Genomic DNA, 60,948 nt, shown 5'->3' with positions numbered 1-60,948 from the left:
ACACACACACACACACAAACACACACACACAGTGCGGCACTATGCAGTATAGAGTCTATAGTATTATGTACTGTCAAGGAGCTGCAACCTCCTGTAAGCGTTTGTTCACATATCACACACATGGCACGCAAATAAATGCCCTGACCTTTCCCTATATGGTGGATTCATAAATGCCAGGGGTGTCACAATAACTCACATGCAAGTGCACGCACACATGCACACGCCTACGAGATCGCATGCAAACATGGCGCCTGATGAAGCCACTTCAGACATGACGGCTGCAGTTTGTATTTTTTATGCCAAACCAAACCACTTCCTGATCTTGCTTCGCGTAGTAAGTGTGCTGACCAAGATTAGATGATGCATCTGTGTGTCAACGTGTGTCCGTGTTAGTAGTCAGTAGTAAGAGGCAGTGAATGAGGCTGCACGTGTCCCACAGACCTCAGTGCAGATGGTTATTTTAGTCGAGCAAACGCTGCAGGCGAACTCACTGTCATGTGTGGATCTGGCTGCGGGGAAACACTCCATCCCCGCAGGTTAGCCATGAGATCGCCGCACGTTTGAGAAATGATGAACGTTAAAAAAACTAGAGTTATGTAACATTCAGCCAAGAGTTGGTTCTTTTTTTTTTAACGTTCTGCAGCCGCTGTAATGAGGCTCTGCTCATCGCCATCAGCGCTGCATGAATAATAACATTTTGTGCCTCAGTGACCTCGGTGGATTCAAAGTTTACTGACCTTTAAAATGTCTGCATCAGAATCAGATGCATTCATCTGAACTTTAACACGTTTTCTTTTACTTAATACACATATTTACACTTTAAATTCATGTTCATTTACATTTTTGACCATTTACCAACTGCGTCCTTTAAATTGGACATGTTTACAAATGTGTAACAAGTGTGTGTGTGTGTTAGACATGTTGAAGGTTGGACTGTGACATGTTAGTGGTGAGTAAGTCATGGCTTCTTGCCACGACAGGCTGTCAGCGTACGTCTGATATTAAAACAAGCCAAGGACATGTCAGCTGGACAGTACGGCTGTTCCACCTCTACGCCTTCACATACGGACACACGCGACGGGATCAGTGTTCATCCATGTTCATTCACAGCACACACAGTGAAGCCACATCTCCACTGTCTTGCAAACATGTCTTGAATCACGCTAACATGCAGACAAAGGTGTGGAAAACAGAGGCGGTTGTTAGTTTAAAACGGCAGCTGTGGAAATGTTTGGATTGGCTGAGGTGACGCAAAACAGCGCGACTGCTTCCAGACACTCAGAACATGCGACACACACACTTGCGACACACACACACACACACACACACACAGACACAGACAAATACACACAGAGACATACATTCATCTTCAGTGTTTGCCATAATGATGCAGTCTGTGGCTGCCGTAAATGTTAGCGTTGTTGTTGTATGTCCCTCAAACTGTGTGAGTCATGCATGTCTTGATTATTGTTGTCCCTGTGTGTGTGTGTGTGTGTGTGTGTATGCGTGCGTGCGTGCGTGTGTGTGTGTGTGTGTGTGTGTGAGTGTGAGTTTCAGTGTGTGTTGCAATGACAAGGAACGGCTGTCTTTTTAAATTAGGGACTGAGGCTCAATCCCATCTCCTGTTCAAGAAATGCCCAACTGATCTAGTCATCCTAGCTTGACCCTGACCTTTGACCTGACATTTTACGTTTTCTTATTTCGGAATAAGTAGAACTATGTCAAGTCATGTTATTATTATAAACAACATCTGAACAATGAGCATCCAGTCATGATTTCCAGAGATTGTTTCACATAAAAGGGATTTTGATGTACTTAACATCACAGAGATCACTATTTAAATAGACAATATTTTGATCCTCGTCAGATCTTCTTTTAGTTAAACAGTTTAGTTTATACAGTCAAATACAGTAAACATATAATTATGCTCCTGTTACTATTGTGAGTCTTTGCATGCAAGCAGGAAACACATGTAGACAGACTAGATGTATTGTGTTAGTGGCACTGTGAGGCTGTTCCCAGTCACAGTTGTGGTTCGAGCTCACACGATCACAACAGTACAAAGAAAGTCTGAAGGAAATTCCTTGACGACGATTCTGTAAAAAAAAAAACTAGAGGAAAACTCAGGGGCCTCTACAGCCATCAGGGCCTGAGATGTGCAGGAGCAGTGGTGAAGTTAATAGCTAAATTATTCATGAGACAATAAAAAAAAAGAATGAAGTGGCTGGAGAAACATCCAGGACGGGGGGGGGGGGCACTTCAGGAAAACTTAAAAAGATGAGCATAGATTATTTTGTGACCATGTTTTAAAACCCCTGTGTGATACTTTCCTCTTCTTCACAGTCTAAAGCAGGACTGCTCGGTGAGAGCTTCAGGATTGCTTTTGAGCAAAGAAGTTGGTAGCATCAGAGGGATGTGAGGGACGGAGGGATCGCTTTTAAATCAGGAGGTAAGAGGAAGATGGAAGAGAAAAGGTCAGGAGAGGGAGGGATGACAGAGGAGGAGTGAGTACACTGCACTGATGTGGGGAGACAGGACCAGTCTAGGGAGCATCTGTTTTCAGAGCCTCTAAACCCTGCTCTCCATCCATCCTCTTCCTCCTGACCTCATCGGCATCTCTCTCTGAGTCTGTCTCTTATTTTGAAGAGATGTGTCAACTGTCTCTGTTTTACCATCAGAACACAGAGACCTGAGCTCCTCCCGAAAAGTTGAGTCAGGGCGAAGGGGGAGACAGCAGGGCTGCGTTTATTTTTCCGCAGCCCAGGGTCAGTCATGGGGGCTCCATTTAATAGGAGAAGGCTACAAAAATATTGGGGTGTTATTATAGTGGAGGCCTGAGAAATAATTCAAAGCATGTGTGCTCGGACCATTGTTACATAACACATTAGCATTCACAGAAGGAATGGGGCGGGGGCTGCTGGCAGGAAACAAGGATTGGAAGAAATGAGTGTGTGTGTGTGTGTTGGGGGGGGGGGGGGATTTAGTCCACTTGAACTTTGCTCTCTGTATAAATGAAACAACTATTTCCCATCTTGCCAAGTCATGCATGTCTTCCGAGTGACAACATGCTTGTCGTGCTCCTCCCACCTCCTCCCACCTCCTCCACCCCTGAACGCCACAGCAATTCCCCTCTTGGAGGCTTCAAGTAGCCTCTCTGGACAACGTCATTCCATCTTTATTGTACGTCATACGCCCCGGGAAGATAAAAAGAATGTACCCAAGTTGTTATTGAGGCCCCTGGGTCGACCCCGGGGCACGGAACAAGCACTTAAGTGCTAGAGCTTCAGCCATGATCAGGAACCGGCACATACACACATCACTGATGCACTTAATCTTCTCAGAGAAAAGGCCCTTTTTCTGGTTGCGTCTTTGAAATAAATAAATATATAAATTCCAGTTTAGGCACAGACTCCCTGAACTATTTCTTGTATGTGTCCCGACTGCCCCTCCAAGCTCAGCGAGGCGGAGAGAGCGAGCTGGAGAGGTGGAGTGAACGAACACACGATCCCTGGAAAGAGAGAAGGAAAAGATGGACTTTTCTCTTGAAATCTCTCACAGTCTCAATCCAGTGCTGCAGAGTTCAGAGCTGCAATTCTATGAACCTCAGAGAATCTGACCCTCACTTCCAGGGCGGAAAAACACACGCAGCTGTAACGAGCAGAGCCTTAACTCAGGAAAGTGAATCTGGCAAGAACATCCTGAGGTTTTAAATCTCAGCTTGTTTGCATATTTCTCTTCTATTCCTCCGCTAATGTTTATTAAGAGTCCTGCTAATGTGAGAGCTCCCCACATATCCTATTGATTAAAGGTGTTATGGCTTCTTGCTTCCTCATAAAGACAGATGGATCCCTGGCACAGTATGATGCTTGTCTCCATTAGCCAGTTCATTAAGAGCAGCATGGCTTATTCGACCAGGTATTGATGATATTGCAGCTGCTGCAATGCAGATGTTACAGGAACATGCATCACTGAGCCTGTGGTGTAGGTATCAGATGGATTCACAAACTTTTCATGCACATGCACACACACACATGCACACACACATGCACACTATCACACGTGCACACACACACATACATACACACACATAATCATCAATGGTTCCCTGCTGACTGCGGACACCGGTACTTTTGTCTCAATAACCAAAGCAGCGATACACACACAGATTGTTTTATTTTTTTATGTTGTCATTTTGGGACGTTTTGTCTGTGTAATGTTTTTTGCTGGTGCATGTGTGTTTGTGTGTGTGTGTGTGTGTGTGTATCTAACTGGGTCAAACCCCTCTGTTGCCTCTCAGATAGTCAATTGGGAGATAAACACACAGCGAGATGAGCTTTAATCCAGGATTGGAGCTGGATCCTCTAACTCAATTAAACATCTCTATCTTACAGGACACACACACACACACGCACACACACACACACACAAACGCTTGATATCTAACAAACATTCAGTGACACACACAATCCTGCACCGCCTCACACACTCACGTCGTCTCGCGAACACACACAGAACCAATGCATCTGTGTCCTGCTCCAGTGCGTGTGTGTGATGTAACAACGCTCTGTCACAGATTGTGTGTTTATTTTGTGTGTTTCATAATCACACTCTGTTGAACATGGAGCAAACTGTCTGAGATTATTTCTGACAAAACCATCTCAGGTAAAGGTCCCTTCATCTGCTTGTTCTGCAGCTCTTGTCTTCATTAGCAGAGTGAGGTCCCTCAGTTGTCATGAACCTAAACATGATGGAGCCTCTTATTACTCGTGACAATAGTGAAATTCCAATAGGTAAATTTCCTATTGTGCAAGTTACCTAATAAGAATCAGAAGGGAACTAAATTTAAAAAGAAATATTAAACACATGTGACAGGAAAGATTATTTCAGCAAAGTTTGACAGTGTATCGATGCATAGACACCGGCAACATGTGCTTTCAACAAATGACAAGAGGAAATGATGGAAACAGGTAGGGAGAGGTGTAAATCAGGAGAAATGAGACATGCCTGCATCCACACTTGCATGAGATGAGGACACACAGACACACACACACACTGACTTGTCCATTCACCCTAAGGAGGAATGACACTGAAACACAGACAAGTGTTCTTGTCATTGAAGCCTGAAATTGCCTTTCCTTCCTGCTGTTGATTGCGTTTCACGAGCAGCGACCCCATGATAGATTCAATGTGTGTGTTATTGTGTGCCTGTGGTTGTGTGTCTGTGTGTGTTTGTGTGTGTGTGTGTGTGTGTGTGTAGTCTTACACATCAATTTGAGAAAGATTTGAATTCTGCTGGCAAGATTGAATTTATGCATGCAGGGGTAAACACCATTCAATGAGAGAGCTGTCAGGTCAGTTCACAGTTTCACTTTTCCAGTGAACAAGGCGAGGCTGAGTCCTGAGGCTGCGTGATGCTGCAAATAAGGTTCAACATACTACGTCCTCACATTATGTGATTTTGTTTGGTCAGTTGCTATTTGGTGGCTAATGTAAGCAAATGATTTCAGACCTAATGGCACTCAGTGTGACATGGGACTCTGCCAGGGAGCAACAGTCCCTTTAGATTTAATCAAGCGGCACCAAATTCCACACACTCAGAGGTATGAGGAACTTCTGAATGTGTGTGCAATCTTTTCCAACTCCAAACACAAAGCTGAGCAAAAGGTTTTTCAGAAATATGAAGTCAGGTTGGCTCCCAGTGACAGTGATGGGTTTGACGTTGACATAGCGTTTAACTTTTACATTCCCTGAGGGCATTTTCTCTTTGCACAGTAAGGTCAGAGGTCATGGTCTGCAATGGAGCAGCGCCTATGGAGCCAGCAGGAGCTCAGCCTCACTCTTGTTCACTGACACATTCATCAGGCTGGATGCTCGCTTGACATGAAGGATGGGTGCCAAGGTTTTCAGGTCAAGGTTGGTCTCGCACTCAGTATGCCAACAGGCAGCCATGTTTTACTTTGCCAGAGGGGCTTTTGTTGGTCTTGTAGGATGCTACCGTGAGACAGTCAAAAGACAATCAAGGGAAATCAACAGAGGGGTTAGTAGGAATAATTTGGATTGTCCTTGTGTAGGAAAAACAAACATCCAACTCTGACATTCAAGTTAAAACAAAGACTTTCATCATCCACTCAAGCTCTGCACCGTACAACAAACACACAGAGAGGTAATCCTGCTCCTGCAGCCCAGATATCTTCCAGCAGGCAGACAGTAAAAGCTTTACTGGCCACTCGACTGAAAAGACCCACAGTCAGGAAACCAACACACACACATGACGGACAATTAGATGACTTACATCTCAGATTACATCTCATCTCAGATTGATCTTCACATAATCTCTGCAGATGTTTGATTTCAGACTTTGTAGTGTGCGAACTGCAAACAGGGAAGATACAATAAATGTTCCCATGTATTTTGTGAAGCACTTTGTAACCTAAGAATTTAAGTTGCATCATTATCATTATTATTATGATTCTATAAAGTAAATTTGTTGGTAATACAACAGTTAGTTGAATATACTGGATAGTGACATAAGAGGATTTTTCTATAAGCAGACTGGTTGGGACCTCCAGTGGTGAACAGCAGAAATGCATCAGACCTTATATACAGAAAGAGTCACTAGGTGGCGCCACTGCTGCGAGAATGAAACGTTGGGTGTGAGCTCATTGTCCAAAGGGTAAGGAAGTTCAAATCTCTGGAAAACACCCACGGACACACGCACAAGCGCACGCACACCCACGGACACACACGCATACCAACAAACACACACACAGTTTTGCCCATCTTCCTTATGAGGACATGTCATTGACTCTCATTCATTGTTAACAGCCGAATCCCAACCTTATCTCTAACCTATACCATGACCAGGGGCGTTGTTAGGCCTGTTTTAGGGGGGCTGAAGCCCCCCCCTAAAATGTTCCTCAGCCCCCCCCAAATAATTATTGTGAATTTTTTTTTTTTTAACTTAAAAAAAAAATGTAACTATTGTTTTACACATGGACAAGTTATTTATAACTCTAACATGCTACATATGTGAGTGTGTTTCTGGTTTGAAGGTTTTCTGCCCCTTCAAATTACAATCCAATAGCCTCTCATCATACTTAACAATAAAAGACAGAGCACTAGGACCTTGAGGAATCTGCATCGGGGCTGCGCTGGCTTTATAACTCTGCCAAGTAACTTCTCTCATCAAGACAGCAGGATGACAGCCAAGGAGTTTAGCTCATAGTAAATGATGCACGGAGTGAAATTGTAAGTACAGGTAGTTACAGAATGTGGCTCTGTAGATGTTAACGATTGTTACCTGCTTAAATTTAGGTTTACTTGAGGCAAATGAAAGGGAATATTGTAATGAGCTATGTTAACACTTAGCTAGCTAGCTAGCTATTTTGTTAGTAAATGTCTCCAGTTAGCAAGAGTGTGAACGAGCAAATTTGAAATGTAAGAAATAACTATCGACAGCTCTCTATTCTTTGCATTAATATCTATCTCTAGTATTTAAAACAATATTATCAGTGCCTATTATTCCCTTCTGCTCATAATACAACAAATAAACAACTCAGAAGTGACACTGGCAGGTCCATTCTCCATCCATTGTATGTGGTCCCTTTAAGAATTAGGATTTGGGAGTGACGCGGATATTGAAAATTAGTATATCCGTCTATCCTTTACAAGCAGGAAAAATAATTTCTCTCTATTTGAGAAAAGTTAATTTTTGTGTTGTCAAATTTCACAATGACCCTGAAATTCTGTCTCTTCTGTCATCTTATACTGAATGAATGCAAGCAAAGATACAGAGAAAAATCACACTCTTTCTGATTGAACCAATCAATGAACTGTCTGAAACAATGGAAATCCGCAGCCCCAAATGAGCCCTGAAAAAAAAATTTGGCGCACGCTATGCGGGCAAAAATTCAGCATCCTTAGTGGCTAAGCCCCCCCTATATTTCAATCCTAGAAACGCCCCTGACCATGACCAATTCATACCTAACCCCAATTCACATCTTACCACTATCATTACCCAGGACCTCATGAGGACCAGGCTTTGGTCCCCATTAGGTCAACTGATCCTGACAAGGTCAGTGTTTACACTGAAAAAGGTCCTACAGATGTAAAAAAAAATGAGTACACACACACCTACACACACTAATTATGAAGTTACACATGATGGACATGTAACTATAACATGCAGCTCCTCCCTGGGGCCTGTTTCACAGTGAGTTCTCTCTTCTGTTTGTCTACTTTTAAAACATTCAAAGGCAAACCAGCCCTGAGCGGCGGCCTGGAGGATGTTTACACACTATCAAAGTCCAGGAGTCAGAGATCGAACACTTTGTCTCGGCCTCTCCAGGACATTTGACCCAGTAGCTGCCGCTCTGTGTTGATCCTCCTCACAGTGTACACTGTAGCTTCCAGCAGCATTCTGTGTTTGTCTAAATCTGTCTGATTGTTACGTAAGGAGAAGGAGACACACATGTACGAGTTTCATTGTTATTGCTCACAAGGTATCAGGTGAAACTGCAGAAAGCTTCTATCAAAACATCAATCGGAAGCTCATAAAACCTTGTGACATATCAGAAAAACTGGAGAATGCGGTTGGCAAGGTTGATTTTCCAGGTGACGTGTCAGCTAGGCGTGTCCGTGTCCTCCCTGGTGCCCTCCTCTCTAATTTCCTTCTCCAATTACGTCCTCTGCTCCTGCTACTTGAACAGAAAACCACAGGGTTTCATCTTTAATGCTCTAGTTCTGCCTTTGTATTGATGTGTCGGCTGAAAACTAAATCGGGAAAAAATGTGCTGCTGTTTAAGCGCAACAAAATTCAAAAGACAAAGAATTTCAACAAAATGCTTAATTAGCAAGTTTGGATTTATTCTCCTGTATCAAACCCAGGTTTTCTTGTGCTTTTCCAGAATATAAATTATAATTCTCTGCATGTTTACCTCCAGATGCCGGCGTGTCTGATTCTGACATACTGACAGACATGTGACTTGCCTGGAGAAGCTGTGGGTTGACAGACAGTAAGCCGGTCGGCCCGCGTGCAAGAATAGGAACTATGGGAGGGTGGTGTTTGTGACAGCACAGGCGCGTGGCTTTCTTGCTGTCAAACAGGTCCGAGGAGGAGGAGGAGGAGGAAGAAGAAGAAGAGCTGCCTGTTTGCATGAACCAGCAACAGTATCTGTTTGTTTTGGGGGAAGAAAAGCGCAGTGATACACTTTGTCCGTGTAATGAACAGGCTTTTCCATAGCAGTGACAAACACAAAGACTTCTCGGACATTATCACAGATATGCTCTGAGCACAGATATAACAATGTAGTTTAGTGTTTCATTAAATCGACAGACTGGATGGATCCATGTATTTGGAAGTGAGACCACAGTGAAGTACGCTTTGTGTGTCCCTGAAGCTTTTGCTCTTCTGTACTTCACAGAGGCTCCAGATCCTCCTAATCATCCCGACTGTCCAAACTCACACGGCACATCTCTGTCAGTGACATTTCCAACATCACAAAGACTCACACATCAAATGAAGAGTCCTGGGACGTTGGACAGAGGGTTGAATGTAAAATATAACATGAAAGGTAGGACATCAAACTCAGCATTTCTTTGTTTAGCACCATATTGGAAAAAAAGGTTCTGAGATTTCAAGAAAAGGTCGTAGTATTACGAGAATAAAGTTGTAATTCGTTATAATATAAAAAAATATATAGCAGATAAGAAACTTGTAATATGTAAAATTAGGACTTTATTCTTGAAATATTTCAATTTTATTGACTTTATTAAATGGTTCTGATACTCGCGATATGCAATTTTACAAAACTTCTTGATTTAGGGGGTTTTTCTTGGTATTTTTTCGTTACATTTTTGTGTCTCACGTTTCACTCAAGTACAACTAACAGACAAAAGGAATTTAAAAGCAAATGAGACACAAACGGAAACACAATCACAACTGAAGTGAGCGATGCTGATAATGGATGTCCTTGTTGTTTTTTGCGGGTGCGTTTTCTGTCAAAGAGCTTGTGTGAGACGTCTCGTTCACAGTACCGTTACACTTCTGAAGAATCCTCGTCACAAAGCAGAGTGTTCTCAGCACTTTGCTGCTATAATGGAAATTAGCTTTTTGTCCTTTCCCCAGTTTTAATGAGTCTTTTTCATCAGTATGAAATTTGATGCTTAATGTGACTATGATTAAATCTAAAGACACTTTAATAGGTGAGGGTTTTCTTTTCGTGTTGTTTAGTAAACCCTAACAAAAGCCCCTCTGCTGACATTTAAATAAAAAATTAAGAACAAATAAAAGAAAGAAAGAAGAGTGGAGATAAAACAGGAGTAAAAACAGAATAACTCCTTCCACCTCCCAACTCTTTCTATTCTGTCTCACTGAAGGTTACCTTGATATGTGATTGATGTCGAGAATCTGAAATCTAATTTTTTTTCATCCTCATCTGTCACAGAGTATTTTCTACTGTCTCTGCTGAGATGATATGTATGAGACGTCTGCAGATTATATTCACAAAGAAGAAGAGCAACTGATCAGATGAAACGATTTCTGTCTCTGAGGTTTAAATCCAGTCCAGAAATGGAACATGAGTTTCCATCCCAGATTCAGTTATCTGACAGGATATTTCTATCTGTGTGGTGTTTTACAAAGAGAACAATCAGATAAGTCACACTGAGAGTGAACAACAAAACGCCAACAGCAAGAGGCAGATCTGAGTTTGATAATTTAACTGTACTGTATTATTTATAAGCCCTAAGCTGAATTATTATTTTTAGATATTTACATTACTTTTACATTACTTTTACATTACATACAATGAAAATACTATTTTCATTGCATGCAAGGATACAATTAGCACACTGGATTGTATAAAAGAAAATTGAACCAAGTGAGAGCTTTTCCTGACATGTTTTCCCCGATAAACTTTCATCTCACCACATCCATCTTATCCAAACCAGAATCTTATCTTCAGTGAGTGGAACATAAATCCTTTCTTTGGTGAAGCTTGATGGAAACATGTCTGATATATACCTCAGTGTGGGAAGAGAAACATTAATACTTGGAAATAACTAACAAAATCGACTGAGAAATTGCAAATCTTTAAAAAGTGGTTCCCAACCGTTTTGGACTCGTTACCACCACCAGTAAGACTGGGATTTTCTACCGGTTTGGTTATTGTAAGGTGCAGATCTCAGTAGGTACGGACTCTGCTGAGTGCCATTCCAACTTTCTTTGTTTGCTTTTCAGGGGCCTGAAGATGTAAAATCATCTATTAGATGAGTTGACAACGAGAAATGCAAATATGTGGTAATACGGACTATAAACAAAGTAGAGCTGAGGGGAATGCCATTTGTTTTCCTGACGATTGAGATACATTAAAGGTTGAGGGATCGTGGTGATAATGGATCATCCTGACATTCACATGATTTTTGTGTAGCAGATTTGATGTCAACTTATCAACAAATCCAATGATAAATTTCCCTTTGAAAACAGGAGAAATGTCTGGGGCATCCAGAAGGATTCAACCTGCTGGAAACATGAATGTCTGAAAAAAACTGTTAAATATGTAAAATAGGACAGTAGGGAAACATCGCACAAATCTCCTCAGAGTGTTTCCGTCAATCTGCACGTTCCAGGTGAATGAAATGGCAATATTCCAATCGGCTGTTCAGGAGGTAGAGCGAGCTCTTCCTGTTGACCCTGATTCAACCAAGCAGAGTTACGTAAATAACCCCTACACACACACACCACGCCAGTTTGTTAATCACATATCAAGCTGTACACACTGTAGGTACCTGGCACACCTACAAATCACCCGGTGGCTGTTTGTCTTGGTGTGTGTGTGTGTGTGTGCCACGTCTGTCCTATTTGTGGGTGTTCAGTTGTGCTGCAGATAATGTATTGCAGCAGAGTGAGTTACTGCCTGAGAGCTGGGCGTTTCCTCCTCGCCCAGGAACATGAGAAAAGGTCATAAAGAAGAATCTCTGGGTTTCATGTATTAACTGGGACATTTGTGGGGGATCAGTGCAAAGGGCTCAGATTCAATTGTTCTTTTATAAAAGCTGCATCGACGGAGGTATCGTTTTCTGCACAGGCACTGTATGCCAGTCTGTGCCGCGCTCCATGAAGTTGGTCCGGCTTCCAGCAACAACGCCTCCTTTTCCCTGAGAGTTAGACAATATTTACCACCTGATGCACAGTTTGCTCAGCCTCCTCTTCTAAGATACCAGAGCTCTGACATAAGAGAGGCTTGTTTCATCGACCAGTCTTTGTGAAATGTGAGAGCAAAACTGTAAATACCCACAAGCAATGATAAGAAGAGGAGGAAGAGGTTGAAGTACAAAGTTTAATTTTAAACTGGTGACTGAAGGAACCCAGTGCCGTATGGTTATTTGCGTTAGTTAAGTGACAATATGATTTGTTGTGTGCACAAGTGGGGTGTAACATGCAAACAGATTAAAAACTAATATGGTGACGTTACAGTGAAAACTGGGGGATACCTATTTAAACATAGGGTTGGTAATCCTGGAACAGCTAGACTTGCACAAACATATGCGACCAATACGTGTCTTCTGTCATCAAACTCTTGTCAGAGCCATGCCCCCAAAACACGTAAACGTGCACTGTCTGACAACTAGTAGAATACGACTTTTCCTTGACTCCCTCACTAACATCCGACCAATCATTTTATATCGTCATTTATCGTTCGGTACGGGAGGAAGATTAGATAGGAAAAAATGTGTTTCAGAAACAAATGACCAACCCTACCTTTAACAGGTCATAGTGAATAGTTAAATGAAAAGGTTATAAATAGTAACTTTTGTGTTGCTGGTACAGCCTCTGCATGCTTCGGGCTACCGTACTTCTTCTATTGTGACCCTCGTATTTAACAGATGGGTGGTGCTTAAACAACAACATCTACCATAACTTCAAAAACACACGTACAAAATTAAATTACAAATAAATACGCCAACCTTCTCTTCTGGTTTTGCAATAAAGTGGGCACACAAAGCACTTTTTGAAAAGACAAACCTTGGCACTTTTCGTTTACATAAGGAAGGAGGATTGTTCTTGTTTCCTCGACTCAAGCAACAAACTTGAGTATTAAGAAAATTCATGCAGCAGGTGTGAGGACACGGTCATTATCACACGTCAGGTTTGGTCAGATAATGTTGTAAGGACGCCGTCGGCATTCAACGAAGAGCGAACGCAGCTCACAGCCGACAATTATCATTCCAGTTGTGGGGAAGCCGAGCTGCAGAGATTCTCTCACTGTCTGTTATCCAGCCTGTTCTGTCTCTTCTGGTGCTGCCGTGTATTTAATCTCGCTTCTCATTACTAGAACAGCCTGTCCTCCAATCAGACGCTGGTTAGGAGATGGTGTCCCCGGGATTGAAATCAGCAGAGATTCAAACTGACCTGCACTCATCAGATCTGCAAACGAGAGGGAAACAGAGGGAGGAACAATGATTCAGTCACAGGTGTCAGCAATGTGTCTCCACTACAGAGTTCTGACATTTGGTTTGAAATGATTTGGGAGGAATATGGCGTCAGACAGGACAAAGCAGTTCCCGCTGCTCTGTTCACTGTGATGTGGTTTGCAATGAGGTCAGAGGGCTTTAATGAAGACTGCTAATGTGTGAGCAGCTACGTCCGCCTCCCTTCACGTCTTTGATTCACTTGGCTCTTCAAGCCGTTTCTTCGGGCTCCCCATGTCAGCACGTCCAGCATCTCCCAGCCTGACATCACAGGCTTCTTGGATTAAATTAAAATATGTGATCACACAAGCGTAGCGCAGGATCAGTGATCGACGATCAGTCACATCTATTGTAGGGAAATGTTTGAATACCTTCGCTGTAAGAGCCTATTAGTGTGTGTAAATTACAGAACCCCACCCTGAGTGTGGGGGCATGAGAAAATAATTGGGAGCTTGAGAGTGTTGCGTAGTTTAACTCTCAGGGGAAAGACTCTTCCGCTCTCTCCTCTTCCTCCTTCAGCAGTAAGGTCAGACTTGTCATAAGACGAGCGATTAATTAATGCTGCCCTCTGACAGGAGTGCAACAAGAGCAATGCAAATAAAGATTGAGTGTGAGACTGAATGAGAGAACAGCCGTATGTCGCAACTTGTTAAACCCCATGAGACAGAGCTTTATTTTATTACTGCCACGGTGGAGGTTATGTTTTCACCTCCTGTCCTTCATCTTGTTTCTTGGTTTGTTTTTTTGTGTGCTAACCTGATTTCCATAATACTTGCGACATGGGCCAAGAGATATCCATTTTTTTTTTAAATGACGATTCATACAAAGTGGCGGATCCAGGTGTATGTCCCCCCCCCCCCAGACTTTCTTAAAATAATTGAAAGATAGGGCATTTTCCCCAAATTTGCCAGGGAATATTGCAAAGGTCTTATTGAAAAACATTATCATTGTTCTGCAACGGAGATTATGATTTCATGACCTGCATTGTGTTTGTTGGTTTATCTGTAAGACTTAAATGAATATAAGGAGAATGTTGGGACAATTCAATCAAGCTTCACCAAACTTTACACATTCCTTTATTGGCCGGATCTCTTTTGCCAAAATCCAGGAATTATTGATTGAGGAAATAATCGACATATTATTTCATAAGCATGAATCTCCTCTGGTGCCCTGTTTAGGAGGAATGAAGCCACACTGCTTTAACATGTTTCTCAAAATGAATAACACTGTGAGAATGTTTATGGGTCAGAGATGAAACTGATCAGTTTATGAGTGAGTCAGACCTCAGTAGATGTATTCACTCAGGCGTCCCTGAACCGAAACTCTCCCACACGCGATCAACAATCAGATGAAGTATCAGTTAGAACAGCAGAGGATTCAAATCAAGTGAGAGAGAGAGATAACACCGCTCTCTGTATCTGTTTGTTTCTAAACAATGATTCAGTCACCCTGCGTTCTCACTCCATGACCCATGTGTATTTAAGTACGTGTTTGGCAAAGAGCCCGTGAAGATGTGTTGGTGAGATATAGGACATATATACCTTGGATGCTGGTTCCTGTTCTCCACAGTCAGTCATTGTGTGTTACAGCCTCACATGCAGGGTGTCACTCAGCAGTGGATCCAGACTCAGCTGAGACATAGTCAATGTTTCTCCTAATCCACTTGTGTCCAGCCGACGCAGCTGTGGCCTCCACTGCTGCAGCTCCTCACACTGAGAAACGACCAATCAAAAAGCTCTGTTGCTTCCTGACGGGTTGCAGGGTCACATTCCATAATAGAGTCCAACAACTTTTCCAAAACGCCTTAAAACTGTTCGTTAAAGTGCATTGAAATCAATAATACTGTCATATTTTCATCAGGCTTTTGACTAACACTGGGTGAAATAATCACAGATAATCATAGGAATGTTCTGTAAATTGTATTTATATAAAATAATGACCTTAAAATGTTTATTTAAATGTATGTGTAATGGTCATAATGAGCTGTACTATAATAAAAACCAGTACAAGGTTTTATCAGACAATAATTTAAACCATATATGATGGAATGAGTGAAACTCAATTGTGACTTGAATTAGGGGTCTTAACATTTAGGATAATGACTAAAAGTTGTATCAAATTACATAATTACTAACAAATTGTAAATTGTTTAAATACGACAAATCAGTGATTATTTGAATTTTCAATATAATTAATAATTAATAATAAAACCTTGTAATAAATTAATAAATATTTATGTGGTTAATTACTCAAAACTTTGGTTAACAGTAATATTAAATATCGATTAGTTCACCATTATTCAGTGATGTCTCATTTTCAGTGTTAAGTGTTACTTTATATTATTTTAAAGTCAATTTAAGAGTGAAAACTACATTCCCTCTTTCACCATGTCTACCTCTTCATTATTTAAAACGTTTGAATGTCCTGTTTTAAAAATGCATAGGCCATCTGTGCACTTGTCAGTGCAAACAAACTTTGGCTAGCTGCCCTCAAGTTTGAAATGAGCATTTCTATTCCCCCCGAGCCGTCAGCTCTGTAACCAGGGTCAGACCAGGGTCTCACCACATGTGTCCTTGTGGGCAGTACTGAGGTGAGGTAGATTACACTTCCTGTTCACTTCATTCTCCGTCCTTCATCTGGAACCCAGGTTGGAGAATTTGGGGATTAAGTTTGAAAACAGCCCAGAGGTTTTAAAAAGTCTGAATGTGGACTTGTAAGAAAAAGAAAGAAAAGGGGATAAGACTCTTATTGCTTTAGTCCACAGCAATAATGAGTCAGGCACTTCCGCCACAGGTAAAAATGCAGCAGTCCTCCCACCACAGGGGGAGATACATCACTACACAGAGCTCTCGTCCGGCCTGGGCAGCAGCTGAGTGCCTTTCCTCTTCTCCAAGATCTTATTGAGCTCATCAGCAAACGAGTAGGAGTGCATCGACGTGTTCTCAGTGTCGCTTTGCCTCAGTAGCACATAGCTGTTCCCGTTCATTCTCCTCAGCACGCTGGGGAGCGTGGCCGACATACCATTGGGGAAGTTGCACTCTGGAGAGGGAAGGTGCGTCGTGGGAGGGAGAGGGGGGGCGGGGGGGGGAGGCTCCTTGTTTGGTGACGAGTGAGCCTCGCCAGGGACAATCTGGAGGAAGCCTCCGTCCTGGACGCTGCCGTTATGTTTCTTTGAAACGCCATTACAAACGCCATTGCCGTTGCAGTGGCTTGAGATGGTCTTCAGCTCCATGTGGGAGGAGCTTCTCATCTGTTTCCTGTTCCTGTTGTGCCTCTTACTGTTCGGGTAGGCAGCAGCAGCGGCGGCACGTAATGAGTACTTCCCTCTGTTGCCCACTCGCAGGCAGAAGCCCACGTAGACGAGGACCACGGTGAGGACCACGCACAGGGCGCCGAGGACGGTGATGAGGGACAGGTACATGGCCTCCATGTTCCTGGGGGAGAACAGCTCTGAGTGAGGGAGGAGAGGGGCTGGGGGTGGGGGTGGTGGCAAGGGCCTCTCTGAGGTTGGAGAATCGGTGGGTGGTGGCATGGTCGCAAAGAGGCTGTAAGGATCTTCAGTTGGCTCGAGAGGTGGCGGCGGGGGCAGGTTGATTTGGATGGTGACGTTGTAGGCAACTACAGCGACCTTGATATTGTTCTCGACAGCGTAGCAGGTGTACAGTCCGCTCTGGTCCTGCCGCGCCTCGATGATCAGCAGGCCGTCTGTGCCGGTTCTGAAACCCGAGTTGAGGCCGTAACCCTGCAGCTCGCCGCCGTCCAGAGTCCAGAGAGGCGTGGCCAGGTTGGAGCTGAGCTCACACTGCAGCAGCACGTCGTCGCCCACACGCACAGAGCGGCTCCGCTCGACAACATCTGAAAACACACACATTAAGTTTAAACGAAAACTTACACCAGCCTCGGACCTATTTTATATGTTAATCCCTTTAACACCACCTAAATTAAATTGAAATGCTGTTCAAAGTTATTGAAGCATTAACTCTAACTACAGTGTCTTTCATTCCTGCCCTTGTGTCACCTGGTACCAGGACAGAAGAACGGATGATGCTACGTTTTAATAGACTGAAACTGTGAAGTGAGAGAAGGCCTTTGGCTGTCTTGAATATCAAACAGATTTCTCTCAAGAGATGGTAAAAATGTGATTAAAGGAGGGAGGAGAGGAATTTGCCAACACAGTGTGCATAATCAACTTTCAAAGCCATCGCATGACAACTGTGCATCTTTCAAGTCCTTCCTAACATTCTCTATTTTTAATCTTCCTTTCATCGCCCACTGTGCCAAAAACAAACTTTTTTTTAAACCTAGTGGCACCTAATGGTAGATGAGTGCTCTGCGTACCGTCTTGTGTGTTCTCACATCCCCTGCTGCCACGCTGGATGTCCTGGATTAAAGTGGATCTGCACAGAGAGAAAACACAACCTTAAGAATATTAGTTTCTTTCTGTATTGTGATCAGTGCACATCCCACATGACTTTTACCGCTTAGATAACAGCTTTCTCCTGAGTAAGCATTGCCGTCCACGTCAATCAGTAACCTGTAAGTCCACAGCTGCATGCAATGTTTATTATCACAGCCAATAGTCCTGCTGGCGTTGTCATTGCGCTACAGTTCTGGGAGCTGACAGTGTGACAGGGCACCGTGATACCTGAGGTTACTCAAATCAAAACACGCCAAAGGGCACCTGCAGCACTTTAATCATCACCTGATTGAATCTCACGCACACACACACACACAAACACACATGCTCGCTCATCCTGCAACACCCACATATCTGCTTGTGCCATTACGTCCACACACTGGGCTCCGTTCCAGGCACAGTGAGGGTCCCTGGCAAAGATGCAGTCGTAGCAGGATGTGTATCTGTGGCAGTTGGAGAGCGGGAGCTGCACCACGCCCGACGGAGAGCCCACGTACACACTCATCTGAGGGAGGAGGGAAGGTGTAATTATCACAGGATGGAGATCACTCCTCTGATACAGGATGTGTGTGCATGTGATGGTTGAATACACTACCTGTTTTGCAGATATCAGTAGAGCGCTAACAGGCTGTGGCTCCTCAAACAGTTGAAGCTCCTCGATAATGTGGAGTTGACCCTCGATTTCCACAGCTTTGTGTAACCATCCTTCATCTGAGGGACACAAACGAGAGACACGAATGAATTTGTTAAGGCAGCCATGCTTATTCATTTTAAATTAACTAGCAAACAACAACTGAGGATATTGACGGTAATTCACTTCTTTGTCTTGGTTACAACATTTTTGAATGGACATGAAGCCAAAGTATTCAAGAACATGCAAACATGTGAGATGTGGACTCAAAGTTTTGAAAAAAAATCAACCAGATACCCATGGAACCCTCCGTTCATTATCTATTCCACTTATCCTTTGAGGGTTGTGGGGTGAGCTGACATTGGTCAATAGGTGGGCTACACCCTGGACTTAACATAGAGACAAACAACCATTCACACTCACATTTACACCTACAGATAATTTGCAGTCTCCATTTAATCTAACCTCAATCAGCATGTCTTTGAAATGTGGGAGGAAGCTGGAGTACCCAGAGAAAACCCACGCAGACACAGCCGAATCAAGAGCCGACTTGTTGTGAGGCAACAGGGCAAGGATTGTTGGCGTCCATGTAAATGTAGTCAGTGACACAATTGTGGGCTGCGGTTATTGACCAGGTCCCTGTTTTTGCTTTTCATATAAGAGTGATTCTTACACACCTGTGCCCATGTATAACACATGGTTTGTTTGTCCTTGGATCTGGTGCACAGCCATGTGCGTGTAGTGTGTGCTCCTCCTGAACAGAAGGGGACGTCTGTCTGAAGGCTTGACCTGCTGCGACATCAGGGGATGCCTCCTGACAAAGTCCAGCACATCGTCGGTCAACGAGGTGGAGACGTTAATGCCCCTGGCCCTCAGGGCGTCGGTTATACACTGTAGGGGAAGAGGCCAAGGACAGGCATGATACAGGCTCCAGGAAAATACATTTTGGGCTCATTTGTAATTGAGGCTGTTAATAAAAACGGGCAGTGGAAGGGAGAGAGGATGTCATGAGGCTTAGCGAGGTGGTCTGCACGGGAAATTAGGGGATCAAGAAAACGAGAGCCTGCGGAAGATTGGTCCGGGGAAAACGTGATAACAATGAGCCTGTGTGAGCTCAGCGGGTGGTTCAAGCTGACATGTGGGCGACTCAGCTCTCTGTGACCTGACGAAGGGAATGACTTCCCTTCCCTCTTTGTGCGATCCCAACGACTTCAGCCAGCACGTCTAAGAGGCTTTCACACTCTCATGTTAAAACCTTTGACTGTTTCTCCTTTCCCCTTTATATCAAAGTTAAAATTAAGTCCAACAAAATGATACTACAGTGGATAAAGTCTGCTCATGCCAAAAGTGCCCCGGCCCTGGCTGCCACACTAAGCCACAGTCGCCAAACGCTAGGGGCTGGAGTTAATAGTGATGGAAATGGGTTTCAGTGGTATTAAGCTGGTTATGTGTTGAGCCTCATCCTTGTGGATACTCTCATCATCAGTGACACATTTCTTTAGTGCTCTATCTTGTGCAGTGTTCCCTGTGTGTGTATGTGTGTGTGTTTACCGTTCCAGGTCGTGGGTCAGGGATCTTTCCAGTGTACTCCCTCCACTTGGAGCCAGAGTCCTGGTTCTCCATGTAGGGTCCTTGGAAGGCCTCTTGGACTTCAGACAGAGAGAACCGACACACCGCAGATGCCTTCACGTTTTTCCTTAAGAAATCGACACGCGCACACACACACACACAGACACACAAAGATAAACCGTGAGAAAGACCAGAGCACAGGCCGCCTACAATAACAGCGGTAAACCCAGTGTTGCCATAGAGACAGTAGTAGAAGTACAGTAGACCAGTGGCTCACGTTGGAAAAAGACAAATGGGAGGAACGAACAGGGGAGGGGTGGAGAGATTGTACGAAGCCGATTTAGAAGTGAGAGTTTTCAATGAGACTTTGCTGCAGTATAAAACCCGATTGGCTGTTACCATGGTAACCAAAGATATTGCTAAATCCAACCAGGACTGAAACACTTCAACTTTTGAGTAATCTGCATGTTTAATTCATATTCTGTCCTCAAACTCCTGCAAATCTCCTTCAGCCAACTTGTTTTGTATCGTTTGGATTAAAAAAAGTTCTCGTGGCCTCGTCTCGCCCTTCTCCTTCATCTCGTCTGCCTCGATGTATCGATCGCTGCCTTTCATCTCTGTCCCGCTCATTTACATTTGCACCCTCAAAGCCCCCGTCGGCTTGAGAGCTCGACAGCACGTATGTATTCTCCACTTACCACTCCAGGCCGAAGATGCCGTAGAAGAGCGTGTCCTGCGGCGTTTGCCCGGGCAGGACGAACACGCTGCGCAGCATGTTGAAGTGGAAGTCGTACTCGGGCAGTAAGCACACAAGCCTGGCCTTGAGGAAGGACGTCCAGCGCTTCTGGAGAGTCAGACGTCCCCCCCGGTCCCCCTGAGGGAAGAGAGGTGGAGGAGAGAGGAGGAACAAACGAGGAGGAAGGAAGAGAAAGGGTCACATTACGTCAAATCAAATAAAAAAAAGCTGAACAGTGCTCGAGGAGGAACACAAGGGGGAGTGAACCTCCTGTAAAGCTGAAAAATGGCAGGGGTAAGCAATAACTGTAAGTTCAATTCAGCTGACTAATCCACAGGCTTATATACCAGCGAGTGTTTGTCCTCGGCGGGTTGCAAGCGCACACTGTGAAGCAAAATTCTTTCAGTCTGCCAAACACACACAGACACACTTCAACACATCTCAACACCTGCCGACAAACCAGAAAAGTGCTCTGACAGGTTAACGATGGAAAAGCTTGACTTGAAGCCACACATATTTTGCACTGTCTTGGCCTTTGAGTTTAACTTTTTGAATATTCAGGCAAAGGCAAATTAAAAATATCACACGTGCCGACTGAGGTATTTCGATAAAGAATATTCAAAACATTCAGGGAGAGAACTTGTTAGCCGACTTTATATTAAGATGCCACAGGAGAAAGCAACAACAGGTTTATTACAGTGTACAGGTGGCTCTCTCTGCTCTTCGCTCCTTCCTCGGCAGCAGATAATGTAAATCATCAGATTTTTAGGCAGCAGCGGATGCTGAGCACTCTGTCTTTCCCACTGCTGTCACCCATCCCTCTCACTCTGAGGCACGGTGACTCCACAGCCCATTCATCAGCTGCACAGTCAGCTCCCAAGGCCTTGTTACCAATGCATTCTCCATTGAGCCTCTCATCTATTATAATACCCTCTCCTATTATCAACTACTTTTCGAGTTGCAAAGCTTCGAGGAGGGGATGCATAGCTTCAATCCCAGTTGCAAAATATCTCCCGGCATCTCTTTTTAAAACTGCTCTCACCTTGCAAACCCGAGCCACTCGTGCCACCCTGCCGTGGCTGTAGGTGCTGGTCTGCTCCTGGCTCCTCTCGGTGAAAAAGAAGTAGATCTTGTCATCGTCGCCGGTGCTGCTGATCAAACTCTCCTTCACAAGTGCAGAGCCGACAAAGTCTGCCTCTGTATGAGGGAGAAAATGATGCAATGGCTCACACAGTGATACTCTAATTATCCAATGATAGAGGTCACATACGTAAGCTGAACTTTTCATGAACCAAAAAAGTGACGGAAATTGAGAGGCAGAAACCATCATGCATTGCAGTGGGCTTCCTATACTATGAGTGGAAACCTATACGAGTTCATAGTTTGCACTGATGGTGACAAGTTGTTTACATGCTTCAGTAATCTGCAAAACATCATGTTGTCGAGTTTCTAAAACCCAGCATCATATTAATGAGACTGTCAGAAGCTACAGGATGCTACCATCTCTGTGATGCAGGTTTAACGAAAAGAAAAATATCACATTATAGAATAGGCACGCAGAACAAACTCTGGGGAAAGTCCAGAACAACTGACTCGAACATTTGTGTCCGGAGTTCAATGCCTCTCTGAAAGCAGCTTCAGTCTGCGTGGGTTTTCTCCAGGTACTCCCGCTTCCTCACGTAATCCAAAGACATGCAAGGTTGTTAATCAACAGGTGAGCACGTGTCTCCTGTCTCCTGTCTCCCTCCCAGCTGGCTCCAGCCTCACCTTTGGGGGTATAGATAATGGATGGATGATCCACTGAAGCTGCTCAGGCTACTTCAGCAGAGAACTGTAGATTCTTGTTGATGTGGGGGCTTGATCTCTTTTAGCTGATTGATGGACAGATGCTTTGACCTATGGACCACCCTGCCATCCAAACATCTCTACGCGCTTTCATCATTCGAGAGGCTTAACTTACCGTTCAGCCAGCGTGTGGGGGCTTCCTCCGTCTTCAGCGTGGGAGGTGGAGAGTTGCGGCGAATATCTGGAGAGCTCCTGAACTCGTACTGGGATGCTGTGTACATCTGCTGGTCTGGAGGTAAAATCAATTTAATGGATCATGTGTTTGTCAGATGAAACTCTGGAAATGATCGCTAACTGTTGAAGGGCTTCACCTATGATGAGGGCGGTGTAGCCTGTTGTCGGGTCATACGGACATTTGTCTCTTCCGTCCTCAGGCTGAGATGACATCACAAACCTCTCCTCATCCTACACAGGACAAAACAAACAGTGACGGAGGAAGAGATGTAGTGAGCTTCAGGCTATAAGAAGAAATTCAATATCGATCAATTTGTTGTGCATGGACATACTATATATGCACAGAGGGGTCTGAAGGCGTGAGTCCCACACATGTAGAGGTGAGTCGAGTTGAACCTCTGGAGGAAGCGGATGTGATTGTAACACTCGGTCTGGAAGAGAAATCGAAAACCAGAGAAAAAAAGATATTCCAATGAGGGGGATGAATATCAAACCAAACAGAAAAACAAGATGAAATGAAAGAGAACGAGGGAAAAACTAAATGAAACCTTGTTGTCTTTTCCCTTGAGAAGACACTGGCGTTTTTGCTCGGGGGAGGCCTCCCACTCGATCTAGAACACACCACATAGCTTAAAGTCACACAGGGGTTTCATACCACTGATTTGCATGAGTTTTAGCAAAACAACACAGATCCGACAGCAGATAAATGGAGAATAATATCTTTTTTTCGCTTTAATAATTCATCCATCAGGCAAGGCAGTTTAATTTATGAAGAATATTTGATACACTGAGGTAGATTCAAGGTCCTTTACAGGGACACTAAAAACAACTCAGAAAAAAAAATTAAAGAAACCTATTTAAAACCAGTTTAACACAACTTTCAAACAAAATAAAAGAGATTCAAAGGAGTGAAGTAAAGAAGGTAGAAGAGGAAAAATAAATACAAATGGTAAAGTCTGTATAAAAAATAGAAATAAGTTGAAGGAGTAAAATAATAAAGATAAAATTGACAGAAATGTGTAAGATAAGAAAAATCTAATTTGTTAGGAATTTCGTATTTGTTACTGTGTTGCAGGCTTTTTACTCTTATGTAACAAAGAAAGTTACAGCAGTACAGTTGCAGCATATGGAGGAGTGCTTGTGACACACACACACACAAGTTATGACAAACACCGCCTCGTATTTACATAATTGGCATAACATCTAAATGTCAGTCTGTCGGCAGGTAACAAACACTGTGGCGTGACAGGTGGATAAAAAGGCTTTTGAGCTTCGATGGCTACTTAAGGGAACTTCCTGTAAACATTCAAATGGTTTGAGGACAACACTATTGATAATACACTTGAGGGAAATGGAAATAGACGAACCCAGATCATAATTTAAATGTTATATCCCTAAAGATTTTACTCCTTGTTGATTTAGTAAAAACTGTCATTACTTTTCATCTTATCCCAGAGATTCAGTTTGAATTGAGGCATTTATAGATCATTGGAGGAAACACACTTTCTGCACCAGTGACCATGAACTTTTATGTCCGTCTCAAAATAACAACTGTTATGCTCTTCTCGAATATATGACATATGCACAGTAATACTTGGTTTGTTTTCTCTGGATACTTACCCACCACAGAAGATACAAAATACCGCACAGATATAATTTAATAGCAATTGGTGAATACATTTCAGCTATAAATGGTATGAATAATTGGATTTCACATGAAGAGGAGATGGAAAAGATGGAAAAAGATTCCAGTTTTTCCAAAGATCCCACAAAAGAGACAAAAATGTGTAAGAAATCATGAATTAAACATTGTGAATCATGTTTTTAAGTTGTAGCTTAAATAAAGTACGTATTGCCAATGTTAGGTTGTTGTAAATAGTATGCTAATGACTGCATTAAATAGAAGCTATTTCTGTTTCGACTTTTTCAATAGTGGAATGATATGAATATGAACTCTGAATCTGTTTAAATGAAATACAGTAGCCTTTTCTTTCTCATTAATATGTATGTTTATGCAGCAAAATACTCCTGTGGTGTAACTGTGAGCTATTGTGTTAAGAAAAATAATGTTACACACACAGACAAACACAAGGGGAATAAGGGGAATAAATATTGTTGCCACAAAATTTAAACTTATTGCCTCAGAAAGTTCCTGCACTGTGGGATGCAAATGAATCCGTGTCAAAGTCGAAGATACGCTGGCTGAGGTGCACGACACGCAGCGGCACGGAAACAAACAGACTCACGGCGAGAGCAGAGCTGGCTGAGATGTCAGAGGCGTTGAGACTGAATACAGCCCCCCGGGCGCCGACGTAGAGACGCTCACTGTCAGCCTCCAGCAGCATGGTGCTGTAGTTAACGGTAGAGGAGGAGTGGAAGCGCCTGCAGCCCTGGAGACCTGAGGAGATAAGGAGAGGAGAGGAGAGGAGAGGAGAGGAGAGGAGAGGAGAGGAGAGGAGAGGAGAGGAGAGGAGAGGAGAGGAGAGGAGAGGAGAGGAGAGGAGAGGAGAGGACAGGAGAGGAGAGGACAGGAGAGGAGAGGAGAGATTAGTAATGAGGACCTTTTGGATCCCTCTGTCTGCTTCCACAACATCTGTTTATGCAAAACAGCTCCAAATGTCCTTCAAACTAATTCATCATCAACCTCCACATGCACCACAAACACTGTTAAGTGGCTGAATCAGCGACACTGAAATGGGGGTGTGCTGAAATTTGAGAGAGGACCCCTGTGTGAATATTGAACAATATGAGTGGTTGAAAAGGCCGGATTCCAGGCATGTCTCAGCACACTACGCTATCGATCATGTTCTGTCTCTATGGAAATAACAAGGTTATGAGAATAACATCTTTCAGGGAAAAACACATTATTTTTTTGTTTCAAATAATCCAGGAATTAACATGTTTGTCTGGTACAGCACAACACACCAAATACTCGCAGCTCCTGTTGTCATCTCAATTCATGTGATCATTTCAACAAAATAATTATTACAGCCTCAGTGTCTAATAACAACTCTCTTTCTTTAGGAAGCCGCTGAATGTGCAGAACGTTATAAGCATCAGGAGGTGGAACCTTCAAACCAGAACCCTTCAAGCTTTTTCAACCAAACCCGACAGTACAAGTATGACAGTTTGAGAATAAAGGGAAAAGTATAAATCTGTTAATCTTCTGTGTTGGACTTCTCACTGTGTGATTGCCAAACGTCAGTACAAATTGGTGAGATGGCCTTCCTCTCTGATTTGAGCATTTGGCTTAAAAAGAAAACTGAGATTTCTTTGTTGCAGCTGGGAAAACGTCTTTCTTAAAATCCACTGTGCTGTAGCTGCAAAGAAAATCTTTATAAGTGACTTCACAGAAAGTAAAATACACAGTACAAGAAATGTTTAAACACTATTCCTTGTAAGTAGCTGCTTTTAGTCAGCTGCAGTGCTTTAGACATTTTCTTTAAGGCCATTTGTGCTCGTCTTTATTGCTGAATTGATTAGTTAATAATTGATTAGATCACTTAATTAATCTTCATGTAGTTTGATGACAAATTAATTAATACACAGTTCCCTGCCGCTAAAACAGCTAAAAATGGAACAAATATGTGGGTTCCTGATTTTCTACTTTTCTCTGTTATATAGAGCACGAAGAAGATAATTAAAACAGTCCAATCACAACATGACATTTCATTAGATCAACTTCAACTCAACGTGGGGTCAATGGTCCTGTGCTTTTTGTGGATATTCCCCAGCCCACTTTTTTCCATCTATTTGACAACACAAGATACTAATGAGGTTCAGTCATTCAAACACTCAGCAAAACACAGATGCACACATACTTTGAAAAAAATGTCATAAACTCACCAGCTGAAGTCATGACGTAGTGGAGTTATGTAAGGTTTAAACATAGAATCTATTAGGACTCCACGTTGCTTAGGTAAATATGACTTCCCCGCCCGTCTCACACGCACACACCACTGACAACCTTTAGACCAGTCAGTGTTGATAATAATAGTTAAGATATACACTTTTATTTGCAGCACTTTTGCCAACTAAGTCATAAATCATATATCTCTAAATATACACGCATACTGTACATAGATCTGGAAAAAAGTTAAAGACCAAAGACCACTGCAAGATTAAAGGTTTCTCTTATTTTACTATTTAGAGCTAAGTGTAAAAAATATTGTTTTGTTCAATTAAAACAACATTTCTCCCAGTTTCCTAATTCAACAGACACTGGAATGAAATGCCTGCCATTGATGAAGAGACGCAGAGTGAAGGCAAATCAGGAATGGGCTGTATGTTTTTTATGGGATTTAAAGGCAGAAACAGATAGAGGTCTAATCTCAGTTGGTTAATCATTTCAGAGATTCAGGGCTCTTACTGGAAAAGTAAGATGGCCTTTAGTCAGGCTCCGGGGATTTTATAACCACAACAACAACTGCATTGTTGTAAGAAAACACTGTGGCTCAAAATAACAGCAATGTGATCATCTGATGTCTTAAATATCTACCATTGATGAATGCTGAGCAGGTTTAACTGTCATCTGGGGTGGAGCTCTGACAGCAATTAGGCCGTACAAACTTGAAAGCGAAAGACTTTGCACGTCTACTGATGAGCGCAGGAGCTGAGAGCAGCCTAACTGACGAGTGTCAAAGTTCCCCCGCTCAATCCCTTCCCCCTGAAGAGTGCATGGTTATCAAGTGAGCTGTTATTAAGATTCCTATCAGCTGCTGCACATCACACTCCACTCTGCTCACTTCAGGAGCAGCAGTTCTCATCCCTGACTGCTCCTGCAGCCGATCAGGTGTCTGCTGTTCCTCCCTTGTGCTCAGCAGCAGGAAGAAGAGTATTACCTGTCTGAGATTTTCAGAACAATAACCCTTCCTACGTGACCTGAGTGTTTCATTGTGGGTGAAGGCAAAGCATTACAGCAGAGACAATACCCAGTTTCCTGTGCGTAATCTGAGTATTAGGACGACACAAAACCCTTTGTGTGTGTGCGTGTGTTTGTGTGTGTGGGCCTGGCAGTCAGAGCCAGGTAACACAAAACAACCTGCGTAGGGTACTGACACAGCAGAGGGAGGTTTTATCTGGGCTTTATTAACAATATGTGATGTGATCCCAATGCACATTTTAGCCTCAGCTTACAAGGCTGTGCGTCAAACGGTGCTTTGATCAATTCTACAGCAAAAGAAAAACTGAGCGAGGAAGAGCAAGTGGAGGGACCTCAGCTCATCAGCATAATACAGTGTTCAGGGACGCATGGACAAACACACGCTCTCTCTCAACCTCCAGCCGTTGGACTGTGAGATGACAGCCTTATATACAAATTTACACTCAAGCGCCAGGCCTGTGTTCCGGGCGATGGTATAAACAAAGTTAAATCCACCGACTGTGACTGATGTGTGTGGCAGATTTTCAAAATACTTCACGAGCCAATGAAAAGGAGTAACAAACAAATGTTACTCTATCCGTGTTGCTGTCTTTTAGCCTGAATTCATCTATTTGAATAATTGAATACATTTTGTTACGTTGTGGCAAGTGGAAAAAGGGAAGTTGTTATCGGGAGAAGGTACAGGTGTGTGTTTGTGAGTTTCACTGGGTTCCGGTGTGTGTATGTACAGTATCAATATATTCCCCCCAGATCTGGAGGCTTTTAGGTTGCTAAGAAACACAGTGATTAAAGGGATTACTGGTAAGTTTGGAGATCGAAAGATGTGCAAATGTTAAAAAAACAAAACAAAGACGAGAGGTAAAGGCAAGTGGTAGGAAATAAGCCGTGCAAATGTTAAAAGTATAAACTAATGGAGAAAAGATAAGCACGAGAGATAAATAGTCCAAATTGAAGCACCGTGGAAGAGAGAGTGATGGGGTGACAGACGAGGAGAAGAGTGTAGGAGGACCGGTGGGCTGCAGGCTCCTGCACAAACTGATGATGAACAGAAACCCAGCTAAAGGTACAGAGGAAAGAGATGAGTAATGAGTGCAAGTAGGTGATACGTGGTGAGAAAGACGACTGGAGGAGCGGAGAGTTTTTTTCCACGGGTAGTTTGAGTACGAAAATCTGGTCACTAACAAAAAAAGTCAGATCATAACAGTTACGCTATTAGGATACACACACACACACACTCTTGCCCACAAAGGCACAAAAAGCAAAATACTGTATAGGACCATCTTGCGCCATACTATGACTGTTGTCATGGTTACGCTGCTTCTCCACTGCTTAGTGGTGTCAGTCTCCCGGCTGCTCCTTAGGGATCCAGGCGTGAGCACTTTACTCATCTGCCTCAGTCTCTGTCACCCTAGGCTACATTCCATCACTCACACAGGCTAAATGAATAATAATAATGATTAAAAAAAAAACTTATGGTTTTTGGGCAGGTGTGAGACTTTCCCTGAGGCAAGAAAATGTATGAGCAAGTCAATATGCACACAAATAAGACGAGGAGAAAGAGAGGAGAAAAGAGCTGTGTCAGGAGAGAGAAGGGGGGTGAGGGATGAAGAGAATAAGGATATGAAAGATTAATAGATAAAGAAAGAGGCAGAAAACAGCTTCTGTGGTTTAGCAGAAAAAGAAAGAATGTGAGGAGTTTCTTTTACTATTTTTCAAAAACCTGACTAAATTACAGTTGGTTTGAAAGCTCACACTGCATGGGTATTATTTGAATGTTGATCCAGCTTACTTCTTGAGCAGCAGCTGGGACAGAGGTAGAGAGGGTCGTCCACTAACCAGAATGTCATGGATTCGATCCCCGCCCCGAAAAATTCAGGTTGGCTAAGATACTAAGCGCCCCTGCTTGTGCTTCAATTTTTCTTTCAACCTTGACAAGACCAAACTACTTGGAGAGGCGGTGGTCTAGTGGCAGAAACTTGGACTATGGGCAGAGAAGGTCTCTGGTTCGTCTCTGGTTCGACTCCACGGAGAAACAACAAAAGCCGAACCTGGATTGATCTGTCCAAAAAATCCAAGAAGATTCTCCCTACCCTGTCTAGTGCCCCTGAGCAAGGCACCTAACTCCCCCAACATCTGCTCCTGAGCGCCGTACATGGTCGCTCACTGCTCTGTGTGTCCTGCACCAGATGGGTCAAAAGCAGAGATTAAATTTCCCTACCTGCATGAGTGTGCCTTTGCATGTCTGTGCATGTGTTTGGGACTAATAAATGCATCTTAATGCATCTTAATCTTGCTTTCCCACCCAGGACCTTACTATCACCATCAACAACACTGTGGTAGCCCCCACCCAGGCAAGGAACCTGGGTGTGACACTCCACAGTCAACTTTCCCTTACTGCCAACATTGCGTACATAATGCACATGGTGCACAACATCGGGAGACTACGTCCCCTTCTCACTCAGAAGACGGCACAGGTTCTGGTCCAGGTTCTGGTCATCTCACGCCTACATGACTGCAACTCCCTCCTCGCTGGTCTGCCTGCTAGTGCCATCCGACCTCTGCAGTTCATCCAGAATGCAGCAGCTTGACTGGTCTTCAACCAATCTAAGATTTCTCTCACACGACACCGCTCACCCGCTCCCTCTCCTGTAGCAGTAGCTGCCAGCATCCGTTTCAAGACACTAGTACTTGCGCACCCTGCTTCCAAAAGATCGGGCCCAGTCTACAACCAGGACATGGTTAAACCGCACACTCTAGCCCTTCCACTACGCTTTGCAACAGCCAATTGGCTTGCGGCTCCTTCACTGGGAGCTAGCCACTCAATATCACAACTCTTTGCTGTCCTGGCTCCCAAATGGAGAAACGAGCTCCCTAATGGCATCAGAAAGTTAACACATCTTCCACCGCAGGCTGAAGAAACATCTCTTCCGACCACACCTTGGTTAAGAAGATGATGTCTAATAACCCTTGTAAACTCTGTCTTTTATTTAAAAAAAATTATAATAATTACATTTAGTCGCACCTATATGTTGCACTCGTGGTTTGGCTTTTTGAAGGTAATTGTACTTACATGATTCTTGCTGTTCTGGGTTTGTATCCGCATGGTTGAAGGCACTTATTGTAATTTGCGTCAGCTAAATTATATGTATTGTAATGATGCTCTGCTTGTGCTCGCCCTGTGCACTGGCACTCACATTTTTCTGTAGGACAGAAATCCCTGCTCCAGCTTCAGATCTTCTCCTGGAAACAACATGTCTGCACTCTGATACCTCCTCTGCTCTTTGACTTTTTTGTTATGCTCTTAGATTAGGCAACAAGTCGGTCAAAATTCTCCAACCATTTGAATGCCAGGGGTAGCACACGTAGGGTGTATTTGTGTGTAGGGCTTTGAGTGAGAGCCTTTCAAAATCTGAACTTGAAATCAATAAGTTCTTCTGTCAAACTGAACAAGCACGATCTTGAATAAACCCCGCCCAATCAGCTGCATGGTTTTGTCGTTGTTTGCTTACCGCTGTTTAGAATAGTGATGCGTGGAGTCACATCCAGGTCCAGGGGCGTTTTGAACGGGAAGCCGGCCGTCGCACACACACAGCAGCTCAGTAGCAGGAGCCACAGTGCAGGGGATCGAGCTCCCGGCATCTCTGCTGAGCGTCTCGAGGGACAATCACTCTCCGACCAGGGTTTATAAACACGCAAAGGCGCTCATACGAACATATTCAACCTGTCGCTCCCACACGTGGTCAGATACACAGGCGGCCTCCTTCAAAGTGCAGGAGGAAGGACTGAAGAGACCTGTAAAAAGATCAAAACACACAACAACTGTGTTAGCACGTAGGTGGAGAGTGGAGTAGACACAAAATCCTGCAGAAGTGGTGAAAACGTGACACCTTAAACAAGTCAGAGGAGAAGTTGAAAAAGAGGCAGCGAAGTCGAAGCGTCCGAGTTCAAACACAGAGAATAAGCTGACGTGCAGGATTTCACCAGGATGACGACAGAGATGTGAAACAGACCCAAAGTGCATTCGCTCAATAAAATATATCGGGTGCTTTCGCAGATCAATGGCGCTCTGCGAAACGGAGCCGTCTCTCGGCTATTTAAGGTCTCGCAGCCTGTGTGGTGTGTGTGTGTGTGAGCGGCAGCCTGACCAGTCCAAACACATGACTGGAAATATCATTAACCAAACAGTGTCGGTCAAACACAGCAACGTGCTGATACCACAAGCAAACACTGGAGGATTAAACTGCAATGTGGAGCGATTCGGATCGATAAGGGTCGAGAGCGTTTGAGACAGCAGACGTACCTGAGACATGTGAAATCGAAGAGGAGGGGAAGACTGAAATATGATAATATCTGGTAGTGTGTGTGTGTGTGTGTGCGTGCACGTGTGTTGAGAATGTCAATGTTGTTACTGCAGAACAAGACGCTCTTTTGGAGGAGTGATGGGAGAGATGGTGTGAGGAGGAATGAGACGTGCGTGTGCATGTGTATCAGCAGTGCACATGACAATCTAATCCAATTTTGTGTGGGGGAATGGGGACAGCTCTCTTTTTCTTACTCTCTTTTTGTCTCCCATATTTACACACACACACACACACACACACACACACACACACACACACACACACACACACACACACACACACACACACACACACACACACACACACACACACACACACACACACACACACACACACACACACACACACACACACACACACACACACACACACACACACACACACACACACACACACACACAGGATCTAAATCTAAACAGTCACACTCTTTAGCACTTTCCATTAAACAAAGCGTGAGCCTCCAGCACCCTGAAGAGCTGAAAGTCCTCGGAGCTTGCTCGTTCCTTCAGTCAGGAACAAACAGAAACAAACACACACACAGACTCAGACACACAATGATGTTTACATAGAAGCATGGATGCACCAATAACAAAAAGCAGGACAGCTGAGCCATTAGCACAAGTCGTTTGTGACTGAGCTGTTATAGAAAGTCCCAGCAGAGCCTCGGGGCTGACACCAAGACAACGGACGGCTTGAGAGCTGCACCATGTTTCGGTCCAACACAGCAACAAGCAGGTGGATGAGAGACACTCTGCTCGCTGGGATGTTAACAGTAGGAAGTAACAGTAAGACTCACAGGCTCACAACAGGCACTGTTACGTGATATCATAGCTGTTTACCAAGCGCTGGCCCTATGTGAGACTTTCATCGACCACTTATATTATAGAAAGTTCCATGAATGTATATTTTAGATTCCGGATCAGCCTGCAGGTTCTTCCTGCTCCAGCTTTTCAAGGATGGTTTCTGTGACTTTAAGTAGTTCTATTCACACTGTATCTTCAAGTTTTCATTCCTTCTAGTAAACTTTGGTTTTAATTAGCAATTTAATGTAAAGCAAGTGAAATGTCATGATTGACAGCTGAAACTGACCCGTAAATAGTCGAGCACATGTATTGACAGAACCTCACTACCGCGGCTCTCTATTTGGGCAAGGAAGTGGAGATATGTCGTCCATATAGTCTTTATAACATATAGTATAGGATTCGTATGTAGGACTCTCTCCGAATACAAGGAGTATTGCAAAGTTTTTGAAACAGTCTCTTATAGCAGCTTTATTGCCTTGACTGAAAGGAAGTTTGACTTTGAGAAGTAAAATTTAATATAAAGCCAACAACTTCTTCACTGCGATGGATTTAATGTCTCTGCAAATACATAATTCTATAACCCTGAAGTGAATATACACCATTAGCTCTAAGGTTGGAATTATTGTTTACCTAAATGCTTTGGAAATGTCCAGTATATGTGTCCTAATGCACAAAGATCCTGTCAGAGTGAAAGTGAGGCTGCAGTATTGAGATCCTTAAATGCAGCCATTTGGTAAATATTACATTTATTCTCCCTTCTTTTCAAGGTGGTGGCAGAGGTGCACCGATTGGCACTTGATAATTCAACTACTTCCCTAAAATGGGCTGTCAGGGTCTAAATCTGTCGACCGCAGTGGTCCTGATGTGGTCATATAATCCTGTGAGGAAGAGGAGTCTATTCAGGTGTAAATGTTTTACACCAAGAGAAAAAGAGTAAGAGCATAAAATGCTGTCCGGAGGTCCAGCAGCGAGCCAGTAATTGCGACATCTCCAATTCTCTGTCATCTATAAACCACGACTCCAGAGTTGCTCTGAATACCCATGACCCCCCCTCTAAATGCAGAAGCTTTCAATTGTTAATTGGCCATTGAGCACATGAGTCAAAACTTGGAGAGAACATAGAACAGAGAGACGTTGAAAAATAAAACGGGGCGCACCCAGAGGAAATCAGAGGGACGCCACCACTCACGATCCAACCCCTCTAATCTCTCTTCACCCTGATTTCGCTGCCAGCTCTCGGTCCCATGACATCCATTCAAGGAAATGGATTTTTATCGGGCAATTATAAAGGGTCTACGAACCTGCCTGAATGGGGAAGAGTGCAGCAGGGTGGTGACAGCTCCATCAACAGACAGCTCTCTATCACGGGACTCAAACCTCTTTTTGACTTGGATGTGTGTGTGTGTGTGTTTAACAAAAGATTACAATCAAAGGCTTTGAGTTGTGCGTCAACTGAGAGAGAGAGAGAGAGTGCTTTAAATCACAGACACAAAAGGAGGAAACTGAACTGAACTCTATTTGTTCCCAGTACTGTACGGCACTTTGTACAGTCACTTGAATGCAGCACTAAACCGACTGGTCACACTGGGCTCATTCTGACAGAACAAAAAAAAAGAGACAAAGCTGATCAGCGCATTCAATTTTGTTTACGATCTTTCATAAGGGCGCATTAGCTTCGCAGCTTATTTGTGAAGATATTTTTAGAGTTTAAGGGTTTTAGTCCCGCAAAATTCATGATTAATGACGTTTAGGAAAACAATAAGCTTACAGACATTTCAGGCATTCAGTGAAAAATTGACAAAGAAAAACTCTCAAGGCAAGTATCACAGTAAATATCCCAATATCCAACATTTGCCTGAAAGGTGGATTCAGTCTTTCTTTAGAATGTCTTTGCAATGAGGAGAATGTTCTTAAGAGGAGCAGAGGAATCTCCTCCAGGACCGACAGACATTGAAGAATTTGTTCACACCATAGACTGTACATTAAGATGAACAACACAACTCCACTTCCTCCGGCTTTCTAGACATAAAGCTAAAATCTTCCAGATACAAACTCAGCCATCTTGCTCATGTGGAGCCAGAGTCTGCGCAGTGGTGATCAGGAATGATGATGAAGCAGCGAGGTCCAGCTAATCGCAGTCTCAGCTTTCAATCATGATGTTTCACAATATTTTATAGCATCAAATAAACCAATTGCTACTTAAACCCATGATTAGAACTAAATCTAATGAGAAGAAGCATCTCTGAGCAAAATGTATTTATCGTATAGTTTAACTTTTTAGGTGGATGTCCCATCTGCTAACATGGAGGAGGCAGAGTTTACAGCCTATCCATGAAGGGGAGCTGTCATGATATCTATATCGTTTTACAGTCTATAGTTCACACCTACAGTATGTTTGAAGTGCAGACATAGCCAGGAGAATAAATGTGAGTCTTGTGATTGATATACAGACCTAACTCAGAGCTTCCGTTTTTTAATTTCTGATTTACTACTTGTGTTCTATTGCCCCCTATTTGCATATCTTAGTGTTTCTCTTCCATTGTCCACAGCTTCATGCATTTCTAAAGAAAACACAGACCGATGAGTGGGTTCAGTCGGTTTGCACAGGTTTATCTCTCTGATTGGATGATCACTAATGATTAGATCACAGGTACAAAGAGCAGCAGCCTGGACAGGAGGAGGCTGATTACATGTCTTTAGCAGATCAATCATGCTCTTCAAGCTTCATGCGTGTGTTTGCGGCTCATTCACTATAATCACAGCTGCTCGGCCGGATGCCTTCCTCATGAGTTTCAGGCTGAAGCTTCACGTTTGAATGTTGCACATCTTGAACACAGTCCCTGCTGATACCTGACAGACCAGTGCAGCCCCAGAGGAAGTGTAACTCAGTAAAGCAGGAGATGGGTAACTGGCTGGTTTTGATTCAGCATATAACCATTGTAATATTATACTGAGATAAAAACGTCCCCATCATTTCTAGAGTGATAATTATTACGATAAATGTCACATTAGTGTCTCTGCTAAGTTTGAAGGTTGTGGGTTTAAACTCTTTTTCATGAGAAAGAATGAAAAACACTTTAACCTTTTTTTGTGTTATACCTCCTCACAGTGCTGACACAATGCACAACCAATATATTGATGCATGTTGTGTTTTTTATCACAATATGAATCTCATCAATAGCAATATTTTGAATAAAACTATACAATTTTAATCAATACAAAAGTTGAATATATATGCTATGTTGCTATTGATGATAATTATATTACAATAATTAGTTTGATCGTCTACCCCTAAGATATTACTCTCGTTTGATACGTTACATCTGCTTGACGAAATATCTTACCACATATTTGAGACATTTTGATATTATGGGCTACACATATTAAAAGTCTGTAAATGTACATTTTTAACATTGTTATAGTTTTAAAATACAACTCATCGACACATACGTACACAACACACACGCACACCCCAGTGAGGAACACTGCAGACAAACCGTGAAGAAGAAGAACATGGAGCAGAAAGTGGGTTTCATGTGTTTCTGCTGTGGTGGATGTGAGCAGCGGTGGATTCGTGTTCTCACCTGAATCACGATCCAATTCCTCCGAGACAAAGACCCGTACGTTTCCTTCAGCTCAGGAGGATCGAGCTGGACTGGAAGCAACCCCCCTCACACATACAAACACTCACTCAATCAAACACACACACACTTTGAAGCACACAACCACCCACAGACAGTGACACACACAGCAGCGGACTGTCCGAGTCCGAGCTCCTCCACACTCCGCGCCGCCGCCGTCACAGGTGGTGTGCACCCTCCCTCCGTCTTCACTCCTCCTCCTCCTCCTCTTCCTCCTCCTCTTCAGTTCTCTACACGCAGTTCGCTCCTTCTTCGCTTATTTCGCTACGAGACGCTTCCTCGGTGCTTGAGCTTGTTCCTTCTACACACAGGTGAACAAACACAACCTGTTCACTGCTGCTGGCTGAGCGCTCTGCGACACCCAGCGGCCAAGGAGGGAATTACACCTCACCAGGTGCTTACAGGGATGGTTCACCGGAAAATCGAAATTCACTCATTCTCTAGTCACCAATATGCCGATTGGGGGGGTTGAAGTTTTTGAGTCCACAAAACACCTCTGGAGTTTCAGAGGTAAACAGTGTTGCAGGCAAATCCAATATTTTGAAGTAAATGGTGACCACTTGAAAAAACAACAGAAAAAAAACATGAAATGCTCCATACTGCTCCTGTGGTGTCATAAGCCCTGACATCCAAATTTGACTCGAAACAAGGTCTTTTTGATTTCAGCATAAATGTTAATTACCTTTTAGACATGACATTTAGAGTTTTTTTCATTTTTTGGTGAACTATTCCTTTAACTAATGAAGAGTGTAAAATTGTCTAGGCATTTCACTAGATCTGGACTTCTTTTACAACTTGCACAAATCCTAAATATCAGTTCCCTTAACATGCCTCTTTTGTTTCATCAAGATCCTCTATTCCCTGGGCAGTCAGAGAAAGTGTCCCATTATTTTCTATTTTGTAAATTTCATGAAGGTGAAAAAAAAAGTCCCGGATCCGCCCACTGATCTGAATCCACAGTAAAATTTGATGAGTTCTTTCGCGACAGCAGAAACAACACTGATGTTAGTATGTGATAAATGAATATGGTAAACTCCAATGTTTGCCTGTTTACACATCCAGCAGATGGGGAGCAGGATTAGCATTCATTCATATTTGGGCTCCTGGCCACTTAGTGATCGGCATCCAATATTCACTGTGTTATTGTTTTTTTTCTCCACATTTGAAGCATCTGAACATTTAACATCAAAGTTGATTGCTAACTTTTCCTGTCTGATGCTGGACATGTGGCTTGAAATATGGCAGCTTGAACTTTTTCACATTAAATAGTCAATACTAAACTAAACAAAAAACTAAATTGAAAATATTCACAGTTGAAGTTTGGGTGTGGAACAACTTACAGTATTTTTTTAGATCAGCATTGAAAAAGTGTGATCTAGTATGAGGATTGTGGTTTGATCAGATTTGATTGAGTGTCCTGACTTTTGATTTATACATCATAGATTTAGCAGAATTTCAAACATCAAAGCTTTTTAATGGGAAAATAAACATTTCCACTACATACTTTCCTCAGTTGAATAATTAATTCAGAACAAGAGTAGAGGTCACCATAGACTGATACATGCTGGCTGCAGGTTTACAGAAGACGGTGGATGTGCGACCTTTACTGAAGATGTCTCCTCAGCACGTACATGGTTTTTCCTCATTAAAACTCTTTGCTGTTGCTTGTAGAGTTGCATTACTCACATTCAGGCATGCAGACATAATTTCCCCTACAGCTCCTCATCTGTTTCCCCACCTCCTCTTCTTCCTCCTCTCCAGACCCACAGGTAAAAATATTACATTTTGCATTTCTGGATCGGGTGAGATTCATGGCGAGGCTGATCTCATATCCCTGTGAGTGTGGATGTTCTGTGCACAGGAGTTCAACACTTAATGAAGGTGCCTGTGAGGGAAGCTGGCTCCATCACTCTCCCTGTGTTCCCATACCCAGATATACACAAACCAAATGAAAAAAAACAAGCCCAGAGGGTCTATATATGGGATGTGAGTCATTTTGTTGTACAAGGCGACTGTAAAAACATAGATCTGATATATCTGTGCTCATACACACGATGGATCTTCACACTGCTCATAAAACACACAAAGGGCTCCTGCTGGTGTGCAGCAGAGATCAATGGGGGCCCTGATTCCAGTTTCTGTCATCCCTATGGCTCACGTACGGCTGCTCCTCCCTTTTGTACAGAACTTTTCTTCATCATGAATGAATGCATCAATTATGAATGCAGTGGGCAGTGGTGATGTCGACTTCAGCATTTAATCTCAACTCCTTATTACAATTCAGCAGAGGGTGAGTGCAGCCGGAGCCTCGGACATTCAGCTCCATTAACCCTGCAGAGCTCACCAAGGGACACAGCAGAGGAACTTCACGAGAGCTAATGGAGGAGGGAGCATCCCTGCCACTGGTTACGTTGGCAACAGTGGCACCCGGTACAGGGGTGGGGCGGTTCGTTCATATATGGTTGTATACACTCTGTTAGTTACATCACACGATGCAGCACTTTAGTTTTTTCCCGCGTTGGGGCTCATAGCCAATAATAATAACAATGACGGATCCAGGCCTGTTTCACTCCACCTGCTTTTATGCTCAGCAGATCTGCAGAGAGACACAAAACACAGCATGACGCAGGACCTGATCATGGTGAACACATTCATTCATATGGATACAAATCTGACTGTCCTCTACCTTGGTCCAACCTGTCATATCCAATTTCTTCATAGTATCATCTACATGACATTATATACAGATACTCCTGGTCTCCAGGGGATGAATTCTACTGATTACGGGGGGGATATGATGTATTTTCCTTTAGCGCCGCCCTGTGGTTGACATTAGAATTTGCCTTTTATGACCAAATAACCTTGTCACCATTAGCATGTAGTTTGTAGTTCATGTTGATAAGCAAATTGTAAATATTGTACCCACAGCCTCACAGTATGGCCGAAATTATTTCTCACCAGTTATTTCTTAGATTACTGCCTCATAAGTATCTTTATTTCAGTTTTTTATTCATTTTTATTTATAAAATTACAAATAACTGTGTCCTCTTTGTCCTCATCACAGAAGACATTAGGTGTTTCTGACAACACTAATGAGGCCACTAATAATTTATTTTACATGATATATGAGAGTATTTCCACCTCAACACTGCAGTAAAAAAAATTAATATTGATGAGCTGAACAGTAATTGAGACTCAGCCTCACTTATTAAACTAATCTATCCTTAAATTTTGGATCAATATATACATTTATTGCTTTTCTACAGCACTGTACTACAAATATGATCAGGTATATTTTCCCATTTATGCTTTATAAATAATTATTCATAAAACAATATTCTGATATTTGAATCACCTTCTCTCCAAGTGGTGAAAGCTTCACCGTCTCTCCAGCAGAGGGCAGCAAACACTACTGTTAAAGTTACTGACAATGTTTAGAAATATAAAATTGGACTTGAGTCATTATTTGCAGTCAGGAACAAGAAGACGATACAAACTTAGTACAAATTGTTTTATTGTAAATGTTTGAAATACTACAGTACATTTGTGGTTATAATTATGACAAAAGAGCTAAAGAAAAACATAACAAAAATAAATACATCTGAGTTGACAGAGAAATGTGATAAAGTGAGTTCTGGGAATGTCATTTTTTGCTTTTAAGAGATGACTTGACTTGTTTGACTGTTGTGACTTTACAATATAATGAATCATCTCTTACTGATCACTACAAAAAGTCAAGGTTCTTGGTATTAGGCTTGCCTCATTATATGAATGTATTGTCAAATTCATACTTTTTATAACAATATCATTCCTACCGCAACGTTTCACTAGATTGTATGACAGAAGTACATGTATACACAGTATCTTGTGGCATCTTAAACGCGTTTCACAGCAGGAGACTGGATTTCTGGGCATCATCGACCACAGCGTGAACTGCAAAAGATCGATCAAAAGCTTCCCCGTCTGTCTTTCCCACCCATCGTTTCATATTCCATCGATGTAGGCAGAACAGTGGTGGTCACAGCTGAAATTTTTCATCTCCAGTGCAGATATACAGAGGCACGGTTACTCAGCAATTCGAAAGAATCATCCACTAGTTCACCACATGCAGCGTAGAGCCCCAAGGTTGTTTGAAAATAAAGAACAGTTCAAAAGTGTGAAAATCACTTTCTAGAAATAAAAATACTGCTCGTTTCTTTTACATCCCAAGTTTTGAGTTTCTGTCACTTTAGAAATAGTAGCTGAGTAGTTCAGATGCTAAGTACAAAAATAGCAGGGTCAAGGAAAAACAATGCCATTAGTGTCTTGAGTACAAAGTACACAGTAAGAGGGAGAGAGAGACCGATAGAGAGATAGATAGAGAGAGAGGGAGAGAATCCTTCTATTGTAGAAACAGAAAAGTGCCAGAAAGAACTCGGAGCTGATCCTTCATATGGTTTGGTCTGTCGTTGTCTCTTCATTTCAGCAGAGTCTGTCTCTTTTCCAGTCTGTTAAAGCGTGTGGGTGTGTTTGTGTGTGTGCACGCACACACGCACGCTGGCTGACTGGAATGTCCATGGTCTTTGTGTTTTAAGCCAGGGTCCTCTGTCTAGGCTTTATTCTGGGATAGAGCTGTGAGGGATGGCAAGGAGACAACGTCAATATTATAATTGCAGAAAAACAAGTCTGTGTAAAATACACACATTCATTATTGATTCAACTTCGCCGGCTCACCCCGAGGAGGTTGCGGGGAATGTAACCCTCAGTGTCGGCCATGCGTGCCCACCACCATTCCATCTCGTCCTCGTCTTCTCTGTGGATGATGGTCATGCAGTCTCCCTCGCCGAACGTCAGCTCATCAGGGTTTTCACTGGTGTAGTCCCACAGGCCGTAGACCACACCCCTGTTCATGATGCCCATCTTCTCCTGCACACCTGAGGGTAGACATGGAAAAAAAAACTGATTACATACAGTATTTCCAAGTTAAATTGGTCGTTATAAATTGATTATTACTTTTCAACCTTTATTAATTTCCTTTATTAATAAGCGAATTATCTTGACAGTAATCTTATTGATCTTGTAATATACATATGATCACTAAAACGCTACATGCGGTTTCTACTGTAATAAAATTGCTCTCACTGACCATAGAGGAACTGCGAGCACTGGGTGTAGCCCTCCTCCATCTCTTCACATTTATCAGCTGCCGTCTGCATGTCGCTGTAAGTCATCGCGAACACTGCAGCGCCGGACTCCACCAGGAACTTGCACACTTGCACGTTGTTGCAGGATGCAGCACAGTGAAGAGGTGTCCTGTGTTAGAGATAAAACAAAACAAGAGAATGGGTAGATGTCTAACGACAGTTCAGACTTGCTTGAGGCTCAGATCGAATAATCCATCATCAATCATGGCAGCAGTGAACTTGAACTCACCAGCCATCACTGTCAGCAGCATTGACGTTGACTCCAAACTGAACCAGAAACTTGACAATCTCTGTGTGTCCGGCACAGACAGCGTTATGTAGAGCTGTGATGCCTTCATCGTTGGGCAGACTGGGATCCTCAACCTACGATTGAGAAATTACCAGATGGTCAAAATAAAGTAAAGCACTGAAATTGAATGACTATATAATTCAATATAGACAATTCAATAATTCAATCCAAACATCTTTGTACAATAGTAGTTTAGTAAGACAGCATTAATAGATGCAATAAAAAAATGATTTCTTACTTCATAGATGATTCTCTGGACCAGGTCAAACTCTCCCTCCAGAGACGAGTCCAGCAGCAGAGCCAGTGGGTTGAACTTCACTCTCATGCTGTGATCGATGCGTACAGAGCCAAGCTTGCGCAAGTTGGTCCTCTTCCCCTAAACACACAGTCATAAACATGAATCACACGAATGATCTCAATCAGCCATTACACAAAAAGAGAGATGAGAATCTAAAAAGGTGAGAATGTTTAGAGTCTCATCCTGCTGAGGTAAGAAACGTCTACACTCTGTTGAATTCAATCTGGACTGAGAGAACAGGGACGTGTTTTTCCAGCTCTCAGTGCAATGCTAATCCAGTTGGTCAGCACAAGCTGTAAGACACAAGTTCATTTCTCTAAAACCTTGATTATGCAACCTGATGAGGAACAATCGCCCTCCAGTGAAACTTGGTGAATGGGTCTTAGAGGGGAACAAGGGGGGGGCAATATAAACAAAATACACAACAAATTCCTGCAACAACATAGTTGATTCAGTTGCTAAACCGCCCGCTTTCCCTCTGAAATCTCATTGGTTTGCCCTTTCGAGTAAAAAAACGCTTAAGTAGTTACACTGAGAGGTTAACAACAAGACCATGAACTGGTGTTTATTTACAACACAGATTGTTCCAAAGTAAATGCGAGAAAGTAGGGTGGATATCCGCTTAGTGTAAGCAGAGTGAGGCCCATTTTCTCCAGAAACAATAGCAGGATCATTTAATTATATAACATCAGGCCAGGTCACTGAACATTTACTGTAACTCATGACCTCCCCCCATCACAGACATGTGGGGGTTTAAAGGACCCGTGGTATAAAAACAAACAACTGTGTTTCAGATGTGTGTGATGGGGATTCATACCGGTGGTAGTGTGACTTGGCCCGTGACCTCTGGTGCCTTCATGTTAAAGGTGTCCTCTCCCAAACTGTCCTGCTCCCCTCCGCTGGGGTACGGTGGAGGTGGGTAGGGAGGGAACTCCTCAAGGAAGCCCTCTGGAGGTGGAGGAGGCAGGTGGGGGATTATGTCCTCCAAGCCAGCAGGGGGTGGTGGTAGGAAAATGGCATCATCTGGCCTGGGGGCCGGGTGGGATGGAGGAGGAGGGGGGATGATGTCTTCAGTCTCTGGGATAGCTGAAGGCGTTTTAGGTTGCTCGGCAGGCATAGAAAGGGAAGACTGCGGCTGTCCTCCCTCCCGAGCAGGTCCTGTCTCTGAAGGGTGGTTCTCTGCCCCCATTAGAAGGTTTGGTGGCCCCACAGATCCCTCTGCCACCTTCTCTGCTTCACCAGCGTAAGTAGGGGTGGTTGGTGTGGTCACAATGGTCTCCATAGCTGCCAGTGTGGTCTTCTGATACAGGAGTTTCTGAATGTTGGGTCCTGCAGGACCTTCCGGTTCAGTGATGGAGCTACGTTTCTTCAGGGGCCTCGGGGCGTTGTAGAGTTTCTTTCTCAGGGCCTCCAAGTCACCCTCGCTCTGATGTCTGTAGGGGTTAGAAATAAAGGGAAGCAACTTGGTGGGGCTGAGGGGCCGGGGGGTGCGCTCCGTTTCTGGTTGGGGGCTCTCAGATGAGATGGGACCAACATTGATGGCTCCATTGTGGTCAACTTCAAACTCTGGAGCAGGGGAGCGGCGGTCCAGGTACGGGTTCTCTGGATATAAGGGGCCTCCAATGGGGATCACTGGTTTACCGTACACTACAAATAAAGATAGCAAACAAGTTTCAAGACTTTAGTTTCAAAATTGATATGATGTTGTGTTAATTGATGTCACATGTGGTGTGATGTCATTGAACAAATCCCTAGCAAATTAATAAATTACTGTATAAACTACATGGCCCAGTGTCACTGCTCCTGCATTTTTAACTTTACCTTACAGTCGATGCATGGTGAGTCGCAAAAATACCAATTAATTTGACCTTTGTTTTAGTTTGTTGTGACACAGGATGTTAATAAATGTAGGGTCAAATCAAGCAGCTACTTATCACACAAAGTAAAAAGAGAAAGGACAGCCTTTGACAATTGAGAAAACTACCTAATGAAGAATGACTACATTTATCTGGGTCACCTTAATAACACTCAAATACTACATTTCAGTTTAGTTAGGTTACAACTGGATGGTCTTACCACTAGTGAATCCGTTGTTGCGGTTCTGGGACCTGTTGAGAACCCCCTGCAAACTGGGCTGGAAGGGCTTGGCTGAGCCAGGTTGCTGTGTGTACATGGAGTATATGGAGCTGGCCGCTAAGGTCTGGGGCTTACTCATATCTTTGGAGGAGGGCAGCTCTGGGGTGAAGGGCCGTACGGTGGCTGCAGGTGGAGCGTCCTGCTTGGGGGGCAGGGGGAGTGTCTGGCTCTGTGAGGGTGTCATAGGGGTGCGGTTCTGGGCAGCCTGGGGTTGCTGGCTGTGGGGCTTGGCTTTAGGGAAAGTGCCTGTGTTGAGGCCGGGTTTGCCGTACGGCACAACCCCTGGGCCTTTCGGTTTGGTGGGGACGGGAGGAGGCACCTTGACCGGAGCCTTGGGGGCAGACTAGAAAGATGAGATGAGAGGAAGGTAGCAAATTAAATGACACGTTATATACTCAATGGTAATAAAAAAGGAGTTAATTGTTTTCTGGTCCCTCTTACATGAGCATCCCTGACAAGGTCATCACTGCTCTGGTTTTTGCGGAGGGAGGTGGTGGGAACTTCTGTTGACTCGAACATGGAAAGTGGACGTACCTTCCTGTCTCTCTTCAGTTCCGTCTCATCTATCCACAGACCACATGAAGAGGCAGTAATTAGTTTTGGCTTATTTTCAGACACAGATTCTATAAAAAGACAAAACATAAGCCCCTTTGGAAGCTCTCGTTCTGCATTATATGTTATGATACTCTAAACGTGTGTGTTGTTTGCATATGTGTATTCTTACCTTGTTCTGCGCTTGCGTGTGAGTGAGAGGACATTCGTGGTAGTGTCGAAGAAGGACCATGACCGTTGGTGTTAGATTCTGGACCTGAATAGAGAAGATAACGAAGCAGGGAGCTTAATTTTAATTTATTATTAGCATGAGGGATTTTATGTTGAAATAACACAAAACTCCAATACACATAGTGGAAACGGCAGGTGTTTTTCGAGGGGTTTTGCCTTCTTTTTTTTACTCATTTGTTTTCTCGGTTGGCTGACTAAGACCCAGCCAATGGCCATGCATGTCCACAAACATCCACAGTCAGATGAGCCACAAAAAGCACGAGGCTCAGCATCACATAAACAAAGGTGGAAACATGATGATTTCCAGTCCAATGCTTTCAGAATATTGTCAAATGCTTCCTCTTAGGAGATGTTGTATATATACAAGGACATACACTCACACATTTTGCGAAGGAGACCTGATTGAGTTGGTCAGAATCCACACAGAATGTCAGTTCAACTAAAGGTTAAGTGTTTGTTCCAACTGACCCATTTAGAGCAGCAGAAAAAGAGCCGGGGAGACATCTCAATAAAGGCTTCAACAAAGAGCAAAAAAAGCAAAAAGACCAAAGATCCAGCAAAGAAGTCATGAAAGCACCTAATCTACTGATCTTTTTTACGTGAGGACAACTCACGAAAAAAAACAATCACCTATAAACAAAGCCGCCGAGAAACACACACACACACACACACACGCACAAACACAAGTGTGTACCTTTTCTCTTAGCCCGCAGCTCTTTCAAAGGCTTAAGCAAGAACATGGCTTCTGAGGAAGATGCATTTGAAAGACAAAAAAATAAAGCCTTAGATCTCCAGATTTCCGTTGGCTGTTGACATGCTATTTGCCGGGCCCAATGAGGGGCCCCCCTTAGGGGCCATGCAGAGACCAGCACAGCCTTCAGGAGCCTGTCTCATACTATGCAATGTTTCTGCTGTAGAGGAACTAGGAATAGGTGCACACTGAGAGCGGCTTCCTCAGCATCCCCGCCCATCCCTCTCTCTCTCTCGCTCTCTCTCTCCATACTGCACATCAACTCAGCAAGCAGAAATAATTGTGTGCAACATCATGACAGTCAAAATTGTGTTACTTTTACTTCCTGTTCAGAGGACTGCTTTAAATAGGAAAACGTAGGACTCATGAGGAGATGAGCGAGGGAACAAGGGGTGGAATCCCATCTCCTATTTTTTCATAATGACTAACTTGGTGTTGGAACATTCATTTTTAATAAGCTGAAGTGCACTGACGGCCCACCAGCCACTGGGGGACTGATTTAAGGCTAAGAGAGTGAGTCAGTGATGTAGAGCCTGAGAAAGAATTACGACATTAAGGATGGAAAAAAATTAGAACATCCTTTAGGGGATATGTTGCACTCATCCATCATTAGATTGTCCAGACTGCAGTCTGTGGGGTTATGGTGCAACAATTATTTTTATAAGTCTGGCACAGTAGTGAAATTTGTAACCTTTTGCCTAAATTGAATTAAGATCCATTCAATCCATTAATTTCTTCTGCCTTTTATCAATAAAATTGAATTCAAGACATTTTAGGAACCCTTCGCTGGAATATGAGTCAAGCACAAAAGACCGAATGCTAAAAGCTGATGGACTAGGGGCACACACCACAGCAATAACAACACTGGTTTGAAAACCTCACTGCAAACCACATCAAAAGTTCTGAACATGTCGGGAGAGCCGAAGAAAGAATGAGATGTTCAGGCTCAGCAAAACCTGGGTCATAACACACCATCACGGAGGTCGCTAGCTACCTTCTGAGCTCAGAGTGACATCACAACCAGCAGGTGTCCCAGACTCCTCTGCTCCTGCTGGAGGGACGGCAGTCTTGTCACATTTTATTTAAAAAAAATAGACCATGCACCATGATGACAGACACAAAGAAGCACAGAGAGCAGCTGTTGAGGAGCCCTAATAGTTGAAGACTCTACTATTGGTTTCCCTAAAGGTGCTATATATACACAGTACATTTACTATACCACCAAACATGGTTTCTTGCTGGGAGCTAGTGGAGGTGATTGTCACCTGCCAAGAGCTTCAGCTATTATTGTGTTAACAAGATAATGTTATAATACCTTCTCTTCAAGGCAGACTGGACTCAACGGTGACCCACTATCTGAATGTGTTGAGAGGGGCTAGCCGGGCTGGGGTAAGCTGATTAGCATGCTTGCTTTACCTCAGCAGAAGTAAAGAAGTAATAGAAATAGAGGCCACTACTAGACACAGCTATTGGCTGATCTCAAGTTTTCTGTAGTTTCACAAACTCAACAATTGCCAAATGCAGCAGATTAATTTATATGTAAAATGATAGAAGAGACAATGTTGATGCCTGCTGCCACCTGGACCCAAGCAGGGATCTGCGTCATGGTCAGGAGGGAAAGAAATGAGTGAAGAGGTGAGCTAAGAGCTTCTGACAGGCTGTAGTCTCTGGTTACTGACCTGCCCCGGCCTTGCTCTGTGGTTCGTGGGCTGGTAGGGTGGCAGTGCTTTCAGGGTAGGCTGGCTTTACAAGCAAGTCATGTCTTACTGGGCCCCGTGGCATGGTGGATGATTGGATGTATGGGCCGACCGCTGCCACTCGAGATGGACCTGTCTGCTGTCCGGCCAGGCTATCAGAGGGCTGCTGTACAGTGAAAAGAGGGGAGAGAAACAAACAGACGAGGCTGTTAGAGCAACAAAGGTCAGCGAGACAGAGACATATTAACATGATAACTAAAACGTTACATAATGCGAAGGTAATGACTCAGAAAACATGTGACATTGGGATGAGTGTAATGGACTCTTACATTCTTAGATCTTTCTTACAAGAGAGGTAAATCTGTAAACTTAAGATAGGGGTGAAATCAGTAAACAGATTTTTTTGTGGTAAGCACTGACGATTCTACTTCATTTTCTGACCTGTGGGTGGTGCTAGTGGAACGGTCATTGCAGTAAGACACACTGTGTTTGAGGTGTACAACTGGAGAATAGACCTGCTAGTGGGGATTTAGCGATTACAAGTGGGGGAAATTAGGATTCATTCTCTAAGGATCCTGACGTCTGTGAATGCAACAGTGTGAGTGGCAAGCTTCTAAACCGTGACTGGGATATTTTACTCTGAACCAAAATGTTGTAATGACAGACGAACATAGCCATCCTCTCCGAACCTTGCCTTTAAAACAATCCCACTGGTACTTATGTTTCTTAGCAATTATTATGTTTAGTAACTATGAATAACTATATTATATATATCTATATACAGCTACAAAGGAGATAGTTAAAGCATTCAGCTCAATTTAAATCCTAATTATAGAAATATATCCCTTTATCTTTTCTACACCCAACAAACAATCTTTCACTTCAAGCTTGGATAAAGTACTTTCACTATCTAATAAACCTCAGCCTCTGAACAAAACCATTTCTCATAGCTGATGACATGGCAAAGTGTCCCTCAAAAAGAGATGAACGTGTCTCAATCAGAAACAAATCTGATGGAATCTGAAGTAATACTTGAGAGATCAGAGAGAAAAGAGACACATGTGTTTAGCTCCAACACTAGTGTAATTACCTGAGTATGAGTCTCTTTTGAAGCCCTCTCTTTACCAGGGTAGCCATTCTTGAGAAAACAAAAGCACAAACATGCAACAGCAGTTCAAAACACAAAATAGTCCCCTGTTCTGTTACCAATCTAATATTTACCTTTTCTAACTGTTTGCTGAACTAAAGGGCTAGGATGGATGGTGTAGTAGGAATCTAATCGGACTGCTCCCTCAGCATCAGTATGGTTTGAAGTGGCTGTTTGGTGATGTAAGTCGGACGCTGGCTATTTGTTTGGAGGAGAGAGCGGCTTGGACGCAGTGTGTCTTTGTGCTGAAGTGAAAAAGGCCCGCTCATTATGATTCCGGGCAGGTAGTGGGTAAATCACCTCCTCACTAGGGCTTTTTCAAGCCTTCATCTCAAAACACATGCACAAACACACAGTTGTTTACTTTCTCTGTTCTCTTCCGACTTTATATATACATGTCTAGCGAAGATCAAAAAACAAATAAGGTCTCTGTAAAATAGGATCAGGGAACGGATTATATATTTATCAAAACAATCTCCATTATAACATTTATTATTTATGTTCTAACTTATAGACTAATTTGGATCTTGTTCACCTTATCTTACTTAATGCATGTTGCCTGCTACAATGGTATTTTTGTATTTACAACATTAATAACTTTGACTTTGTTTTACAGTGTTACGAACCAACATTCAATCATGAACAAAGATCTTTGCAGTTAATTGGTTGAATGTTAATTTGGTTGAAAGAAAGAAAGTTAATATGGAAGGACGCCGAATCACCGTAATTGTCTTTGAGAGGAAATCGAGCTGATTTCCTTAACAATCAAGTTACATTAGAGTCAAATGACAAATGTGAAGTTAGAAGTTGAAAACATAAAATCATCTATCACCCATCAGGTGGAACATGATTATGTTTTTCTTTTTTTAGCAACCCTCACTTCCTTGCTATTCCTATGAAAAGCTTAAGCAGTGAACATGTTCATTTCTCTCCCTTGCAGTCTGTTCTATACACAATTTACAGTCTCATGGAAACCTGCGTTCAAAACAACTCCTGGAGAAGACACCAGATAGAGATCAGAGCCAAAATCCTAACATCCATTAGGGCGAGTTAAAAGATTATGCATCCTTCTGATTTCTGGTATGTGTTGAATCCTTCCAGGTATTTAGAGTTTTGACTAAAATGGTTGTTCGTGTTTGATAGACCTATTATTTGCCTTTTCCTGTTTTTATCAAGGGTGCAGCCAGAGCAGATAGCATCTCTACTGACATTCCTGCCTGACTGCCATGTCAGCTTGCACTCATCGCTCCTCAGGAGTTGTTTATGCCAAAATGTGACTGAAAACACAGCTGGGTGAAGAAGTGCGAGTGTAAAATCAGATGCAACTCTGTGACATGATCACAATAATGATCAAGCCCAACAAAGTATCTCCAACAGAGGGATCAAAAAGTGGGAAAAAGACTGAAAGGTGTCAACTCCTTCAAACGAGGAGGTCGCAAGAATTTCCCCACACAGAAGAAAACAATTTTGAGGAGCCTTACGTTGGCATGGGGGATCTGTGAATGTCGGGGCATCTGAGGCTTTCCGAGGTAAAGAAAGACACAAAAAGCCTTCATCATAAGGCCACTAGGTGGAGCACTGATCAAAACCATATCATTTACTTATAACCGGCATGAATATCACTGTCCTGACAAACTATAAGAGAGTCACGCAATTAAAAGCCAAATTAAAGCAATACTTTCACAAAATGTAAATGATGACATGTGAGGTTTCTTCTGTAACAGTTTATGTGAATATTTTAAATCTTTATATTTTGTTAGGGTTTAATAATACTTACAGGCAAGTTCTCTTTCTGCTGCAGTGCTGCTTTCTTCTTCCACAGCCGATCTCGGAGCTCAGTGATCCGTTTGTCCATGGCAACCACCTCCAGGTTGCGCTTGTTCAGGTTCTCTCTCTGCTGCTGCAACTTAGAGTTCTGATCCTGGTTTAGCTTGTTCCTCAGCTGACCAGAGGAAACAAGAAGGCAGCACAAAGAGAAAAGAGTGTTTCAACATGAATGCTCAATTAGAAGAAAAAAATTTTAATTTAATTTATTATATCTTATTTCTGCTCACCTGTAGCTCCTTGTAGAGTCGGTCTAGTTCGGCGACGGAGCTCTGGTTGTCATGGATGTTTTCCATTTTGCCATTTTTCAGCAACTCTAGCTGTCTGCTTAAGTCATCAACCTTTGATGCGGCCATCCCTAGTTCTCTCTGCTTCTGTTGGAACAGTTTGTTCATCTGTTCTATCTCCTCAACTGGGGAGGAGCGGGACATAGAGAGAAGAAAAAAAACAGTATGAGATGATAACGGAGGAAAGGAGGATGTAAGGAAAAACTCAAATATCAATAACACAAGAAATGAAACAAATATTTTTCTTTTTATATCTTAAAATAAAAATCTTCCCTGCTTCCGGTCATTTAATTATTGTGGATTCACAAAACTCACCCAGTTTGCCGTTGCTGAGGCGTTTCTGCTCCACCTGGCCCTTGATTGCCCGGACCTTCTTGAGCCGAGTCTCTTGGTTCTCAACGTTCTCTCGGAGGCGCTGCAGCTTCTCCTGCTCAGAGGCCTGCTGTTGCTGACGCTGCTCCTGCTGCTTCAAGTAGCGCAGCCGCTGCTCCTGAAGACAAAAGAGGGGAAGCACAGAGCAAAGGTCAGCCACAAATAAAATCAAACACATGCATAGTCATGGCTGAGTATGCTTTCCACAGTAGTGACTGTTCTCGAGCAAGATATACGAAACTAAAAATATTATGGTAATGTTTAGCAGGTGGAAGAACAAGAGCCCTTGGCTTTTAAATTTTTTTATTTCTTCCTGTTTCTATAAGCAGATATGCTTTAAATATCAAGCTGCTGAGTAAAATAAGAAAACTGTGTGTTGAGTCTAACAGTGTTAAACTTTCAAAATAAGTCTTGTTTATGAGTCTTGCACAGTGTGCACAGCCAATAACCTGACAGAGCTCTTCCAAAGAGGTTCCCAGATGTACACAATACAGGCTCTATCTGGAACTATTCAGGGCATGTGTGCTAAAGGTAATGGCTCTTTGTTCAGTTGACCTGCGTGCAGGTGTATATGACTGCTTGAGGTTACATTCCCTGGCTTGTTATAATATCCTCAGGCATGTAATGTACTTGGATCTGAATTCTTAAGTGGTTATAGGACACGAGTTGCAGCCCATGGTTGCAGCCTGAAGGGCAAATTTAAGGAGGAAACAAGTAATCTTGATACAGTGCATAAACCTGTGTCAGCAGAGTTATTATGGCTTATTTCCAGCCAAAATAAGAAAGATCTTCAAATACCATATGGGTCTGGTACAGCGAGAATTTAAAGCATGCAGCAGATTAAGGCTTTTGAATTATAAACACTTCACTTGAAGCCATCCACGACTCAGCTCACCTGTCTGTCACAACCTCCCAATGCCATCTCTATTACAACCCATCTTCATTTCCTTGAGTGCACTAAAATTGTTTATCCCCTTTGTTACCATCTCCCCGCTTTCTCCCAATAACCTGTGCTTTAATCTTGGTGCACCATGTGGGTCTCTCCTGCTGCCTATTTTGCTTTCATCTGACCAATTAAATCCTTCTCCCTCTGTTTCCATCCATCTCTCTAACCACCCCTGCCTCCGCTTTCATCTTGCACTTCCTCCTTCATATACCTTGGAAGCGAGGAGCTGTTGTTGAGCCTCTATCTGCTGCTGCTGCCTGGACGCCATCTCTTGAAGCTCGGCCAGTGTCATGTCCATGCGGGGTGTTGCCACCTGGACAAAAGGGGGACAACGGATGTCAGAACATGTACAAATACAGATTATTCGTTGTTTTGTTACTTGTGTGGAGGGAAATGAGATCAAATAAATTACATGTCTAGTTCAAATAACAAATGTTATATAATTCAGAGAAGGTCAGAAAAGCATAAGCAGCTTCAAACCATCAGGAGGAACCAACATTACTGTTTTGTGTTTTTATGAGTTTTAGAGCAGTAGTAAAGATAGTTTTTAACTAAAGGTTTTACACTTAAAGTCTGTTGACATTATCAGCTTGATAATCAATATAATAGTAATGTCCTTGGTATAATGTGCCGATTATTATGATAATATGATCATTAGCATTTTTACAGTACAGTGTGTTTTTGAATTGAATTAATTAATGCTTGTAGGCTAATCATCAAGTTAGCTTGTTGTACAAACCAGGTCACAGAGTTTGCTTGGTGACAATGCATCAACACATCTTTGACCTACAAAAAAGGGCTTTCAATTTTTCCTATAATAATAAAAGCAAAAAAAGTAATTGAAATCAGATATACGAACAAGTATTTCATTTATTCTGAACTGGGTCAGGTAGAATATTTCCTACGTTTATATCTAACCTCCCCTATTGACCAAACAATAGAGTATATAGCAAATTTTCTAAAAACAAGATACAGAAACCTACCCCGTTCTCCATCCTCCTTTCTTGTGGACCCTTCACTCCATTCCTCTTCGGTTCGGAGCCTCTGGAGCCTCCTTAGTAACAAAAAATATGCAAGACTCCATCAGACATAACTATCTATTGTAGAGCTTCATCAAATGGGACCTCAGACTAAGGAACAGCAAACTGCTGGCCTTTACAGACAGTTTTGAAAAATGACTGGAACTTTCTCTCGACTTTTTGCCTCTAATTGTCTGCAACAAACAACAAGCAGACCCTTTTAGGTGAATGGCTTTTCTCTGGACTGCAGAGGAGGGCTTAGATCTCAGCTCCTCTGGGAAAAAACTGGGATCAGTGCACTTTGTGACTTGACTTAATCTCAGGATTTAACGTAATATATAACCGTCTGTGGGTGGGTCCCATAACTGTGTGTAATGTGTTTGTCTGTGTACATGAATGCACTTATATCCGACCACGCTGCTGGGATTTGAAGCTGGGGGTTGGGTGGAGGCGTCCAAAGCCATTTAGCTTGTATAATAGGTTTAAATGACCCTTGACATACAGTATGCATCTTAAACACGTGCACTGGTTGACTGTTGACTATAGTACAGTTAAATATGTGACAAAGTGTGAGATTACTTAGCTAGCTCAAATCAGGACGACTGTATTCCAACGAATTACATGAAAAACATAGTCTACCCATCCTTAATTGAAATACAGTGACAGAAAATGTGATTCAGAGCTGTGGTACAAACAACTGAGCAGAGCTAAGCTAACAGTGTGGGAAAACAAGAGCAGGCTAAGATAACAGGAAGGGAAAACAGCCATCTAATCCCTGGGCCAGACTCAAGCTGTGAGGGGTAAAAGGGCTGAGTTACGCAACTCTGGGGCTGAGAGGATAACACAAGACCAAAATGCTAGAGTTTTCTGTGATCCTAAGAAAACTGAAAAGCAACAGGCTTATGACGATGCTGGACACCCTGTGTTCGGCTTGGTCTTCAAGCTAAATAAGTCTTGTTGAAAGATTTTGGGCCTGCCAATATAAACCCAATGCTAGGTGAAGACAGAAATAATTCCAGAGTTGTTGTTTGCATATTGTGTGTCGTCTACAGGAATCTCTGGAGTTTACTAGGTTCATGTCAAATTCCTTGTATCTGTCCTCAGCCCTTGTCATGCCATGACCCTTTTGTGAGTGAGGCAGCTACAGAAAAAAATCATTGGCTTAATTATTTGCTGTATGCATGATTGGGGTGTGTATAATGGGAATGGACACATACCTGATTCCCTGCTGGGGGCTCGGTTGTGGCGCAGAAAGAAGCGCACCTCTGCTATGTGCTTTCCCCATCGCTGGAGAACATCCAGCATCCTCTCTCCGTCACCTACGGCTCGCTCTGCAGGAGTGAAGTGTCAAGATAACTTCATAAGATTCTAAATTTTATTAGCTTAGGTAAATATAAATATAATATGTAACTAGGGCTACGTTGTAGCACTGAAGGGCCCAAGCTTTTAATATAAATTTTATGTCATATCACTGCTTTGTTGTCAAAGAGAATCAGTGGGGGTCTGCAGTAAGAAATGGCTGAAAATGTGACGATCTTGTCAGCCGTGTCCACTTGTGAAAGTACTCAAACACAATAACTGGCTCTTTATTCCATTTTATTGCAGCGTCACCATGGAAACAGCTATAAAGCTGGACTCCTTGAGTTGGGATTCTGATTACTTCCTGACATGGCATGAAATCACACACTCCCCTTCCACTAAAGAGATGTGGGAGATGTCTGGGTGCTCGTGTTTGTTACAGGGATTATGGGCTACGGTTCATTTGCATTGTAGATCCAAAGAGATAAGCCCCTAAAAAAAATAGAAAAAGCACCAAGCAGTTGACCACACAGCTCATCTCCATATATGTCTACTTCAGAAAAGCAATTTGCCTCCAATTAAAGGAAGGACACAAACAAGAACACCGACTCCCGTCCCTTGGGATGAAGCCGTGTTCCACAAACAAAACAGTGTGTGACTGAGAATCTCATGTTCTGCATGTTGTGTACATGGATTAACGCAGCAGTGGGTAAACTGGCACCATCGCTCACCAGATCCACGCCACATCTCGGACAGGTGGCAGTCCGCCTCCCCGGGCTCCTTGCACAACTCCACCACGTCCCGGCATAGCGTCTCCGGGGTGACGGGAACCTCAGTAAAATGCTGGTCATTGTTACTGAGGTATACAGTTAGGAACATCTGGCGACAACAGGTGGGAGAAGGAGAGAAAGAGAGAGAATGATTAGATGGAGAAATTAAATGGTGGCACAAGATGGAGAATCCTGGTGATCTTGAAAGAACAGGATGAATATATAACTCTCCATGATCAGTGTCTGGTGTCAACTTTTTCTGTCTTTGTGTTTGTGTGCATGTGTGTGTGTGTTTCACTGATTGCAGTATCCCTTTCCCAACCCTCTTCCTTAGAGGCCAGCTTCCGAGAATTCCATTTTACTCCATGCCATCTAACTGCTAACTAGGGCTGTCACCACGGTGAGAGATCCCTCAGACACACACAATACACCCACACACACACACAAACACTTGATACCCCTGCCAAGCACTCTGGAGGGAAATAACACTAAGGACCCGGGAGGAGCTGGATTTGTACGTCAGTGTGTGACTGAGGGGTGGGAGGAACTAATCTAATCTAAAAAGAAATGGAGTATCTCAGTGAAACTGTCACTGATAGAAGAGGAATGCAAAAGCCTTCAGGTACGGAAGAAAATAAAATAAACAATGAAACTGAGCAGACAATTTTGCTGTCTTCAATCATTCCAAATGCTGTCATTCCTGTCAAACTCCATACTGAAACTATGACAGCTGCAGTATTGTTTACAGGGTTTCTGCAGGTTCTAACCGGTTCATTTTAAAACATTTTTAAGACCTTAGTAACTGTGTTGTTGAGAAAAGTGACATTACAAGCTATGCAGGCTGCAAAAACATTTCTCTGAAAAGCAATTTTTAAAGTATAATGAAAGCAACATTAAATAAACTGAAAACATGTCTAAAACGTACGTAATGAGGCCTAAAATTCAGATCACTAAATCTTGGACATTGTTAAACTAGTACCTTCCAAGTCGATTTAAAAATACACAACTGGGCAGGAAAAGTCAAAATCTGTATAAAACCTGCACACACACCCACAGTAGACATGAAAGTGAAAAACCTGTGTTGTAAACAGATGTATCTTTTGAGCCTTTATGGCTTGAATACGCTCATATCTTATCTGATCACAGGATAGGAGCGACTGCTTTGATAAAGCTATAATAAAACTGATCCCTCAGAAAGTATAATTGAGCAATATCATGTCCTCTAACTCCAGGTTATACTGTCAGTTTATTTCTATTCTCACCGCTGTGAACACCCGTGCCTTTAGGGGCCATGGTGGGAACATCAGGTCAGTGGGGTTATGAGCACAAAGGGCTCGGGGGTGAGCGTGTGGAGCAGCTGCAGCCACGGCGCAGGAACAAAAGTATTCAAGTTGCTTTTGAACTATGTGAGCAAAAGTGCCACAGCCTTAAGATAAGAGGCTTTATTCTCCCTTTTCTTCTTCAACTGAGCTTTATTGAGGGAGTGGGCAGGTGACATGTTTCCTCTGAAAATCTCCTTGGCGATACACACAGCCAGAGAAGCTTTGTTTGTTTTTTTGTTTTTTTTCCACGGTGATGACGTGAAGGTGGAAGCGAGGGGCAGCGGCCTGACTCAGAGGACCTGACTCAACTGGTTTGTTTCATTAAGATGGAAATAAAAAGGATCCTCATCAATGGGGCGAATCAGCAGTGAGTCAACTTGTCAGTGATCTACAGTGCGGAGAGCTGTAAACAGACATTGTCCCTGAGGTCCTTAATGGCCATAGAAGACGAGAAAGCTCTGTGAAGGAAGACCACCATAAGAGAACAAAGATAGAATTACCACGGCTCATTTCCTATCTAATCTGAGTCATTTTATTATTTGTGGTTATAAAACTGGAATCGGTTAGCAATAACATAAATAAAACTGTCAGAGCCGCTAATTAATCGGAAACCTCAACTGGCATCAATTTCATGCAAAGGGACAAAAATAAAACATTCAGAGATCAGCACAGAACAGCTGACCTCATCACAAACTTCCCAGCAGAGCAGGACATTCAAATGACCCTGTTAATATTTGGAGAGTGAAAGAGAGACAACAGTGCGACGGGGGTGGGTGAGGGTGGGAAAGAAGAGTGAGAAGACACTGAAGGGAGGGGAAAGGAGTATTAGGGAGGGTGTGGCAATGCCTATATTCTCCTCAGCACTAAAGTTAATGATCCCGGCCCAGCACCAACACCCAATCCATCCCTATATCGAGATGAGTTAGCACTTTGCTGCTGACCTTCATCCACCTAACGTCTGCGGTCACTGCTTATGAGCTAGGACACTGAACACATGTTCTACATACACAATTCACTAAGTTCATAGGGTCACTTGTCATATATCTATGCATATTAATATAGAATCATCAAAAGATGCTAAATAGACTCAGGAAATAGTGAATATTTAGGTTTATCACTTTTCATATAGAAGGATATCGCTTTTTCTCATGATACAGAATATTGTTTGAATAGACAAAGGAGAAGGTGACATTGAACCGGACAGGTCCATGTCAGAACAGTGAGACAGCTTCACGGTGTCGACTCATTTTTGCTAAGTGTATATGGTGGTATATTTATATAGTTTTTTTAACCTAGGTCAACACACTTAAACCATACAGTGCGTCATGTTCAATGTCACGAACGCACCAAAAACTGAACTCTCTCATCTTTGTTGTCATGCAAATTAGCGCATTCACCTGGGCGTCACATTACTGCTGATCAGAGCCGGACCTGATTAGAACCTGTGTCTACTGCAGTCATTTAACACGAGTGAATATCGATGTAATCCATTCCCATTGGAGACAAATGGAACATTATGTCAACCTTCCCCAACTTCGCTGTGTTTGTTTTGGTCAGAAGCTCACGCCTCTGCGCTGCCCTCTAGTTGATGTATTACTTAACAACAATGCCAACGTAAAGGAATCATGTTGGCAGTAACGATTACATAATTTGAAACGGATCTCTTTTCATAAAAAGACAGCATAAATGAGCCTATATTTTTCATGCAACAACAGACAATGTCATACACATTCTAAATACAGTTTCTCCAGGGATCATAATATCTGATTAACTTCATAATGCCCAGCCGGACGATAGAGTGTCTGCAAGCTTGATGAAGAACAAAACTAATTTATTATGTTGTCTTCCCAAACAGACATGTGAGAAGAGTGCCCATACTCCCTGTTTCTACTCAGCCAGACGACTTGAGAGCTCATTAATTATTCATAGATACAACAGTGAGTAAAATGAAACAGCTTGACAACAATTCGATAGGCCTATTTCAACACAGACAGCTAACCAGAAAGTACCACTTTACCTTAAACCACCAGGAAGCTGAGCTGTACCATTTTTGGATTGTAAATGACAGTGTTTGGTCAAAAAAATGTGCTCCACTTGCCTCCTGTCTATCAGAGGGGATGTCAGAAGCAACTGCTGAATTGCATTTCCTTCGTACCTCAGACAGGGCAAAGGAATCGTCCTGGGGATGGGAGATGGGGACGTGCTGCCTCTGCTGCTCTATTAAAGCGATAGATTTCTATTTCCATCACAGCAGCGGCTAAGTCAGAGCTGTCTCCCAGGGTTTGGGGACTCGTGTGACGTCTCAGAACTGCAAACTGACAATTATAGACAGAAGCAAAGAGATGTGGCTGTTAACGCTGCAGCCGGAACTGTGGATATTCTCAAAGCAGAGCTGCTATAAGGCTAGGTCATTGGGGCTATATCTCAGGGATTAAGTTAATCTGATATATATAAATATCGGCTTTTAACAGACTAATGGATCAGTATAATGATAGTAAGCTTGAATTCAATCGCTTGCAGTATAGAGCAACAGTATAGAGATTCCACTGCTCAGTGCCTACATTTAATCTGTAAAATGAAGGACATTAATGACCGAGGAAGAACAAAAACCTACAGTCTTGGGGGTCAGTGTTTTATGCCCACAACCCTCTTTTCTGGACACAAAAAGGAAGAGCGTGTATCTCAATGATGAAAGGCTGTAACATCAATACACCAGAAAAAAGACACTGTAATAAGAACAAATGTAAGAGGAACAGAGGGACTGCTGCTGGCAGCACTTATGTGACCAGCCCTGTTGAAAGAGATAGGAAAAAATCTAAGAGATATTATATCAGCTGTTCGGTTATTGTATGGAACCTGGAGTCTTTATCAATGTCTCTGTCCTATTTGGGGTTAAAACGCTTCTGGGCTATTCTATGAGATACTGTACACTGAAGATAAGCTCACCACCCTTTAGATTCTAAATTGGCTCCTTGCTGAGTAACTTGAATCCCTCCTATCGTCTGAAGGCACAGGGGCCCTGAAGCTGGGGAACAGGCTTTACCACCCTTTCCAGTTGTTTAGACAGAGGCCTTGAGTTTAAAAATCAACACTGTGCCAATTAGAGTAAGGAATGTTGCGTTGGTGTGTGTGCACTCACACTGATCGTTACGATCATATGCATGTGCACTGATGTTATAGAGCGATCAGTAGAGCACGATAACAGAGCAGGATGTTGTTTTCTTCATGCAAATGCATTATATTTCAAGGAATATTTTAAACAAAGTTAGAAGAACAGTCCCTTTATAATTGTATTCTAACAGAAAATCAATTCATGTCCCACCTTGAAAACACCCTCTCTCCATGTGAGGGTCAATTCTATTGCTTTTGTCTCTAAAGACCTTAGTGTCCAAATGTAATTGGATGCACATTGAGTTAAGAGTGATCAGAAGTGTCCAGCATTGCAGTTTCCCATGTCCAAGAATAGACAAATCACAGGGGATTGTGCTGTAATGGAATTACTCCGCAATATCAGTAAACTAGCAAATTAAAGACGAGGCCCGTCACAGATAATTCACATCCAAATAACTAAACACACCCACAGTAACATTGCAGATCATTCATAATCCAGTTTGGTATTCTGAAAAATAAAAAAATTCAAAATAAAAGCTGACATTTGCGAGTGTGGCTGATTTAACAGCAAGTTGTTTTTCACAATGGCCCTGCAATATGCTGGTGACCTGAGTGTACCCTGCCTCTCCCCCAATGTCAGCTGGGATTGGCTCCAGTCTCCTCTGCGACCCTTATAGGATAAGTGGTATTGATAGTGGATGGATTGATAAAAGGTCATTCAAGAATCAAACATTAAAATTGAGTCATTTATTTTTTGAGCATCTAATTGAGTATCTAAATGTAAATCTACTATACTCATATACTTAAGTTGGAACCATACAATGTTTACTATAAATTCAATTGTTGTCAGACCTATTTATCTTCTGTTGATTCACTGATAAAGTTACCGTTCAAGAGCTATTTCAATAAGACTGGGTCAACAATTGCAGTACTTGATACAAATAAGGTTGAAAGAAAAGAGGTTCTTTGTCCCACGTAGTATAAATCTTTATTTAGCTTCTCATTGTCTAATCTGAGAAACAGAATTTACATACATAATACACTGTGGTTGCTATGGTCCCGGAGAGACCTGATTACAGCTTCCTGCTAATAAACAGCGAAGCTTTAACAAGTTGAGTCAGTATTAATTAAAAACATGAACAGCAAAAACAATTATGCTGATGAGTTTAGCAGGTAAGACTTGGT

General features: G+C 42.8%; 2 protein-coding genes across 6 annotated transcripts in view; both read right to left on the bottom strand.

Annotated features, from left to right (window-relative positions):
• Positions 1-8,844: 8,844 nt before the first annotated feature.
• LOC133966055 (semaphorin-4G-like) lies at positions 8,845-36,731 on the bottom strand. Of its 3 annotated transcripts, none has more exons than XM_062400777.1 (16): positions 36,473-36,731; positions 31,234-31,516; positions 25,089-25,240; positions 23,391-23,453; positions 23,175-23,273; positions 22,980-23,073; positions 22,784-22,897; positions 21,866-22,020; positions 20,786-20,961; positions 20,070-20,214; positions 19,196-19,409; positions 18,483-18,598; positions 18,238-18,392; positions 17,809-17,867; positions 15,012-17,325; positions 8,845-9,172 (listed from the first exon to the last, which is right to left on the bottom strand). In XM_062400777.1, the coding sequence occupies exons 2-15, from the start codon at positions 31,361-31,363 to the stop codon at positions 16,307-16,309; spliced, it is 2,691 nt and encodes an 896-aa protein (XP_062256761.1). In that variant the 5' UTR covers positions 31,364-31,516; positions 36,473-36,731; the 3' UTR covers positions 8,845-9,172; positions 15,012-16,306. The 3 variants fall into 3 exon arrangements, with proteins under 3 accessions (XP_062256761.1, XP_062256759.1, XP_062256760.1); XM_062400775.1 differs by lacking the exon at positions 8,845-9,172 and adding an exon at positions 12,327-13,426; XM_062400776.1 differs by lacking the exons at positions 8,845-9,172; positions 36,473-36,731 and adding exons at positions 12,327-13,426; positions 31,612-31,818.
• Positions 36,732-40,025: 3,294 nt separating this feature from the next.
• The window catches only part of tp53bp2a (tumor protein p53 binding protein, 2a), a 25,764-nt gene continuing 4,841 nt past the window's right edge, over positions 40,026-60,948 (bottom strand). The window contains exons 2-20 of one of the 3 annotated variants that reach the window (XM_062400592.1): positions 55,292-55,439; positions 54,479-54,592; positions 53,226-53,296; positions 52,454-52,555; positions 51,240-51,414; positions 50,868-51,049; positions 50,591-50,755; positions 50,295-50,333; positions 48,757-48,804; positions 47,649-47,832; positions 45,160-45,243; positions 44,877-44,998; positions 44,376-44,778; positions 43,117-43,946; positions 42,240-42,377; positions 41,942-42,075; positions 41,655-41,821; positions 41,243-41,442; positions 40,026-41,140 (exon numbers count right to left, since the gene is read on the bottom strand). In XM_062400592.1, coding sequence (XP_062256576.1) covers positions 41,099-41,140; positions 41,243-41,442; positions 41,655-41,821; positions 41,942-42,075; positions 42,240-42,377; positions 43,117-43,946; positions 44,376-44,778; positions 44,877-44,998; positions 45,160-45,243; positions 47,649-47,832; positions 48,757-48,804; positions 50,295-50,333; positions 50,591-50,755; positions 50,868-51,049; positions 51,240-51,414; positions 52,454-52,555; positions 53,226-53,296; positions 54,479-54,592; positions 55,292-55,439 — 3,348 coding nt within the window. In that variant the 3' untranslated portion in view covers positions 40,026-41,098. The remainder of the gene's footprint in view (positions 41,141-41,242; positions 41,443-41,654; positions 41,822-41,941; positions 42,076-42,239; positions 42,378-43,116; positions 43,947-44,375; positions 44,779-44,876; positions 44,999-45,159; positions 45,244-47,648; positions 47,833-48,756; positions 48,805-50,294; positions 50,334-50,590; positions 50,756-50,867; positions 51,050-51,239; positions 51,415-52,453; positions 52,556-53,225; positions 53,297-54,478; positions 54,593-55,291; positions 55,440-60,948) is intronic. The other 2 variants (XM_062400593.1, XM_062400594.1) reach the window with 2 other exon arrangements.

Source organism: Platichthys flesus, chromosome 12 (assembly GCF_949316205.1).
Source record: "Platichthys flesus chromosome 12, fPlaFle2.1, whole genome shotgun sequence".
NCBI classification, from domain to species: Eukaryota; Metazoa; Chordata; class Actinopteri; order Pleuronectiformes; family Pleuronectidae; genus Platichthys; species Platichthys flesus.
The sequence above is the reverse complement of the archived record's forward strand: the minus strand, read 5'-3'. Positions and strand labels throughout refer to the sequence as shown.

What these genes read in the sequence shown, in the direction of transcription:
- LOC133966055 (XM_062400777.1), bottom strand. Translation starts at nt 31,363, where the DNA reads ATGCCGGGAGCTCGATCCCCTGCACTGTGGCTCCTGCTACTGAGCTGC. An exon ending in GGCATCTTCGGCCTGGAGTG is followed by an intron (nt 20,215 to 20,785) that starts GTAAGTGGAGAA and finishes CGATTTCTTAAG; the next exon opens with GAAAAACGTGAAGGCATCTG. An exon ending in ATGTGAGAACACACAAGACG is followed by an intron (nt 17,326 to 17,808) that starts GTACGCAGAGCA and finishes GTGTGTTTTCAG; the next exon opens with ATGTTGTCGAGCGGAGCCGC.